Consider the following 63,496-nt stretch of genomic DNA (forward strand, 5'->3'; position numbering starts at 1 on the left):
GGGGTGTGCCTGCCTGCTCCCAGCCGCCCAGGCCACCTCTTGGTCTCAGCTCCCGTCCCCCTTCTTATAAGTGATTGTTAAATGTCTCTGGGCTCTGCTTCTGCTAGCCCAGAAGCTTGCAGGGACACCTGCCTTGCCTGTTTGGCTCCCAGTCTATTCTCTGTGTCCAGAGCAGGGCTGCTGCGGAGAAGGTGCTTGGGGAACGTTGGCTGGATGACCGAAGGGGTGTGAGGGCGTGAGGGGCTCTTGCTGTGGCCCTGCCAGGCGGAGCCTGAGACGCTGTGGATCTGCTTTGTCAGCCCCTCTGCCTGTGGGCAGCTGGATGAGAGACGCAGGGCCTGGAGCCCCCAACATGAGGACCCGGAAGCCCATGGTTTGATGTTGGGGTCTGCCCTGCAGTGGGAGCAGGGAGGCTGAGGCTGAAGCTGGAGACAGGTTGGGCCGAAGGGATGGACGGGGTGAGCCAGGGCGCTGCTCCTGGTGAAGTTTCCTGTCTGGGGCTGGAGACATCCTTTACAGACAGGAGAAGTAATTAAGAGCAGCAGGGGTGAAGGGAGGGGAAGCCTGCTTTTCTCAGGAGGCGCTTCTGCAATTAATGACAGGAGGGAGAGCGGTGCTCAGCCAGGGAATGTGGGTAATAAAGACACAGCTTCAGCCACCCAGGTCTGTGCCGACCAGTAAAGGAGTCAGACCCAAGAGCTCAGGCTAGGGCCCTCCCTGGTGGCGCAATGGGTTGGGACGCAGCACTGCAAGCTGGCCTCAGCCACTTAAGTGCAAGTGCTAGTTCCATCCCGCCCAGAGGTGATCCATTGGCGCGGCAGACCTCTCCTGACCCCGCTGCGCCCCTCAGCAGTGTACTTTGTCTTTCTGCCTGTTCTGCTCCCCACTCTGTCTCTGGTGAACCCTCTCACCCCCCTGCACCTCTGGCCTGTGCCCTGGTTCTGTATGCATAAGTAAACAAATCTTAAAAGAAAAAGAGAGAGAGAGAGCTATGGCCAGCACCAGACCAGACTGAGGCAGTGTTGCCTCAGTGTTGCCATTTTTGGCTGTGCAACCGGGGACAGTTTGTTAACCTCTCTGAACCTCAGGTGACTCATCAGTCGGATGGAGCTAGGAGCAGGGTCGCCGCAGGACCGCTGTGGGGTGTTAGTGTGTCTGGCCCGTGCACGTGTGTGTGGAGCTGGGGTTCAAAACCAGCTGGAGGGTTGGGCTTCCCTGGTAGCACGAGGGGCCAGGTCTCAGCACAATGAAGCTATCAGCAGCTGCTGCAGCCTGAGTTCAATCCCCGGCCAGGGAAGTGACCCACGTGGCGCGGCAGACCTCTCCTGTCTGTCCGCGGCTCCCTCAGCAGTGTGCTTCAGTAGATCCGCCTGTTGCATCCCCACTCAGTCTCTGGTGAATCTTGTCATCCCTCTGCACCTCTGGCCTGTGCCTAGTTCTTGTGGGCATAAATAAAAATACATCTTTAAAAAAAAAGTCCTTTAAAAAAAATAGTTGGAGGTGGCCAGACATGAGACTCCACATGTGATGTGCTGGGAGGCGGGGAGCAGCAGGGCACAGGCTTCCCGACATGCCTGGGGTGGACACGGCAGCCACGGTGTGCCCCAGAGGGCACGACCCCACTCACTAGTGAGGGGAACTGAGGCTCGGCAGGCAGCGTGACCTGATGAAACCACCAAGTTAGAGCTGGGGTTACGTGTTGGCCTGTCTGGGGCGTAGTCCCCAGTGGGCCCTGTCCTTTGGACTGAGGCTACGAAAACTCGGGGCACACAAGGGCACAGGAAGCCAGGTGACCGAGTCCCATGGGAACGGGGGACTCATGGGGCCTCTCACCTCCTTCTCAGAGACCTCCCTCTTGGGGGACATGCCTTGGGGGATGGGAGACCCAGCTACTCACCTCTCTGTGGACCTGGGGTGTCCCGCCTTGGCCAGTCCCCTCTCCTCACTGCTCTCCCAGGCAGTGGGCCTCGTTTCTGCTTTCTCCCAGCTGAGGCCCCAGCCCCTGGGGGCTGCTGTCCTCCCTCAGCATCGCCCTCCCCACCCCTGTCAAGTGGAAGGGGCAGGGCAGGGTGGCAGACAGACCCAACGGGCTTCTCAGAGGGAAGGCAAGGAAAGAAGAGCATGGCGGTGGGTGGAGTTTGGGGGAGTCACCCATGGTGCCCCATTGGTCAGCCTGATGGCGGCTTGCAGAGAGTCTGGGGGCCCAAGAGCAGCACTCGGGTCTCTTATGTCTGAGCAAGCTTCAAATCTTGGCCCCTTCGGTCCAGGGTAGGCTGTGAAAAAGGCCAAGGCAGCAGTGCTGGACAGATTATACACTTCTGTCCTCATTGCTAGAGTATTTTTTTTTAAAGATTTATTTTATTTATGCACACAAGAACTGGGGTATAAGCAAGAGGTGCAGGATTGAGGGTATTGAGGGGATTCACCGGAGACAGAGCGGGGCGCAGAACAGGTGGATCCACTGAAATACACTGAGGGGAGCAGCGGGCGGGTCAGGAGCGGTCTGCTGAGCCCTGTGGTCAGCTCCCTGGCCGGGGATCGAACTCATGCTGCAGCAGCTGCAGTCAGATTCATAGTGCTGAGACTTAGCCCCCTGCACCACCAGGGAAGACCCATTGCTTGAGTTTGTTTTAAAATTTTTCGATTAGAATTTCTCTGATCACAAAAGTAATAAATATTTATTGGGAATTATAATTAGCAGAAAAATATTTTAAAAATCACCTGTAAAACCACTCCAAGAGCTAACCATGGTCGCCAATTTTATAGAATGTACAGAATGTTCCCCTAGGTTTCTTCCTATGTATTGACATAGTGTGTGTGAATATGTGTATACACAAACGTTTTTTTTTTACACACACGGAATCACGCTATAGCTAGTATTTTTTGTACTTGTTTCCCCATGTAACCATCTGTCATGAATATCTCTATGTCGTTCAACATTTTTCTCTAAAGCTTGACTTTTTTAAAAGATATATTTATTTGTGCATACAGAACTGGGGTACAGGCTAGAGGTGCAGGGGTGGTGAGAGGATTCACCAGAGACAGAGTGGGGAGCAGAGCGGGCAGACTGATGAAGTGTACTGCTGAGGGGAGCAGCAGGAGGCTCAGGAGGGGTCTGCCACGCCATGTGGGTCAGCTCCAGGGCAGGGAGCAAACTCATGCTGCAGTGGCTTTAGCTTCTTAGTGCTGCGCTTTAATGCTGCGCCACCAGGGAGGGCCCTAAAACTTGATTTGTAATGTCTCCATTAAAATACTACATCTCTCACGGAAACTATACCTTACCTGCTGTTGGACTTTCGGGAAATACGTGCTGCTTCCGTGTGTGCTGCTGGGAATCGCCAGTGTGATGCCAGCTCTGCCTGGACCCCGGGGCCACATTCACAGAGGTCAAAGGAAGCTGCTTCTCCAGACTGACCTTCCCGAGGGTCACACACTCATCTAGACTGTGTGACTGGCTGGCCAAGGGCCGGGCAGCACTGGGCTTGATGTTAAAAAATCTTTGCTAAACTTGGATGGAGCTGGAAAAGATCATGCTTAGTGAGATAAGCCAGAAAGAGAAAGAAAAATACCGGATGGTTTCACTCATAGCAGGAGTATAATGGGCCAGGCGAGAAAATAAATAAAAATAATGAACAACCATGGACCAGAGACATTCTGTGGGGGTGGAGTGGGGAATGGGACCAAAAACGGGGGTGGGGGGGAGGGAGGGAAATGCACGGGACTATGGTGGTGGCACAGGGGTGATTTGGTGATGGGAAACCCATGGGGATTACAATTGAGATGAAAAAAAAAATGTGCAAAATGATGTAAAAATAAACTTTTTAATTAAAAAAAAGATCTTTGCTAAAATTAATTTCTGAGCACCTCTTGTGCCTCACTGGGTGGGGCGGTGGTGGGGGGCCCCTGTTCGCTGCGGGGCTGTGTGGCCCTGCCTCTTGTTGCTCAGCTGGTTTGCTTTTGTGGTCTCGGGGTGCTGGTGATAGTGGGATGAGGAGGGGGTGAGTACCAGGAAGTGGCCTTCACCAGAAGGGGGGTCCCCCCACCTCAAATACTGCTGCTACCCCAGCTGAGCAGCCTCAGCAACTTTTTTTTGCTATTTTTTTTTCAAAGAGAAAGGAAAAGAGGTAGTTTTTCCTTTTAATTTGCATTTCTTTGTGAATAGACTGAATTAATATTTTCCACACTTATTAGCTTACTCATGCATCATCCTCCCTCACTTTTTAAAATGAAGGCCTTTTATTTTCTTATTATATTTTGTTAAGATTTATTTATTCATGCATACAGAACTGGGGTGCAGGCCAGAGGTGCAGGGGTGTGAGAGGATTCCCCAGAGACAGAGTGGGGAGCAGGACAGGCAGATGGATGAAGTACACTGCTGAGGGGAGCGGCGGGGGGGTGGTCAGGAGCCGTCTGCTGGGCCATGCGGGTCACCTCCCTGGCCGGGGATGGAACTCATGCTGCAGTGGCTGTGATAGCTGTTGTGTGCTTTAACCTGTTGCGCCACCAGGGAGGGCCCTCTTATTTTCTTGTTGATTTGTAGGTGAACTCCATGTATTCCAGACCTTAATGTTTCTTTGGTTGAATATCTGTGAATATGTTTTCTTAGCTTTGAGGCTCGCCTTTAATGTAGTATCTTATTGTACAGAGAAGTGCTCAGTTTTAATTCAGTCAGGTACATAACAATTGTCTTTGTAGTGCTTTTTTATTTAAAGGGGCCACCCCTTTTTCATAATCACTTTGCTTTAAATTTGGGAGAAAAAAGATTATACCAGGTACCACCAGATTTAATGAAGAGCAAAATGGAGATTTAATGATCCCGCCAGGCCTGAGTCTAGACTAGACAGTCAACTTCAGTCAGAGCTCACTGGCAGCCCAGGGTGGGTGGCAGGGCACAGAAGTGGGGGTTGGCGGGTGCGACTCCCGGGCACTGGCCTCAGTTTCGTCGTTTGTAACTGACAAGTCTCTTAGGAGGAGGCGGCAGGTGCAGTCTGTGTTGGGTCCAACCCCGGCCCGCGCCCTGGCCCTCTGTAGGCGCCGGAAGAGGGAAGAGAGGACATCAGCGGGCGTCCCCTTTCTCTGCAGGCGCGCGTCTCAGTTAAGCCTGGCCAGGGGTTCTTACTGGCCAGTAGTTATCATGGGCGGTAGTAGAGGTGGTGGTGTTAGGCGTGTTCAAGAATTTCTGAGACTCCGGTTCCCTCCTGCGGAAAAGATCCAGAGGCGTGTCCCTGGTCGTGTGGACGGCCACCAGGGGCAGCAGGCCAGACACAGGTGGACACGGGCAGCAGGCCTGAGCCACAGGGGGGCCGAACGGGGAGTGCGAGGCCGGCTGAGGCAGGATGGTAGCCGCGGGAGGGGCCGGACCGCACTGTCCCGCCCCAGCCCCCAGTCGGCGTGGGCGGCCGCGGCCAGCGCCCCTGGCCTCTCTCCGGATCTGCAGGGCCGCCAGAGACGCTGGAGTCGGGAGCTTGTCCCCTGGCTGTCTCCGGTCCTTATCAGCGGGCCGGATGGCTGGCAGGCTGGGGTTCCCGGCTGTGTACTAATGGGGGTGCGAGGCCGGAGGCCGCCGTTCCGGCATGCCGCCCCCGCAGTGTTTGCGGAGATAAGTGGAGACTCAGTACACACCGGCCACTTAGCAGTGCAAACACCCGCTCTCTAGGCAGCCAGGCGGGCGGCACCCGGAGCATCCCCAGATGGGCACAGGTGCGAGGCGGCCAGACCTGCAGAGTGTGGATGAGGGTGGGAAGGGGTGCGGAGTGGGTGCGCCCGCGCTAGGTGAGCGTGCACCTGTCGGGTGCGTGGTGGAAGCTGCCTCACTATGCCACGTCAGGGCCCCCGGGGAGCTGGGGTTAGAGCTATGGGACTGTGGGCAGTGGGTGCCCCAGCAGGCATGTGAGCGACGCTTCCCCGGCCTGTGAGCCCTGGCACCCAGCCCTGCCCTGTCCCCTCCACCTGAGCCTCAGGGATCTACCCGCTGCTTTCCGGCAGGCTCCCCCTCCTCGCCTGGGGTGGGCACGCAGCCCCTGAGTTCCCGGTGGGGGGGCGGGGAGGCTCAGGCCATTTGTGTCCTGGAAGGACGGGTCCTGCCTGACTCTGAAGCATCCCAGAGCTGGGTCTCCATCAGGGAGGGACCACACCCACACTGCTTCCTCCTCCCAGGGCTCTGCTCCCCAAATCCTCCTGGACCCCTGATCTTTCCCTCCCAGCTGCCTTCAGGATATGTGGCTGGAGGCTAAAGACTTGAGGCCACCACCTCCTTCTCCCTTAAGGCAGCCCGTGCTGGTGGGTGTCTGGGAAAGAAGCCCTCTTATCCGAGACAAACGAGCAGCTGCCAGGGACCAGGAAGCCATCCCTGCCTCGCCTGGCCCCCGGCACCCACCCATACCCAGCCGAGCACCATACTAGCTGGAGGCATAGGCCGCACGGACCTCATCGCTCACCGAGGTCTCATCAGCTTGAAGGACTGCCCAGCCCTGTCCTGTCTTGACCGTTCCCAAACACGCCCAAATTTAGTTCCCCTACTCCTGCTCCTGCCTGGCTCCTGCCTGAAGATGAGATTGCCAAGTCTGAGGGTTTGGCTTGCGCACTGCACAAAGACCATCAAATCTCAGCGCCCCATTCACATTGCGAACTGGGTCTCATCACCTCTCTTTATCCAACACACCTCGGTGGAGGCTTCTCTCTGGCCTGACATTGGGCCGGAGGCCAGGATGGCGAGAATGTCAAGGGCGCTGTAGCCAGGTGCCCACAATCCGGGGGCAGGTGGACAACACCTCTGCTCTTTTGACAGAGGGTGCTGAGGGCCATGCTGTGGGGTCACGGGGAGGAGCTCTGACCCAGTCAGGGGGTGGGAGCGGGATGACCTTCACAGTTCCTCCTACCTAAGAGCAACTGAAGGTAACAGGTGCGAGTGGGACTTCCAACCGCAGGTACTGCTCAGTGGATTCTTACTTTTCTCTCTGAGCCACAGACCGGCACTGGGTATGGGGTACACACAGGAAGGAGGTGACTGTGTAGCAGGAGAGATGGTCTGGGGGGCCCAGAGAGGTGGGAGCTTTAAGTATTGATGGAAGCCTAGGTCACCCTTCAGAGGAAGATGTACTGCTGTGCAAATGTTACCTCGCCACTTCAAGGCCTGGGCCTGAGGTCCAGGGATGGATCATAAAGAAAGTCTCCTTTGGGCGAGTGGTGCTTGTGAGGACCCCCAGGCGCTGGGGCGGCAGTTTCAAGAGGTTTTCTTGAATGGCCCAATTCTGGAGCAGGGACTTTAAGCCAGAAGACCCCAGACCCGGGGCAGGAGATAGCAGGGGCAGAAGAAAGTGGACAAGGTGGGGGCTGGGAGGGTCCAGAGACAGGCAGGTCTGCAGTGCCCACTCGGGGTGGGCCGGTCTCAGAACAGTGGCTTCCAGCTGGGGGCAGCACCCAGCCGGCACCTGTAAGAGACGGAAAGTCCTGGTGCAACAGGGCGTCAGGGAGGGGGACCCGCATGTCCACACGGCTGCCCTGGCCCCAGCTGGCCTTGTTCTCCAAGGGGCAGGAGGTGGGTTCGTGTCTTGTTTTCTCCTCACTGCTGTCACCCCCACCCTGCTGATGGATGCACACAGGCTGAGTCACCATGTGAGTGGCTTTCCACCGGCCTGGGAACCAAGGACATTGGCGACAGTGACTGAGCAAATGCACCCACACCCTCTGTTACCCCTGCTCCCCACTGGGGAGCCCAGGAGGCTCACAGACCCTGGGGCCGGGGGTGGAGGAGGGAGCTGGCACCTGGTCTGGGCAAGGGATGTGGTGGGGGGGAGGGAGGAATGGGGGACACGAGGAAACTATTGGGCAAAAAGGAGGACAAGATGTAGAAAGGGGGGTGCTGAGAATTGTGGGGAGAGCCATGGAGCCGCAGGTGGCAGAGACGTGGAGAGACAAGAAGGATATTGGGGGTCGGGGATGGAGGCGAGAGGATCACCTTTAATACCAAGCACTGAGGTGGAAAGCTAGGGGCCCCCAGACCTTGGTCTGGAGGACACCCCAGTTTGATGGGGCAGAGACAGACATCGCCACTATTTTGGTTGTCACAGAGGCTCCAGCGTGGGCTTCATTATTCCCTTTTTACAGGAGTCCCAGAGGGCCTCACAGCTTTCCCCAAGTCACACAGCTGAGACATGCAAGTGCGATTCAGGTCTCAGGCAGCGGGGCTGGGGCCAGGGCCCCCCCGGGCGCCTGGGCTCACACGCAGGTGGGAAGAGGAGGTGCGGTTGATTTGCCACAGGGACGGAGCAGTCTGGTGACTGGGTTTGCCCTGCTGCTGGGGTGACTTGGTGGAGGTGGAGGTGCTGAATGAAGCCTCTTGTGTCTGGGTTTCCACAGGCACTTGACAAACGCTTTTGATCTCCTGTGGACACCAGAGTGATGCGTGAGCTCGACGGCCGACGGCAGGCGGGTACCTGGTTCGGGGAGGGCCCGGTTCCGAGTCAGCCGATGGCAGTGCGGAGACTCTTGCTGTGCCTGTGGGCCTCGGCCGTGGTTCTGTTCTGTCCTGCTCCCCTCACTTCTCCCTGGCACTTGTTTTTATTACCCAAGTAATAGATGCCTGCTGTAGGGAAAAAAAATAGACTAGAGATAAGCAGAAAGAAAGAAAAGTAGCTTACATCTCATTGACAACACTCACTGGACAGTCTCCTCAACTCGTTGGAAAAATTTTGTAATGAGATGTTGGAGAAAAAAACACCCCACTGTAAAGGTAACCCTCTGTTCGCGTTTAGGGTACATCCTGCCCATCTCTTTATTGCATATAATAGCGACAAAATGCAGCATTTTATTGGGCACTTATGTTGAGCTGAGCATCTTACAGGAATAGTATCATTAAATCCTTATAATCCTTTACAAGCCCTTTTATGATGCACTTTTCACAGTTGACAAAGTCGAGGTTCAGGGACAAACAGTTTGCTCTGACCAGAGGCTGGGCCAGCAAAATCAGAGCTTTCTTGGGAGGCCTTGCTCACTAGTGTGCCTGGGACCCCACTCAAGACAGTCTCCAGCTCTCAGCTCTTACTTGGGGAGCTGTTTGTTTTTTTTTTTAAAGATTTATTTATGTATGCATAGAAGAACTGGGGTAGAGGCCAGAGGTGCAGGGGGTGAGAGGACCCACCAGAGACAGAATGGGGAGCAGAATAGGCAGATTGAGTGAAATACACTGCAGAGGGGAGCAGTGGGTGAGGCAGGAGAGGTCTGCTGGGCCATGTGGGTCAGCTCCCTGGCCGGGGATTGAACTTGTGCTGCAGCGGCTGCTGATAGCTTCATAATGCGCTACCAGAGAGGCCACTAAGCAACACTTTTGAAAGCTCACTATTTGCCAGGCACTGTTGTAAGCACTTTACGATAGTATCTTTTTGATTTTGTAATCATCCCCCAGTAAAGAGGACTTTTCTTTTTGTCTGTACAGTTCTGAGTTTTAGCGCGTGCAGAGGTCTCTGCAAACGCCTGTAGGCGAGGCTGCTCAGGCCGATGTCGCCCGCAGGGCTCCCCAGAGTGAGCCTGTCCTAGTCCTCCTCCAGGTCTAACCTTTGGCGACTGTCGATCTGCTCTCCATCATTCTGATTTCCTTTTCAGCACGTCATAGACAGTCTCTTACAGTTGACCTAAAGCCTTTGTGATTAATTCAATTTGCTCTGTGTATCAATAGCACATTCCTTTTAATGGCTGAGCAGTAAATATTCTGATAAACGCCTGAACCGTGGTCTGTTTATTTAGTCATTCACTGCACAGCATGGGAATCGCTGCCAGTTTGGGGCAGTTATAACCAGTACAACTCTGCACAGGTGTGCCCAGGCTTTTGTAAGCATCCCTGGCATCATTTTTGTAGGGTATATACCTTGGTTTGGGCTTTGTGGGTCATATGTAACTGTGTGTCCAACTTTAGAAAAATACCAAAATGTTTTTCAGAGTGGTTGTACCATCTTGCATCCCCACCATCAATAGCGGAGCATTCTCAGTGCTTGGTATTAGCAATTACTTTAGGCCATTATTTTATTTTTTAAAGATTTATTTATTTGTGCATACCGAACTGGTGGGGTACAGGCCAGAGGTGCAGGGGTAGTGAGAGGATTCCCGGTCAGAATGGGGAGCAGAAGAGACAGATTGTTGAAGTACACTATTGACAGGCAAGTGGGTGAGACAGGAGAGGTCCGCCGCGCCGTTTGGGTCGGCTCCCTGGCTGGGGATAAACCATGCTGCAGGGGCTGCGGACAGCTTCCCAGGGCTGAGACTTGGCCCCTTGCACCACCGGGAGGCCCGGGGTTGTTGTTTTCTACTGTCACATCTGGAGGGTTGAATTCTGGATTAAAGTCTTTTAATGGAAATGTGATTTGCACTATTTCGTCCCGTCTGTAGCTTGTCATTCGCTTCCTAGCAGTGTCGTTCACAGCCCAGAGGTTTCCGCTTGTGACAAAGTCTAACATATCTGCTTTTTAATGCTGTGGCCTGTGCTTTTTGTGTCCTAAGATCTTTTTGCTTAAACTGACATCATGAAGAGTTCCCCCATGTTTTCTTCTAAAGCCTTATAGTTTTACATTTTACTTTGAGATATGCTATCCATTTTGAGTTAAATTTTGTGATAGGTGTGAAATGTGGGTGGGAGTTTTTTGGGCTGTATTTTTGTATGTGAACATTCGAATGCTGGAGAACCATTGTTGGAGAAGACTGTTCTTTCCCTGTTCAGTCGTCTGTCCACCTTTGCCAAAACCCAGTTTGTCTTTCTATCCTTTCCATTGATATCCAGGTATCTGTCATTTCACCAAGTCCAAGATCAAGGTCCAGGCAGAGTCAGCATTTGGCGAGGCCCTGTTGCCACCTCGTTACTCAAAAGCCATCTTCTCTCTGTGTCCTGAGGCTGGGGGGCGGGGGGCTCTGTGCTGACGTCAGAACTGAACTGAATCGTGGAATTCCTGGTTGATATCAGGAGAATTGGAGCTGCTGGAGCTGGAAAATATCACGGAAGACAGTGGGCAGGAGGGAGTTCACACCTCAGGGCGCAGGTGCGGCTCCCTCCTGGCCAGGAGAGGCCACGTGGCTGAGTTGGGGCCACTGAGGTAGGAAGAGAGCAGCTGTGTGTGCCGTGGCCCATCAGACTTTTAAAAGGAAGATACTTGCTCTCCTTCCTCTTGTCTCATTCTGGAGTATGTGTGTGTAAATGTTCTTCAGCCATGCAGGTGGGTGCAACGACATTGGGGTCACAGGTAGAAGGTATTCCTGGGCTCCTGGTGAGTCAGAACCACCGTACCGGGGGTCAGCCGCCAGCTTGGACCCGCCCGTGGGAGAGAAACTCAGTGGAGTTTAAGCTGCAGCGCTCTGGTCTCTGTGAAGACAGCTGCACTGGTATCTCCCCCCTTGTTCACTGACCCTTTACCTAGGTACCCACAACACCATGTGACTCTGGGAGTCACAGGGACGTGGCTGGGGCTCAGGGCAGGGACCGTGAGCTGACGCAGGCTGTGATCTGGCCCCAGCATCCATGCGGCTGTCAGGACTGCGTCCTTGCAGCAGCCGTATCCGCAGCCAGACTCCTGCGACTGTCGGTCCCCACACGCGGAGACCTAGGAACTGAACCACACACCGTGCTGTGTGCTGGGGGCCTCGCCTGGCGGCTGGCTGGGAGGAGGGGTGTCTAACCCTCAGAGCCCCTCACTATCCCTGTTCCTGAATGTACAACCACATTTTATCATTACTGACGTTAAAGAAATTCTTTATTAGTTCTTCAGAATGTCAAAGTACCATACATACCGCATATGTAAACTATATAAAACAAACTATGTAGAAAACATATAAAGTACTGGAGAAGCCCTTGTTTTGATGTTGGCAGATGTTTTCAGCCTTTTGAAAAAGCCATTGGAAGCCCACAGCATAAACAGCGTTTGCCCGCATTAGCTGTTTTGTTTCAACGTCAAAGAAAAAACTTGCAGGCATTGACCTTTCTCTGGGTCTCCTGACTCCAGTTCCCCCACCTGGTCTGTTTTGCAACCACAATTTACTATTCTGGTTGGATTCAATGGGGTGAAACGTGCAGACATGTGTGCAGCTATCCTAGAAGGAACCTGCCCAGATTTTTAGGATTTTCCCTGAACATTTAAAAAAAAAAAAAAACAATGTCTTCCCTGAACATGTTATATAGCTCGCCTTCAAATGCAGCGTGTTAGCAAGTTGTGTTTAGTTTTCCAAACCATTCAGTTGTCCAAGTTGTGTTTAGTTTTCCAAACCATTCAGTTGTCCAAGGAAACAACTACTTGCACTCACATTTCATCAGTTTGTGTAGTAATTCATTGAATAACGTGACCCTGTGATACAGAGACTGGCATGTTTGGCATCCACAGGGCAAAGAACAAAACCACCCGACTCTTGGCCAACAGACAGCTCACCGGGGCGGAACCTGCCCCTGCTGTGTGGACTTCTGCACATCCTGTGGACGGAGGCTGCTTTCCCCGGTAACTGGTGTCTTCTTCTATCCCCTCACAGTCCTGCACACACCCTCCCTCACTCCCTGCAACCTCAGAACCGCCGCTTATTAATGTCCTCTCGTTTTTGCGTTTTATTCTGTAAAATCATGCTATGTAAAGGTCCGGTGTTTGTCTTTATCCCTCCTACTTGCTTTTCTGCCCATAATTCCTTCCAGCACCCTCCATTTTGCTCTTAAAGGCTACATCCGTCCTTCCTTAGGGCTGACAGTGTCCCTCATGTGGGGAGGCCCCACCTTCTCCAGCCAGCTGTCTACTGGTAGGCAAAGACTGGTTTTGCTTTTTTTTTCTTTTTCAAAATTTTAACATAATAGTTTATTTTTACATCATTTTGTGCCTTTCCCCATCTCAGTTGTAATCCCTGTGGGCTTCTCATCACCAAATCACCCTATGATTTGTTGTGCCATGACCATAGTCCAGGGTTTTGTATTTTTAAATGTTGAAAAAAGTCAGAACAGTATCATGATGCGTGAAGATTGTGTGACATCCAGTTTTTAATGTTCACGTATAAAGTTTTATTACAACACAGTCCTGTCCACTTGCTGTTTGCATAGTTCTATGGTGATTTTGGCACAACAGTGGCCAAGCCAAACGGAGATGCCATGGCCCAAATATTTACTTGGTCCTCTGTAGCAGGTGTTTGCAGATATTCATTCCAGAGAGAAGACTGAGCCTTGGCCAGGCCCTTTCCCCATGCCACGGCTCCATCCTTGTGCCACACTGGGCCTGCCCCTTCTGGCGAGGGGTTTCCTGGGAGAACTTCTACTACGAGAAGTGAAAATCCCTTCTGTCTTGGCCTTTTGGGCTCCCTACCCCACCCCCTCCATATAGCCAGAATCCGTGTGAGGAAGAGTGTGAACAACACCCTCCCGTCCCTCGGCCTCCCTCACACCTGCTCCCACTTACCCGCCCGGTGCTTTGCACACAGTGACAGGTCACGGGGCGCCGGCCTCTGCCTGCTCCCGACCGAAGCTCGGTCCGCGGAGATCCCGAGCTTCCGTGACTTTGGCTGATACACCTTTGAAGAATGCAGCCATTTTCCAAAGGTGTCAACTGTTTCTTTCTGATTCTGCTTCTTTCTGGGCAGTGTCAGAGTAAGTAAGGAGACATGTGCTGTCATGGAGGCCACTGTCCCTGGGTGGCAGCTGGTACTCAAGGCCAGGCAGGGTTTCACAGGCCCGAGCAGTGAGAGGCAGGCCGTCCACCACCTAATGCTGCAACAGGCGTTGCTTTCTGCCACCCTCTCTGGAGGACTCCTTCAGCGGGGTGGCTGACAGGCCGTCCGTTCTGCGGCACATAACTGGAAATTATTCTTGGGTGAAAAGTGTTTACCGCTGTGAGCTGCTGCGGTGCATGCATGTGACGTGTGCGTGTGTGCGTACGTGCAGGTGTGCATGTCACCACCATCTCCTGGCTGCCTCACTGCAGTAAATCCCTGACCTGGCCCCACTTCCGGCTATTCTCAGCAGCCAGTATTCTTTTAAAACACAAGTCAGCTTATGTTACTACTCTGACCAAAGGGCTCATCTCCTGCTGAGCAAAAGCCCAAGTCTCTGTGGCCACCTAGGGGCCCTGCGTGGTCACTCCCGGCGCCTTCCTGACCTCCTCTCCCCCTAACTTTGATTGCACAGGCCACTCCCGCCACATGGACTGCCTTTTCCTTCCCCAAACTGCCCATGTTGATCTCGGGGTCTTTCCCTGCTCTTTCTGCCTCTTGGAGTGTTCTTGCCAAGTCAGACGCGTGTTTGCTTCCTTACCTTCAAGCCCCGTCTCATAGGTGAGGCCTCCTCCAACTCCCCAACATAAACAAGCCTCCTCGCCCCAGTACTCTTTTACCTCCGAACCCTGTTTCTTTTTGTCCGTCAGATACCACATGCTTCCTTGTTCTCCCGTGTATTCTCCATTCCTGCCACTAGAATGTAAGCTCCCAAGAGCAAGAAATGAGCCTTCGTGGTTGCTGCTCTGTCCCCAGCGGCTCGCACAGAGCAGCGGGTGACGCATAGTAGGGCCCTATAAGTGCTGCTGGGTGAGGGTGGCTTCCCTCCCGTCGCATGGCACCCGGTCTCTCTAGGACTCTGGACATGCAGCCTGGGGGTGCCCAGTGCGTGCTTCACCAGGGAGGCCTGCAGGGAGGGGCAGGGGGAGCCTCTGGGGTGCGTGGCATGAGCCGCCCCACCTTCATGAGTGACCCTGGAGTCTACTAGGTGAGGGGAAAGGTGAGTTAGGGCCCAAGCCCACAGCTTCCCCAACCCCTGGTGGCCTTTCTAGAAACTCTCAGAATGGGGATCAAGGGGTCGCCAGTGGTTCTGTGCTCCCTACCCTTTGAGGACAAGTTGGAGGCCGGTTTTGGTCCCAAGTCTACAAATGACCGTTTTGTAGGGAGGGAAGCCGCCCTCACGCTCCGGCACTTACAGGGCCCCACAAGCGCCACCCGCTGCTCTGTGCCGGGCTCTGGGGGCGGCGCAGCAAACAAGTTTCTCCCCTAACGGACGTCAGCCCCCTCACTGCCCAGACATGTCTCACAGTGAGTGAGTCATGGGTCAGTGATGGCATGGGGGGAGCGAAAGAGGGGTGCTGAGCCCATTGATCCAGGGCTGAGGCATTGTCCTCACTAATTAACAAATTAATAACCTCTTCAATAAGGAGCTGGTGATTAATGAACCAATCAGTTTGCTCTGTAATTGGGGAGTGGAATTGGAGGTAGGTGTGGTGGTCGGAGGACTTGTGAGGGTGTGGGCTGCTGGGTCCTGGTCCACGCTGGGGACCACTTTTGCTCTTTACTTTAACGTCAAAGGGAGTGGGGGTGCAACTTCTTCAGGAGCCCTGAATCTGGGGCTCCCCCATGCTTTCTAGTTTCTCCTTCTCCCATCTGTCTTTGGACCCTGTAATCGCATCCCGCCAACATATGTGGGACTCCTGGGGGTGCCACAGGTTCCCCGTGGGCATCTCACTACTCCAGCCATACCTTTATGCTTGGAATCAGCACTCCGGAAACTCCGCATCACCCCCGGACCCTCTCCGGACTGTCCTCGCCCCCTTCAGCCCCGTCCTCGCCTCAGCATGAAGCTGCTTTCCCATTTGCTGTCTCCTCTCCACACTGGGCCAGACTTGTCTCTGTGCCTCTGTCTCTGTACTGGGCCGCTGGAGAGAGTGAGAGCCTCTCAGGCTGCGTTCCCCAGTGACTCAGGAGTGAGCCTCCCCTCAGAGGGAGTCCCCAAGGATGGGTCCGACTCCCCTCTGAGACTGGGCTTTCTAGAGAACAGGCTGCACCTTGCCCCTCGGACAAGAGCGCCCCAAGAAGAGCAATTTTTCTTCTCCTTTGAGGGTAGCACCTGCATCCCCTTGTCCTCTGCCACCTTCGCGCCCAGCGAAGCACCCTGTCCTTTCTTGGGATGTGTGGGGCCTGTGGGCCCAACTGGTTGATAAGGAGCCATTTCCGGAGAGTGCAGATGATTGAACCCATAAAAAGGTGATTGAGGGAGCCCTGGACTCTCCACCCCAGAGAACTCTAAAAATAACACCCACGGCCATCTGTCCTGGAGGGTGGAGGGGCTGGCCCAGAACCAGGGGCCTGGACAAGATGGCCCCTCCTGTCCTCAGGGCTGATGGGATGCCTGGATCAGGGCTGATGGAGGTTCTGGTCAGGCTGGGAAGGGAGCTGGGGAGGACTTTCGAGGGAGACACCCTGACAGCGCTCTGCTCCCCTCCTGGTGGGGCAGGTGGGTCTGATGGGGTTGCTCTTCAGAGGTCCCCACCCTGGCCTGGGGGGGGTGTGGGGGAATGGTCCCAGGGGGCTGCCCCAGATGTCTAGACCCAAAGTTTCACTCCAGAAGTTTAGACCTGCTGTTGGGGTGCTCGGGGGTGAATATGGGGTTCAGGTTAGCCACCCTGTCTGAGAGAGCCTGTGTCTGAGCGTGGCTGCTGCCCCTCAGCTTCTGCAAGGTGGAGACATCACGCACAGTCTGGGTGGAAACTTAATGATCTGGCGGGGTGGAGGAAAGGAGGAGGAAGGGCTCTCCCCCCTCGGGCTGGCCTCCCTCCCCCTGACCTCCCCACCCTCCGGGATGGGATATAAGCCCCACAGGGAGGCCTGGAGCAAAGGAGGCTGAGCCCCGCCTGCAGCAGTCCAGCGCTTGGGACTCCTGCCTCTGCCTCCTGCTCATCCCCACTGGAGCTCTCAGTGTGAGTGGCAGCTGGTGCCGGCAGCTGGGCCTTGTGCGGGGAAACTGAGGCTGGAATGGCAGAGGGGGGGGACTGGCGCTGAGTGGCAGGAAGCTGAATTAGAAGGGGCCCAGCACAGGTGGGGAGAGAGGCCTGAACTCCCACTGTGTATCAGTCTTCCTCCAGCAGGAAACAGTGGAGGGAGGCTGGGGTAGGGAGGCAGGCAGGGCCGCAGGCACCGGGTTAAGGAGGGCGCTGGGGCCAGCAGCGGTGACCGCGCACACAGCCATGGTGGTCGGTAGTCATCCTGGCTGGGCTGGGCTTGGGACTGGTCCCAGACAGGCCGCTGGAGCTGGGGTTCAAGGGCCCCCTGGGATCTGCGCCGTTGCCGTTGGGGGTCAAAGCTCAGGCTGACCCAGGCTCCGATGCCCACTCTCCAGATGCTGGCGCTGCGCAGGCCGTGGCCCGTCCTGGTCACTGTGCTGCTGGGCCTGCTGGCCTGTCTGGGCGCGCTGGCCGACGCCTACCCCGCCAAACCCGAGGCTCCTGGCGAGGACGCCTCGCCCGAAGAGCTGAGCCGCTACTACGCGTCGCTGCGTCACTACCTCAACTTGGTCACTCGGCAGCGGTGAGCTCAGCGCGGGGCGGGCGCCGGCAGCCCCCGGGGTCCCGCCCCCACCCCGCGCCCGCCTGACCACGCCCTACCGCCCCGCCCCCAGGTATGGGAAACGCGACAGCGAAGCTCTCCTGTCCAGACTGCTCCTCCCCGACGGCGAGGGTCGCCCCACCAAGTCGCGGTGAAAGCTCCCCCCTGGTCACGAGCCCCGTTCCCGGGAGCGCGGCCGGCCCCGCGGCGCCCTGGGGTCCCCATGGGGCGCCACCTCCTGATACTTTCCAAAGTCTCTCCTCTCCAGGTCGGGGCGCTCGGTGGTGATGCCTTTTCCTTTCCCCTCAGGCCGGAAAGCTCCTACAGGTGGTGACCGCCGGGGCTGCCCGGGAGATGGGCCGACGGCGCCGACCTCATTCGCTGGTGCGCTCCGGACCCGAGCCTGGACTCCTCGCCCTGCACACCGACTCGGGGGAGGACTCCGGATCGCCTCATTCCATTCCTCGGACCCCACCCACCGGGCTGGGGGCTGTGTCCTGTCCTTCCCTGATCCCCAAATAAAGAGCAAATGTCACTGAAACAGAAGGCGCTTTTGTATTTCCTTTTCCCTTCTCCTTCGCGGAGGGGGTGGTGAGAGACCCGAGTGGTGGAGAGACCCGAGCGCCGCAAAGGGCGGGAGCTTCGCTGGGGGGCGTCTTTCTGCTTTGAGTTAAGAGAAGATAACGCTGCCCTGGGAGTGGACAGCCCCCGACTGAAACGCTGGAAGTTTCTCTAGGGGGTCAGAGGGTCAGGGAATGGTGAGCAGGAGGATATTTGGTTTTGAAAAGGGGCTGGGAGGAGGATGGAGGTGTGGTGGGATGGAGCATGCTAGGCAGCCTAGGAAAGCAGGTGGAGACAGATCTGGCCCCCAAATGACTGCGGGCCACAGCACGCCCCTACCCTGGGGCAATCACCTTGAGATGTATTCCTAGCCCCCAAGTGTGTAGTGGCTGGGAGTGGAGAAGGGATCTAAGATGGTAAGATGGGGCTGCAGAGATTCATTTGGGGGCTGAGGTTAGCAGGAGTGTGCTGTGGGGAGCGGCCAGTTTTAACCATCCCTGCCCTGGGCACAACAGAGCAAGGTTGCTAACTCTCCCTCAGGAACCACTGACTCCACACACAGTGGAATAGTCTCCAACTTTGCCTTCCTACTGACCAGGTCATGGGGACACCTGAGTCCTGCCATCCCCCACCCCCCCACCCCCGCTTTCCCGGGGCTCTCCGCTGACTGGAGTCTAACCCAATCCCTCACCTCCCTGCAGCTATGACCATGAGAACCACCCCCCTGCCTGGCCAGCCCTTCCCTTTCTTCCGCCTGGAAAACAGCTGCAGGGGAATGGTCACCTCTCCCTGGAAGCCCTTCTTGATTTCTCCGGCAGGCGTTCATTTTGACATTACATGAGACTCACTTTCCGTTCCATTTTGCTCCCTCCAGTCCTACCACCATGAGTTCTGGTGCATTTGATGGGTGGGGTCTGTCTGCTGGTGTCCACAGTACCCTGTTGGCAGTCTGCCCAGAGAGGAGTGGTGAGCATGGGTCTAAGGGAATGGCTGTGCACAGCTGTTTCTGCTCAGTGGACATGTCCCCTTGACCACAAGTGACGCGAGTCAGCTCACACCCACTGGGGTGAACGGGTGCATGTGGTGAAGCCACTGCTGACCACGTTCCACCACTATCTGGGGAGAGGGGCGTGCAGGTGAGCAATTCATGGTGACGACAGCAATGCTTACCTTGAAACTGCTTCCTGATGTGCTGGACCCTGAGTTATTAGTTTTACACCCATTATATTGCGGGGCTATTATCGACTGGAGAGAGGCAGAATGAACAGTGAACTGATTTGCTTCTTTCACACGAAATTCAAGTGACATTTGGGGAGTTGGCAGTTTGCTCCGTAAGAGCACCCAGAAGCCCAGGCTCCTGTTTTGCGGCTGGCCGATGGCGCACCTACGTGTCTGGAGAGGCTGGCTCCAGATCTGTGCTCAGCGGGTAGGCAGGGAGGCTGGCCTGGGCTGTGTCTTGAGGTCCACTCACTGCTGGCAGGCGCGGTGCCATTGACCCCACATCGACACACGGTCTCTCAGCAATGTTCTTGGGATAGCTGGACTAACAAGGGAGCTGACTCACCCCCCACACCTCCCATGGGCGCTGCAAGAGAACCAGGAGGAAGTCACATTGCCGTATTGATTTGCTAGGGCCTCTGTGACCAAGTTCCACAAACTGGGTAGGGTATTTATCATTTACTTATTTATTTTGGTGTAGAAGAACTGGGGTGCAGGCCAGAGGTATGGGGAGTGAGAGGATCCATCAGAGACAGAGTGGGGAGCAGAACAGGTGGATCTACTGAAATACACTGCAGAGGGGAGCAGGGTGCAGGACAGGAGAGGTCTGCTGCCCCAGGTGGGTCAGCTCCCTGGCCAGGACTGAACTGGGATGTCACAGTGGGGGTGGGCTGCCATCATGGTGATAGCACTGAAACTTAACCCCTAGGCCATCACAGAGGCCTCAAACTGGGTGGTATAAACAGTGGTTCTGGAGGCTAGGAGACTGAAGGAAGGTGTCGGGGGGGGGGGGGAGTGCTGTGCTGTGGCCCCTCCTTGCCTTGTAGATGGTGTCTGCTCTGTCTAGTCACATCTCCTCTCTGTGTATGTCTATCTCTGTGTCCAAATTTCTCCCTTTTATAAAGACAATGAAATTTTGAATTAGGGTCCACCCCAGTATAACTTCATCTTAATTAAGTGTATCTGCAATGACCTTATTTCCAAGGGCGAGCACAGTCTGGGGTTAGGACTTCGACAAATGATTGTTGGGGGACCCAGATTGACCCTATCAATTTCTTTTGATGACTTGGCCTCAGAAGTCTTAATGCAGCTTCTACTGTAGTTAACAGGTCCAAGCAGTCTCTTGGGGTCCACCCACGTTCCGAAAAGAAGACCCAGGCCCCATTTACAACTACATGTGGGAGAGGAGATGCTTTTATGCTCATCTCGTGTGCAATCGGCCACAGGCAGACACGGGCACACTGGAAAACATAAGGGCGCAGGTGATCAAGACTCTCACCTCAGTGGCTGAAGGCTTGGCCACGTGAGCACAGGTAAGAAGAACCTGAAGGTGTCCTTAGCTGTGCATCCCTCCCAAACTATTTTATGATGGTAGGAGAGAGTGATGACGGGCAACGGGCATTCTCTGCTACAAACACCGTCATATCGCCTCACCTACAAATGGCTTAAGCCTACTCTTCATCAGCAGAAGGCAATCTCCAGGCCCAGGGAGGCCATAAATTTGAGGCAAACAGCAGGGGACAGAGAGGGAGAGGGGTCAAAACAGGGCGGGACAAGCACAGGGACTATGGTGATGGTCAGGGGTACTCTGGTAATGGGAGAATTATGGGGACTCACCCGAGAGGGAGGAGGAATCAAATATTGTGCAAAAGTGAACCATAATGTGTATGTGCTGCCGAAGAAACACCAAAAGTGAACAATAATGTAAGAAAATAAGTAAGTGAAAAAAGAATCCCTGTCTTATGTGGGAGGACTATGTGGGGGTGTCAAGGCCCCGTGCTACTGCACGCTTGCCTCTATCCTGAGCACCCCGTGTTTCTGGAGTATTTGCTCTCTAGGCGCATTCTCCATGGTGGGTCCCAGGAACAAGGCAGGTGAGTGGGGCCCTCCGCTGTGCGGGGGCCATTCAGGGGAGACGCACCTCCGCTCTCTTCCACCTCGATAGTCAGATAGTCACACACCGGTGAGGGGACCCGAGAGAGGAAGCTGTTGTTTGCAAAGGAGAATAATGGAAGCTTTGGCTTCGGTTGACATTTGTGGAGTGCCTGTAATTTTTTAGGCACTGACAAAGCTGTTTACCTCTGTGACAAACCTAGGACCGGCCTCGGCACGTGAGTCCACCATCTGTCTCCGGGGCTGGTGCCCCGCAGAGCGGCCCTGGAGCTGCCCTCCGCTGGGAGCCCTTAGAAGCGGAGGGGAGTGGGCGGGTTGGTAGAGCTGCGCCGCCTGGTGTTGGGCTGTGGCCTCTGCCAGCCTGACCCGAAGCCTCCCTGGGACCAGCCCATTCACCGTCCTCCTTTTGCACCAAACGCAGGCACTTGTCAAGACTGGGCGAGCTTTACATTTGCTTTGAGGGCTGTAAGCTGTTGTTGGGTGAAACATGCATCAGGAATGAGAATTCAGAGGAATAAAGCAGCGCACTCGTGTTTATGGAGCCTTTTTTTTTCTTCTTTAAAGATGTATTTATTTATTTATGCATACAGAACTGGGGTACAGGCCAGAAGTGTGGAGTGTGAGAGGAGTCACCAGAGACAGAGTGGGGAGCAGAACAAGCAAATCTACTGAAATCCACTGCTGAGGGGAGCAGCGGGGAGACAGGAGTGGTCTGCTGTGCCCTGTGGGTCAGCTTCCTGGCGGGAGATCAAACTCTTGCTGCAGTGGCTGCAGATAGCTTGATAGCACTGAGACTTTAACCCCTGTGCCCCCAGAGAGGCCCCTATGGAGCCTTCTCTGGCCCTCACTATCTTGAGGAAGATAGAAGCTTAGAGGGAATAAAGGAGTGATTTCCCAGGCTCACACAGCCAGCCAGTGGCAGAGTCGGGATTTGGCTCTAGATTCCTGGGGCACCACTTCCAGCCCTTACCCAACCCCTAGATTTCTTACCCACAATCCACACCAGCCTGGGACAGCAGAATATGGAGGCATCAGTGTGTCAATAAGGCAGAGTCACTGCTCTGACCAGAGCAGGGGAAGGTCAGGAGTTGGGGAGACCCAGCGGTGCCCTGAGGGGCGGGGGGCTGTGGGGAGTGGTGAGCCTCTAAACCAGAGGTTGGCGCTAGACAGTCGTGCATTCTTGGGCAAGTGTGTGTGAGCCTCCGGTTTCTCAGCCAAAAAGCAGAAAGTTGTCAACACTTTGACAACTCTTTAGGCAAAAAGGGTCCAGATTTCAGAGTTAGACTTTGTTTTAAATTGTGGGTCTCCTCCTGATTAGCTATGTGACTTGGGGCTGCAAGTTACCTAATATCTCTGGGTCCTGGCTTCTGACTATAAAATGGTGGGTGTAGGGTAATTGAGGGGGGAGCCCTCTGGGAAATCCGAGGCTTTCAGAGGTGCTGGCTTCCATCTCTGGTGTGGGGGCTCATGCATGCCCACCAAAAATGGGCACATGCCATCTCCCCCAGGCACACCAGTTCTTATTCTGCAGCCGAGTGGGGCTCTCTCTGCCTTTCCACATGGCTTAGCTACCTGGGGAAGCTCCATGCCACCTATTCTAACTGAGAGCTGGACGTCTCCATACGTTTCATCCCTGCAGCCTCCATCGTCCGCCCTAAGGGACTCATTTGATGATTTGGGTGAATCCCTGTTCAGACACCAGTGACAAGAAACTTTCAGTCATCTGGAAGTCCTAGAACCCCATCCTTCTTCAACCAAGTCTGCTCTGGTACCCAAAGGCAGAGGCCCGTGAGGGCTGAGAGCCCACAGGAGACCTTTATTATGACCCACTTTTATCTATTATGCCAGTAGCCTGGCACCCACGTCACTGCCCTGTTCCCCTCCCCTCCCTGGCCCCAGTGCTAACTGGCATTTTGCGGGCACCAGGGAGACCATGGGGGAGGAGAACTGGGGGGATGAGAGATGCTGACAGGAGGCGGGGACTCTGGGGGGCTGAGCACTATAAAGGTGTACAGCAGAGGCTGGGGGACCCACTCAGCCCGAGGCAGGTGCCTGCTTGGCCCAGTATACCCGTTCGCTTTCTCAGGATTCAGGGTAAGTGGGCTCAGCCTGCAGCGGCTCTGAGGGGCTGCTAAGAGCCAGAGACTGGAGGGGAGAGAGGAGCTGACACCCTACAGAGCTGGGGGCCTCAGGAGACCCGAGGTTCTGCCTAGGTCTGGCTTTAAGCTGGAAGGGCAGTCTGCTGGCGGAGACAGCCAGCGTGTGGGACCATGAGCACAGATACCTGAGTGCGACTTGTGGATCGAGGACCCGCTGTGCGACCGGGGCCCCAGGCCCTCCCGCCTTCTCCAGGGCCTGTGTCGGCAGGTCTAGCCCTGCGCAGGAAGTGGGGGGCAGCAGGCCCACAGGTTCCCCACCCTGTGGGTGAGCTGGGCTGCCCCTACTTCCACCAGACCCCAGGCACCCACCCACCTCCCTGCCTCTCCTCAGTGCCATTCCCTCTGGGTGATGGGAGCCAGGCAGACCTTCCTCCACCTTCTCCACTGCACTTTCTACTTTAAGTGAGCTGTGGCTGCTCACGAGAGGGGCTACCAGGGGCTACCGTGCTCTCCAGGCGAGCCCTGGAGTGGAGTGGTCAGGTGTGGGCGGCCCCCTGGCCTGGAGAAGTGGGTGATTGGCTAAGAGGCTGGGGGTGGGCCCTGCATCCCGGCACTGAGGGCTCTACTCTGCCCTCGCTCCTAGATGGCCGCTGCCCGGAGCTGCCTCGCTCTGCTGCTCCTGTCCACCTGCGTGGCTTTGCTGCTGCAGCCACCGCTGGGAGCCCGGGGGGCCCCGCTGGAGCCAGTGTACCCAGGGGACAATGCCACGCCGGAGCAGATGGCCCAGTATGCAGCGGAGCTCCGCAGATACATCAACATGCTGACTAGGCCCAGGTGGGTGCAGCAGGGTGGGCCTGGGACTGGGGCCAGGCCTCCTGCTGGCCAGGCCTGGCCCGCCTGTGCTGGCTGGGACGTGCCCCAGGGTAGGCACGCGGTGGTGGCTGGCACCTGGGCACACACCTCTCCCCTCTCAGGTACGGGAAGAGAGACAAGGAAGACAAGCCGGACTCCCTGGAGTGGGCGCCCCCCCACGCAGCTGCCCCCAGGTAGGCTTGCGACCGTGCTGTGACTGCCTGGCCCCCTGGGCTGAGCGGCCCGAGGGCAAGGACTGGTCCCTCACAGACGCGTCCTGCCCTCTCCTCACAGGGCGCCCAGCCTCTAGACCCGCAACGCCCCGCGGCCTGCGCTGAGGCCAGGGCCAGCGCTCCCCTCCACACCTTTGCCGGCCTCCCCGCGCCCACAGACTAAATAAAACATCAAGCCCATAGCCTCTCTGTGTCTCTGGGGACCCCTGGCGGGACAGGTGGGACAGGTGAAGAGGTGCTCAGGAGAGAGGTGGGGTGGGGTGAGAGAAGGGAAGGCCTGAGCCTTTGGGGCATCACTTCATGGTGGGGGGAGGGGGAAGAATTAGGGGCTGGGGGGTCGTGGGGGGTGGGGATGAGGACAAGTTGTAGTCCCCTCCCCCCAATCGTTCAGTGACTCAGAGAAGCGGGAATCACCACGTTTCATCATCTCTAGGCCTCCCTGATCGCTGAGCTGGCCTCAGGTCCCTCCCACCAGCGCTTTCCGGCCCCAATGTCCTGAGCTGGGGGGTGGGACTGCTCTGAGCACCTGGCAGCGCTGGGCTCTGCTCAGTCTGCCGGGGCAGGTCAGGGACGGTCACTGGGTCACTGTGCTGGGTGCTGGAAGGGGGTTCACTGTGGGCCGGGGCCCAGCAGAAGCATGGCCAGAGGAAGCGTTCTGCGGACACTAGATGGTGGGGAGGAGCCCACTGTGTGGGGAGCACTTCACCCGCTCAGCGCCCTGGGCTGATGCCCCGGGGGGAAATAACAGCAGCTGTCCCAGTGCCGCAGGAGAGGAGCCCGTGGACGGTATTGATACGGCAGCCACTCTAGTCAGACGAACCTGGGTTGAAGCTGGGATCTGTCACATTCTGTGTTTGCTCTTGGGCAGGGTTATAACCTCCCCAAGGCTCAGACCCCTCATTTACGAAATGGGGAGAAAGATAGTGCCCAACTTGTTAGGGCTGCGGTGAGCCCGGCATGGAATACAGCACATGCAACGTTTAGCCCCACCTAGGAAATGCTCGGCAGATGCAGCCTTTGAGGGGCAGATGTGAGGTGCAGCCCCCCACCTTCCAGAAGGGTCCATGGAGCCTGCTGGGAAGATGATGCTGTGTCCTTCAGACATGTGAAGCTCCACCTTAGGGAAGAGGGCTGTGGTTAGCTCTAGGAGTGGGGACAGCCCTTGGGGGGGGCCCTGGGAATGAGACTTTGGGTGACTTAGAAGGAAGCATCTTGGAAGAGCCGGCAATTTGGAGGGCGCCTTGCCCTGAGAAGCAGTGAATTCCTGGGCGCGGGAGCAATTCAAGCAGTTGCAGGGAGAAGTCTCCGCTAACCTAGTCCCAGCTGCCTCCGGAGTCCAGTCTGAGGGTTTCCCACTCCAGCTCCGGGTGGGCGGGAACCGGGACCCCCCCCACCCGCGTCCTCCTGCCCCTGGGCCTGCACTGAGGAGTCCCAGTGGCCTAGGGCCCCTGCCCTTCTCATCAGCCCGAACGTGTGTGGGTGGAGGAGTGCTGAGTGTGTGAACTGGGACGGACTGAGCTTATTTCTCTGTCCCTTTCCTGGAGTGGATGGGAGGGAGCTCTTGCGGGTAAGGGACAGTCATGCAGGACTTGAAAGGATTAGAAATGCCTGTTTCCTGGAATGGCTTTCCCGGCCTCCCCCACAAGCTCCCCGCAGAGAGATAGGGCTTGCAGGTTGGGTGGATGCAGAGTCCACTTTGTGGGCTGAGCACCTCCCGCTGACCCCACAAGGTCACCACAGTCCTGCTTCCCCTCAAGTCCTGGTTGTGTCTCCTGGGTGCCAAAGACCTGGAAGGGAAAGCGGGCTGTAAAGAGCACAGGGCTGGCGAAGATGCATTGCTAGGCACACGCACCCCTCAGATTCTTGAGTCCAGGCGGTGAGTGAGGGGTAGTTTCAGCAGAACAGTTTGAGTTTGTGTTCTGGATGTCCCAGATTTTCTCTGGCAGCTCAGTGTATAGTCATGAGCAGGGAGACACAGATACTCACCCCAGGGGAAGGAATTAGGATCCTGCTCCGGAGTAGCTGGGTATGGGAGCCTCTGGCCCTGCAGGTCTGCCTGGGGGCCACCCCTTGCACCCAGTTTGCCAGGGGCAGGCCTTAGTTGGGCTCCCGCCCCTCCCCTTGTTCTGCCATGGTCAGAGGGCTGAGAGCTTCCCCTGAGGCTGGGGCAGGTCCTCCTGCCCTGGACACCGAGGGGCAAGGCTTTGCGGCTTGTTCCTCTGCCAACAATGTCAACCCAGGTTGGCATCAAAGGTAGAAACCAGGTTGGCTCCGGTAGAAACCTGGGGTAGCTGAAGCCTCTTCTTTGAAGATCTGGCTCCTGTTTCTTTCACCCCTGCCCTCCCTCCTGGTCAGAGCCCCCCCACCCTTGAGGTGGTGTGTGAGGTGGGGGAAGGTGGAGATGCAGCGGGAGGCTGCAGGGAAGACCCTGGAGCTGGGGTGCTCTGTCCCACAGCTGGGGCCCAGGTCCCCTCTCCCTCTTGAAGATCAGGCCCCTTCTGCCCACAAAGGTCACCAAAGCATAGACTTTGTCTTTATTGTTCTCACTGGGGGTGAAGGTGGAGAGGAAGTGTGAACACCCCTCTCAAAATATGAAGGGGGTGTGTGGGGAGATTTGAGTGGGCCATGAGGTCAAGGTGCAGTCTGGAGAAAGAAATCCCTGGGTCACTGGGGTCGTGGTATTGCCGCCTTCCCCCAGCCCCCCCACTAACTTCCCCCCATTCCTTGGCCCCGGACTGGTGCTTGGGGGACTCTCCCCCTGCGCCCCGCGAGGAGGCCCCTGGCAGAGGTTTCCTGGTGTTCTGCTGGTGTTTCATGGCGTTTGGCGGTGGCGCGTGTGTGAGACGCTCGGCTTCCGTGGGGTCTTCAGATTTCTTGTTCTTAGGCTCCAAGCTGGGGAGGACATCCTTGCAGGGGTCACGGGGTGGTTCTCCAGCCCAGTCAAGGTGGGGGGTCCATCCCACCCCCCCAGCCCCCTGTCAGCCCACCTGCTACTGAAGACCTTCTCCAAGTGCTTGTGGAACTGGCCGAAGCTGCTCCGTGGGCCTCATGAACTGCTGCAGGGGACCTTCCTCCACCCCACCCCCCAGCACCCCGACTGCTGCAGGGGACCTTCCTCCACCCCACCCCCCAGCATCCCGCAGCCCAGCAGCAGCAGCAGCCACTCTGTGGCCCATGCACTTGGGAGCACCACCGGCACCTGGCGGGGGCGAAGGAGACACCGGCGCGGGAGGTCACGTGACTCCAGGCACCCTCCGCATCTCTGGCCTGTGCCCCAGTTCTGTATAAATAAATAAATCTTAAAAAAAAGATTTATTTGTGCATACAGAACTGGGGCACAGGCCAGAGGTGCAGGGGTGGCGAGAGGCTTCACCAGAGACCGAGTGGGGAGCAGAACAGGCAGATCGACGAAGTACACTGCTGAGGGGAGCAGCGGGCGGGTCAGGAGAGGTCTGCCGAGCCATGTGGTCACCTCCAGGGCAGGCGGGAATCGAACTCATGCCGAAGTGGCTGTAGCTTCTTAGTGCAGTGCTTTAACCCGCTGCGCCACCAGGGAGGGCCTGACGGCTTTATTTTTTAAAACACCTTTTAAAGCACTTTATAGAAGCTTAACTTCTATACAATAAAATTCACCCATCTTCGAATTGGTGATGGGAAGTCCATGGGGATTACAACTGAGATGGGAAAAGGCACAAAATGATGTAAAAATAAACTACTATAATATAAAAAACAGTTCACCCATCTTCAGCTTTCAGCTTGATGAGATCGGATCACTGTGTCACCACTCTCACGGTCAAGTGCAGAACATTTCCGTGCCCCCGGCCAGCTCCCTCCGGCCTCTGTCCAGGCATCTTGCCCCAGGCTGATCTGCTCTGGAGATTGGCTTGGCTCGTTTGAGAACTTGAAATAAATGGCATCAAAGATTATGTTCTTTTTGTGTCTGGTTTCTTTCACTCAGCATAACATTTCTGAGACAAATTCTTGGGTCACTTGACATACTGTTCCCGTTCCTCGTATAGATGGGCCACAGGTGTGTGGTCCCCTGGGCTGAACACCTGCGCTTCACCTGCTTCACCTCCCCTCGGCAGCCACATCTGCGGCCGTCAGGTGCCTCTCTCCTGGCGCCTGTCTGGCTCTCCTCCTTCCAGACTCCAGGGGCCGCTCGAGTGGGCATGTTCTTACCCTGGACTTTGCTTGTGCCTTTCTTCCTGTATGGAAGCAGCGGTTTCCTCTCTGCCTGGCAAAATCCCACCCAGGACCCAGTTCCGGCCATTCCTCTTCTGTGATGCCACCCCGCCCCCTCTCTGCCCTCCCTTGCTCCTGGGTCTTGTGCTGCTCAGGCGGCTGTGACGACACTTACTGTGCTTCCTTGCTGCACGGTGCCATGTCTGGCTCCCGTGCCAGAGTGAGCGCCAGGAGGGGAGGAATGCCTTCCTTCGTGCCCCACAGACACTGCCCCATGCCTGGCACAGACAAGATGCCTGGGGTTGGTCGAGTGACAGGTGTTAACTATCTTGCTTGAGAAATAGAATATATAAAATCAGGGTATGGCTGTCACTTCATTGCACTTTGCCACCTCCCAGTTGGGGCCAAAGCCATCTGGGGAGGGATCAGAGTCTCAGGTGGAAAGGAAGGAAGCAGTTTTTGAATCTGGTTCTGTCAGCTTGAGGTGGGTTGGTGTGACCAACCTGCTTCCCTCCCAAAGTAAACAAGCCTGGTTCTTTACAGCCACTGGGTCTGAGAGTCCCACACTCGAGCTTTTTATTGAAAGAGTTCCATGGGTCGGGGCTATGCTGTGAAGTTTAGAGGGACAGTCCAGAAGACCACCCTTACTTCTGACACCATTTGCAAGTTCAGGGGCTCCCTAAAGCCACGCTTAGTGCAGATACTTTGCTACATGAACTGACAGAACACGCTGCGAGTGGCTATCCTCATGTTATTGTTTATTACAGCTAAAGGATGCAGCTGAAAGCCAGTCAAAGGAGTGGCACACGTGGCAGAGCTCAGATAGTGCCACCCATGGAGCTTCCAGTTGTCCCCTTCATGGAGTTATGGACAGACAACATTACTTTCCAGAATGGTATGTGACAACAGGCACGAATATTGTCATCTGGGAGAGCTCAAGCAAGCCTCAGGGTCCAGAATTTTTATTGGGGCTCCATTATGCAGACATGGTTGACAGCCACTTCTGATCTCTCTCTAGATGTTCTGGAGATTGAGATGATACTATGTCACCCCGAATCACATTCTTAGACTACTTGGGGTCAACCAAGACTCCTAGGCAAGCAAAAATACTATTAGGTCAGCATGGCATTCCAAGGGTTTAGAGATTCTTAGAAGCCGAGTGCAAAGGCCAGACCTCTCTTCGGGCTTCCTTTTATAGCTGATAATAGTCCATTGTATGGTGTCTCATATTTTGTTTATGCATCATAAGTGCATGGACATTTGGCTACTATTAATAACGCTGCTACCGTCATTTCTGTAGAGATTTTTATGTGGCATCTGTTTTCATTTCTCTGAGTATATTACTAGGAGTAGAATTGCTGGGTCATATGATAACTATGCTTAACCTTTTGAGGAACTGCCAGACTGCTTCCCACAGCGGCCGCACCATCTGTTCCTGGCACTTTACTGAGTGAGGACTATACTAGGCCAGACCAGAGCAAAATCACTTAGCTGATTATCACTGTTTCTGAAAAACAAAATATCAGTGATTTCCATTCCAGCGTCTGTGATTTGCATTCATGTCATTTGAATATTTAGTCTACCAATTGGGGCTTAATATATAACCTCCTAATATCTTAGCATGATAACCACATTTTCTCATAAGATAACACAACTGTTTTCCTACACAACCCATCAACCTAGACTGCATTCTTACCCCAATGGGGCTCCTGGTCTGGCTTCTTTGTTAGGTAAACACTGTAGATGCCCCCATACTGGCTCGAGGCTGTGCAGGGGAGGGAGGTGGGGAGTCAGGAGAAGGAGAGGAGGAGGTGGAGGTGGGAGCGGAGCAGGAGGGAGAGCTGAAGTTGGACCCGGGTGGTGGGGGGACTCCCTCCCTGCCTTGTGATCCCCAGGCCCAGCTCCATATGGGCTCACTATATTGTGTCACAAATGCCAAATGCCTAATGTGCCCGTGTGTCCAAATGGGGGTGCCTGTAAGAGGCCAGTGAGGAGAAGCAGTAAGGAATTTTACACCGACTTAATAAAGATGTCTGATGAAACATACATATAATACATAAAATCATATGGGTTATTTAAGTGTGAGTGTGTGTATTTTAAACTCTCAAAAAGAAACACCTTTCATTATGCTGATTTTGACTGTTCTCTTATAAGGAGAACACAGTCTCCTGAGTGAGGGCCAGAGCTGACTCCTAGCAACGATCAAGTGTGCCTCTGTTCTCAGGGGCTCTGCCAGCAACAGCCCAGCCCAGAGGGCGACTCTGGAGCCCCCAGGTGGAAGTGATGGGACCAGTCATTCACCCCTCAGGCCTTCTGGGTCCTAAGTGTCAGATGGCGCTCCCCTTGCAGAGTGGGCACAGGTAGGAAGGAGGGAGCAATCTCCTCTCCCCCTAGGGTCTGAGGGGTATATTCACTCCTATCACCTGTGGGTGCCCTCTGCTCTTTCTGCCAACATGGGGGCCTCCACAGCCAGTTACCTTCTCAGGAAAGAGGCCTCTGGACTTCTCTCTGCATTCAGTTGCCTGGCAGTTGTCACCTCCACACAGCAGACTCATGCCACCCCTGCCTAAGGGCCTGAGCCCTGCCCAGGCCTGAGCCATGCCCAAGGATTCCTTGCATGCACGTATTGCCACCCTTGGTGCCCTGGGGAGTCTTCCCAGCCAGGCTGTACCACCTGCCAGCGTGTTAACTGGTGGCAGGCACGGTGCTAGGCACGGGCGTATGCTCGTCAACAAGACACAGCCACTGTCCTCGAAGATCTTCACATTCCATCACCCAGTTCCAAAAACATCTACCAAGAGGCCACCTTCTGGGAATCCCTGATGGAAAGGACGTTTTGATCTCCTTTATGAGCAGAGTGGGAAGTGGTCTCCTCAGATGAAGTTGGTCCCTACACCCCAACTTCCCATTGCGGAGAAAGCCGAGGTCAGACATTACATGTTCCTTCTGTGCCGGAGCTGGGAGGGGTCTCTGAGGGGCAGGATGCTCTCACCCTCGGGCGTCCCTGCCAGCTGCTCTTGACTGCGGCTAAGCTGTTCTCAGGTCTAGTGCTGCCCACCAGGCTGAATCCAACCAACTTGCTTTCTGACTTCCAGAAAGAACAACTTTGGCTTCCACACCTCCGCAACCTCAGCCCGCATAAAGAGCCCCAAGAAGCTTATCAGAAAGCAGATTTTCAGCGAGACCCTGGCAGTCATGGCTCGCAGCTCCATGACACAGATGCCCGTCAGTTTGCCAAGACAGGTGGCAAACCCCCAGATCCAAAGCCTCCAGGGGTCCCAGGTTAGTGCTCTCCCCACATCTCCATGGCAGGCCAAGGGGCAGAGCCTGCTATCCACGATCCGAGGGCCCTCCCAGGGGCCCAGCTCCCTGTCCCTGGGTCAGACAGGCGGACCCAGGCTCCCTGGGTCAGCAGCCGCGTGTCTCTTCTTTCCACTGGGTCTGGGTGTTTGCCGAGCATTCACACTGCTGGAAACATCTGCATTCCCCAGTTTCAACAAGCTTTTTCAAAGTTCACAATTTTATCCTGCAGTTGTGAGCCGACAGTGTGCTCCAAACAGTGTCCACACACAGAGCTGCTTTGGGCGAGCGTTCTGCAGGCCAGTCTCTTCACCTGTGCCCATGCAGGGGCCCCGTCAGTCTGTGGAAGTGGGGGACACCATTACCCCACTTCTTGGATGAAGAAATTAGAGCATGGGGAGATGAAGTCGTTTTTCCTAAGACAGTGAACTGAGTGGTAGAGCTGAGCCCAATCCTCTGGCTGCCGCCCCCTGTGGATACTGGGGGCTTCATTTCATAGGCTTCATTTTACAGATGAAGAAACTGAAGGTCAACGGTATTCAATGACTAGCCCGGGATCTCATAAGAAGTAATAGTAGAACTAGGTTTAGCTGATATTTGCTTCATTTTCTATCAACTATTCTTTAATTTGTAAAACTCTAACTCACAGAACAGTTGAACTTAAAGAAAATTTAAATTGACTTAAGACTCTGCTTATAATCATCAGTGTTAAAATAAAGAACACCTAGAAGCAATTTGTAATCTTTCTTGCTAATCCTTCACTGTTATCCATCACAGCTTAATCTAATCTTGGATTTAGCTAGACCTGATTAAAATACTTTCACTAATGCTCCCTAAACCTTTTATTAATTTGGCATCAGTCACTGGACCTGAGAACAGCTTAGCCACAGTCAAGAGCAGCTGGCAGGGACGCCCGAGGGTGAGAGCATCCTGCCCCTCAGAGACCCCTCCCAGCTCCGGCACAGAAGGAACATGTAATGTCTGACCTCGGCTTTCTCCACAACGGGAAGTTGGGGTGTAGGGACCAACTTCATCTGAGGAGACCACTTCCCACTCTGCTCATAAAGGAGATCAAAACGTCCTTTCCATCAGGGATTCCCAGAAGGTGGCCTCTTGGTAGATGTTTTTGGAACTCTTCCACTGGGTGATGGAATGTGAAGATCTTCGAGGACAGTGACTGTGTCTCATGGGATGGGAGCATGGGGAGTCAGCAAGGTCGAGGAATGGAGCCTGGGGGGCCCAGAGGCTTCCAAAGTCATGGAACAAGCCACCCCACAGCATCTGTCCCTGTCCCTTCCATCTCTCAGGTCAAGGGGGAGAGGAAAGCACCACCGCCTGTTTGTATGTGTGTCACGTGTGTACACACACAGCCTCCCCAGGTCACCACTTCAAGTGGGGAATTTTCCTCTCTCCTTTCTGTCCCCAAAGAGTAACTCAAGTGCCTTACTGGGCCCTACTATCCCGGGCTTTTCTCCACTCCCTCTTCTCACTCCCCTGTCCTTGGCCTGTCCAGGGTCTACAGGAGGACCCCAAGGTACAGTTGGCTTGTGGGGGTCTCCAGTAACTGACATTGGGTTTGGGGGTGGCTAGCAAGAACTTCCTCCCACTCCCAAAGGCTGTAGTGTCTTTGGTAAGGTCTTCCCCACTCCTGGCCTTATGTGATGCCTCCAGCAAAGCTCTGAGCACCTCAGCGGGGTTCCTGGTAGGAGAGGAGGTTGGGAAAAGTAGGGGGCACAGATGTGGCTGTGCAAGAGGCCACAAAGGGTGTGTGGGCAGCAGAAAGAGGACGTGCTATCTGTACCTGAGAGGTGTCTTCTCTTCCCCAGGAAAACCAGAAATCATTTATGGGCACATCAGGTAGTCAGATGGGGACCAGCCACCCACTGCCCAGCTGGCACCCAGCTAGAACCGCCCAGACCTATGCTCAGAAGGGAGGCAGAGTGGAGCACCTTCTGAACACCTTCTTGCCCCCCAAATGGAGGTTGTATAGATGAGGAAATAAGGTTTGGGACGTTTTGTGACTCGCCTAGGATACAAACCCCACATGGTTAAGCCAGGATTTCGACATAGAATTGTCTGGATCCAGAATCCCCCCAGCCCATGGGGTGGTGGGGGAGTAAAACAAGGAGGCAAGGGAGTGTCTGCTTGGCCGAGGGTGCGGTGGGGAGAGGAGGACAGGGGCTGCTTCTGGGAGCGGTTTTAGGTCTCAGTCCTTCAGGTGGGTAATCTGATGGGGTGCAGGGAAGTTTGGCTTGCGCTGGCTACTGGTGATGGTGGAGGAAGCTTCAGGCTGTGTCTTGAGGTAAGGAGAGCCAGGGGCCCCCAGGAAAGGCTTGGTTTGGTCCTGGAGGGGGGCAAAGTATCTTTTTGTATGCTTTTTTGAGGACTGGAGAAAGGAGGAAATAACTATTCTTTTAGAGCTGCAGCTTCCAAAGTGGGGTGCTTATGAGGGCACAAGATGATTGAGGTGTGATAAAATATATTGAAATTCTAGTAACAGTTTTAAAAACAATCATTAAACAGTACCTTGTTAGGTGAGGGTCCACACACAGAAAAACCTTTTATTATTATTATTATTATTAACAGAGAGTATAGCTAACAGAAAAGGCTTCTAGAACAAGACTCCATCAGGAGTTGGGGGTAAGAGGAAGCACAGCAGGTGGATGGGTGTATATAGATTTGGAGTAGCTATTAGCGGCCCCTGCTGGTCATTTTCAGAAGTGCACTATCACGCCACTCAGCCATCCAGATTTGTAGGAAATTCAGAGAATTTTTTTTATTGTCTCCCTATTTTTATTTCTCCCTATACCCTGACTCCCAAAGTTCAGGGGTGAATATCCACCAGAGGAAATCCTGGATTTCAGGGGAATCAGAGACATTACCTAAGTTCTGTCCCCACTGGGGTGGAGGCAGGGAGAAAGACTGAGGGGAGGAGGGCTTACTCCCTCACTTCCTCCCAACCCCAGCAAGACAGGCAGCCCCTATGGGATACATTATCAGGGGCCCTGAAGTCCTGTTCCCTCCCCAATTACTCTATTCCCCACCAATAGCATCTCCATTTCTTTGGGGGTCCAGCTTAGCATAATTACCTGTTATGATATTCAACTGTATAACCAGAAAATGCTTTTTTCTGTCTGCGCCCACCTCCTGGGCCTCCAGCCTGGACTGAACCCTAGGAAATCAGGGCCCTTATCTGACTCAGGATCACAGAAGTGGGCATCTTGTCTGGAACAGAATAGGCGCACTGTCTGCTTCAGAATTGTTTCTCCCCATTATGTGTCCTCACAGGGCAGCTTGTTATGAAAATCAAACAATTTATCAATGTTAAGTTCTTGAATGTATGTCAGGGGCTGGCATTCTATAAGTCCCTTTTAAAGGGAGATATTTATTATTAAGGGGGTGGAGGGGCAGCTGGTAAGGAAAATGAATTGAAAGTAAATGAACTCCCCCGTCTCAGTGGGCCAGAATCTGGGGATCCTGGTCTTGGGGATCCTGAATGGGATGGGAGGTTTTCTGTGGTTAGCTGTGCCTGGTTGAGAAGCAAGTAATAAAAACACCAGGATTAGGAGGGATTCAGGATCCTTCCACTTTCCAACCCTGTGCAAATAGCCAAGTAGTTCCCTGTCCAGAGTTGAACAAGTGAGATTGGAGGGCAGCCTTCATAATGAGGGGGCTTCTGCTTGGACTGAATTAGGAGCATCTCTGACTTGAAGGCAGAGGAGAGGGTGGAAAGCCCTGGGCTCCAGAAGACTGTTTTGTCAGATCAAAGCCTGCAATTCCAGTTCCAGCCATCTGGAGTCATAAACTAACTTCTTCACTCTGGGTGGGAGGCACCTGCACATTAGGGCTTTCTGCAGAGTTTGGCTTGATTATGTGGCTTCCCCCTATACTTACACAGAAACATATGCTCTGGGAGCTCAGGGGCCAGCTGAGTCTCCGAGAAGGGGCATGGGGACCGGACCAAGTCCCTTACTTCTGGGCTGGAGTCCCAAGTAAAACAGTTCCTGAGATTTCCAAGCAGTTTCCAGGATGTGGTTCATTTTCGATTTTAGGAGCCTAGTTCACACCAAAGAGGGATGGCTCCTGCACATTGCAGAGGGTAATTTGAGTTGGGGTGTGGGGGCGTGGAGGGGGATGGTGCAGAGGTCAGAGATAGGCGGGGGATGCCTCCAACTGCTTTGTTGCACTGAGGGAGGGTGCGGAGCAGAGCGAGCGTCAGTATTCTGGGGCCAGAGCTATCTTTTACTAGCAGGTCTGGGGCGGAGCCGGAGGCAGGGCGAAGGCGGGCAAATGAAATTAACCCCTTATTTACTTCTGGAGAAGGATCCTGAGGAAGAAGAGCGAGTTTCTTCTTTCTGTTTCCCGTAGTCAGGGGTATGGATCAGTTCCCCAATTCTGGCATAAACAGGTCTTCAACTCCTTCGCAAAGACGTTCCCTTCCTCCCTTCCTGCCGGCCACCCCAGTTTTCTAACTTGCCTGCGATCTAGAGATGTACCATTGCAGTCCTTAAACATTTACCCTGACCAGAAGCTCCATGAGGGTGAGTCTATTGTTACTTAGAGAGCTCACCAAGCTCCTGTTTTCTTTCTCAAGCGGTAAGCAGCTTAACGAGGAAAGGGGGTGCGCGCCTGGAAGTGGAGAGCGCGCTCCGCTAAACTGAGTGGAGGGGGCGGAAGCCGCTTTTCCCCATCGCCCTTTTAAGGGAGCTGGTAGGTACTAGGGAGGGACACTTGTGTCCAGGCCCTAGTCCGAGCTTCCCCGAGTGGGGTCTGGGCAGGAGGTCGTGGGCTGAGCCTGTCTCCCAGGTCGCCACGCTCCCGCCCCTCAGCTGCTCGGAAACACTGTTTCCCCCGGGATGCCCCGTGGCGTCGCGAGCCTCCATCCCTCCTCTCCCCTCTGGGTCTCCGCCCCTCGCGCAGAGGAGGCCTTGCCGCTTTAAGAGCCGGGACAGCGATTGACAGGCAATAAACGCGGAGCGCCCGGCTGCGCCGGTGCCGCCCGGAGCTAGGGGCTCCCCGGAGCGCAGGTAGGTGGCCCCCCACCGCCCCGGCCCCAGGATCTGCACCCATCCTGGAACTCCAGTCCCGTTTTCGTCCTGGCACGGCACTTGGGACCCGATTCTCTGGGTCTGATCTTCCCGGGCCCCTTAGGCCGTCCCCTCACTCTCCGCACCCCCTCTTTCTCGGTGGCTCCCAGGGAGAGAACAGACCCCGCAGCCCTTTCCGTTGGCCCCGGCCCCGCGGCGAGCGCTCCAAAGTGACGTCAGGCACAGAGGTGGTGAGCTCTGGGGGGGCCAGGTGCCTCGCGGCCGCCCCGGGGGCTGTGCGGATTCTGGGGACTTGGGAGCCGCGCATTACGTAAGAGCCGCTCTGCTGGAGCTTCCGGGGGTGGGGGCGCGAGACTGAGGCTGTGTGGGTCCCCGTGGCACTACGCCCCCCTGCCAGGCTGATGCCATAGTTTTCCCTAGGAGGGGGTCCTGGGAAGGGGGTGCTCAGCTTCTTCCGCCTCCTGGGCTGTAGGGGTGGAGCGTCGGGGTCCCCGGCCGGGGCTGGGGTCTGAAGACCTGGAGGGGGTCGGTGTTAGAAGCGGGGAGTCAGGGTCCGAAAGTTAGGTCAACTAAATGGGGGAGGGGGAGCGAGGGCGGTGTTGGGGATGCTGTGGAGGGGGGGGGCAGTCATTCAGTGACCTCATCCCCCTGGTCTCCCGCGGGCGCGCGCGCAAAGAGCCTTCTTTGATGGCTCGCCACACGCCCCCTCCCCCAGGTCCTAGCGCCCAGCATGTTAGGGATGAGCCCGGGAGGCCTGGGCGATCGATTGTCTGTGTGCGCGGGATCCGCCGGCCTCTAGACCCCCATCTTCTGGCCTTCGGTCGGCCCCTCCCCGCGACCTGTCGGTCTTCAAAGCGCCTTTGCTAGACCCTTCTCCTCTGCATCTCTTTGTACTGATGGAGCAGTGGGTGGGAGGTGGAGGAAATCTCCCCCTTTCAAGGCTGGCCCGCATCACCCACCCACATTCTGGTTGACGGGGATCGCCTGGAGATAGGGGTAAGAGGGCACCTGGGCCCAGCGATTTTGGAAGCCGAGGTGCGGGTTTCCAGACCTCTGGGCCTGGGACCCTGGCCTGGAGCCAGGCTGGCTAGCCTGGCACTGCTGTCCTCCAGTGGCAAGAGCCAGACCCCGCCCTCTCTGAGGCTTGGGTGGGGGTGGGGCAGAGCTAGCTGAAGCCGTGGGAACTGACTCCCCCGGCCTTCTGGGGACGGGATCCACTGGCTTCTTCCCATCTGCACTTGTTGGGGAAGGAGGATGTTTGCAGTCCCCTCTACCTGTCAGTACCTGTCGGAGAGCAGTGCCAGCCAGGGAAGGTTCCAGGTTCCTAGCCTTCAGGACCAGGGATGGGGGCGGAGAGAGAGGGAGGAAGGGATCCCTCCTTGCAGCTCTCCAGGAATCGGGACAGCAGGGGGCACCAGCTCGCGTGGACCTTGGGCATTTCTTCCAGCCTGGGTGCTGGCACCACAGCTGCCTTTCCCTTCTCTGAAAGCTCCTTCCTACCCTGCCCTCAGGGGCAGACCCAGGAGGAAAGGGAGACTTTCCTTCACCTTTGCAATTTCTGCAATCTGAGCTCAGGTGACCAGCTTAGGACAGGGAGGGGGTGGGAGTGGGCCTGGTTCAATCCAATCAGGTAGTGGTCCCTCTGGGGAGAATCCTGTTTTGGTGGGGCAGGTGAAGTTGTGGCTCCCCACCCCCAGGGCCCAGAAGGCATTCAGTCCTAAAGTGGGCACTGCCAGCTGCTTCCCTCCACTCCCCCACCCCTGCTGTGAGCCACTGCCTCCTGTTGTCATGACAACTGGGAATTAGGGTTTTCTGTGGCAGCACAGGCCCAGGAAGGCAAGGGAGGAAGGTAGATGCCCCTGGACCTCTCCCCAGCACCACCTGGGCTGAGGACCTGGAGGATGGGGGCGGGCTGGGGGGGGCAACTCCAGCTTGGGGAGACCCTGGGATAGGGACTGGGGCTGGTTCTGCCAGGCATAATTCTGCCCAGAGCCCCCTGGTCTCTGTGTGCCTGCTCTGGGATAGGAAGGGGTGAGGGGGCAGAGGAAACCAGGGACAGGAATGCCTGTAGACAGCCTGCTCTGTGCCAGTCCTCAGATCAAGGTGAGAGAGCTGATGTGGTTCTGGACCTCAGGGAGTTTCCTGTCTGGGAACACCCACTCATCCTGCTGTTGACTCAAATTGTGGCTCTTACTCACCCCCTACCCAAAAAAAGGCATGGTAAGCAGAAACAATTTTAGGAAGTGTTACACTTGGGTTCTCATTATAATTCTTTGAGCATTGTGACCTTGGGCAAATCAATTAACCTCTCTGATCACCTGTCTAGCCCCCCTGGAGAGATGGGTGGGTAATGTCTGCTCCAGAACAGTGGGACCATCCACTTCTGGGCAAGCCCTCTCTCTCCCTCTTCAGCGCTGCCTGGGGGCAGGGAGGGGGTGTGTGGGGGGTGTCCTGTTGCTTCCCCTTTTCATTGCCTTGGTGGTGCTCACCCTCCCCTCTCTCCCCTCTCCCTTTTTCAGGAGAGGCATTTCAGAGCCTTTGCTGACCTCACCATGCCGGTCGCGGCCACCAACTCTGAGTCTGGTAAGAAGGGGGTGAAAATGTCAGTTGATATCTGTGGTTCAGAGGTGCCAGGCAGGCAAAAGGTGGTGGGGAGCAGCGGTCAGGTACTCCCGAAGCTCCCTGAAAGAACAGGTGGCCCCCCACTGCTGCTCCAGCTAGCTACTCCCTCAGCCTCTCCTCCAGTCTCTAGGGCCACCTGCTCTGAGTGAGGGACCCTGTGTAGAGCATGCTGGTGCCCAGAGGAGACAGGGCACAGCTCCCCTGTGTGCAGGGACAGGCTGGATGAGCCACATCACTGCAGGAGGGCCACGGCCTGGGGCAGGCTGGATAGAGACCTGACTCCTAGGAGCCAGTGGCTGGTGGTACTTTAGCAGCACAGCTCTGGCACAGAGAAGTCACACAGGTGCACACCAGAGGGGCAGATGGAGACCAGCACGTGCTAGGGACAGGGGAGGGGTGTGATGCTGGGGCACTGGAAGCTGTTCCTGGAGAAGGCCGGGGTGCAGGGGGTGGCCTCGCTGTGTTGCGGGAGCTGCTGACCTGGCGTCTTTTAGGGCCTAAGTTTCTGCATCAGTGTGGGATGGGAAAGATCAGTGTTCTTAACTTTTCTTGCTCCTGGATCCCTTTGAGTATCGCATGCCAGGCTCATCATAGACAGATGCTTTTATGGACAGCACCTGCATTCCAGTCAAGGGCTCCATGGACTTCCTGAAGTGCACTCGGGGCCACCACACGACAGTCCCTGTCTAGAGGGTCTCTAAGGGCCCTATGACACTGCTCTGGCTTGTCTCGTTTGTCTGAATCACGCCCTGCTCGCGTGCCTCCTGGCCCAGGCTGGTGTCTCACTCTGGGCCTCCTGCTACCTCTGCAAGACGTCCAGGTCTCCTCAGTAGGTTAAACTCCCCTGTCCCTCCTTTCCGAGAAACTGACCCAGTGGAGTGAGGCTGCTGGGAACTGACCAGAGTCAAGCTGTGACGCCTGGTCTCCCGGGAAGGCGGCTTCTCCAGGCAGTGTGGAGGCTGCACAATGTCGCCAGTGCCTGCAGCTTGGAGACTTCGCTGCCTCCATCTTCTGTCCAGCCTCCTGGGCCCCCTGGGCTCCTCTCCTGCTCTAGCCTGTCTGGGCCCCACTGAAAGCTGCTTAGGGGTTAATTAAACCCATCCCTGAGCCTGTGATTAAAGGATTCTCAATCGGGGCTGCCTAGTAAACCCACTAATAGCCCGTGGAAGGGGTGCAGGGGAGGGGAGGGCCCAGCAATCGACTTTACTTTGGAAGGTGACTTGCTGGGGACAGAGTGGGGTGGGGGCCAGGGCAGCGAGAGAACCGGGGGTGTGGGCCTGGGACCTGCTTTCTCTGATGATATGTCATGGGCTCCTCAGCCTTCCTGTAGCAGCAAGGACAGAGGAGGGGGAGGGGAGCTGGTCCCTGCTCAGAGCCTCTGTTTCCTCTCCCTAAAGAGCTGAAGCAGGGGTGGGAGACAGACTTCCCCTCAGGCAGTTCTCTGTCTGCCCGAGGGCTAGATTGGTTCCTGGCCCCAAACTCCAGAAGTGGCTCCTGACCTTCTCATTGGTGGGCCTCCCACTTCTCCTTGCTCTGATGGAGACAGCTGTGCCCTGAGACCAGTCACCCACTAACCTCTCCCTTCCCGGGGAGAGCACTGCCTGGCTGGGTAGAGATTGAAGCTACAGCCGCCCTTCTCCCCACCTTCACTCCAGCCTCACCCCCCAGTGTGCTCACTGTCCCGGTGGAGGGAGGGAAGGGCCCCCCCCACCCTCCCCCGAGCTGGGCAGGTGGTGGTCTGTCTCAGTGCTCAGAGAACTTAACCCTGGTGTCTTCAGTCTGACTGGCCTCTCTTCCCCTTCCCTGACCCCCTCCTTTGAATGGCGGAGGGTTCAAGGTTGCTTCTGGGTAGAGCTGTCCCTTTAAATCTCGCCCTCACCCCTACTTGAGGTCCCCTGTGTAATCCCCACCTGCTGCCTTGGCAAACAGGGGTGTGAGGCAACTTGGTGCTGCCCCTCAGGGACAACTGTCTGGTGGCAGCAGCTGCCCCTGGCGGTGGCCTCTTGGGTTAAGGGTATCAGAATGGAGGCACCCGGCTGGGGGGTCTGCCTATTCTGGCCATTCTGCCTTGTCCTGAGTCAGGAATAAGCCCCCCTTTACGTTCCTCCATTCCAAGATTTGCTTGCCCAGGGGCTCCCCTCCTTGCTCAAGGAGGAGAGCTAAGGGACTTGTGGGTTGGAAGCACCCTTCCTGCCCACAGGCGGTGCCCGATCCCCAGAGCCCCATTCCCCTCCTTCCAAGGCTGGCCAGTAGGAGATGGCTTGGGGGGCTTGAGGTTTTTGCCCCCATACACCGTGGAGCTGTAGCCTGAGCGTTCTTGGGGGTTTCCTTTGAAGTTCTCGGGTGATTTAGGGAAGGGCCTTCCTGCAGGGAGGGAGGAACAAGATGGGGCCAGGTCCTTCCAGCTCCACCCCCCTCCATCTGGTACCGAGAGGCTGGTATCTGGGCATCCTCACGGTCCTGAAGGGGCAGCAAGCTTAACTCACTCCCTCTGCCCCCCAACCCTCTCAGCTTCCTCCTGCCACCCCCATGGGTACTAAAAAAAACGTGGAGGATTGTCAGGCCCAGAGAGCGAGACCCCATCTTTCCCAGCGCCTCCCCCACCTCCAGCAGCCTGCAGACTGAGCCAATCAGCGAGGTGGCCAGAGCAGCAGAGCCTTGCTATTGGCTGGCCCTGCAGCGGGCGCTCCCCGGTCCCACCCTCCTCGCTACCCCTCTACCTGGGAAGGCGGCCGACGGCGGCTTGGAGGCTACTTGGAGCCCCTGGCTGAGGGCGGGGTACAGCCATGGCGGGCAGCCCAGGCAGCGGGGTCTCCTTGGAGGGTATATCCCTGGGGTCCTCTGAGGAAGCTGAGCTCCGGAGGGAAGGTAGGAGAAAGGCGAGGCGGGGAGGGGGGAGGCTGGGGGAAAGCGGGTCCTGCAGGTTTCCAGGTTTGGGACACCTGGAAAGGGTCCCCTAGGAGTCGACTCCTGGGGTTCTGAGGGGCTGCCGCTGGCCCACACAGTGGGCCCCAGCTCTCCTGTCCTCCTGGTGGCCGCTGGGAGGTTGGGGAACTGACCCAGGGTATTCTGAAAGAAGGGGGTCCCTGCCCTGCCGGCTTTCTGAGCCCACTAATATACCTTGCAGGTCTCTGATCAGTGCCAAACCCAGAGGTGGGCAGAAGGGGTCTTGAGGGCCGCTCTGAAGTTGTTTCTGCGCAAAGTGTGGCGGGCAAGAGAAGCGAGGAGTCCTGGCGCCCCTAACAGTGCCTGCCTGCTCCAGTTACAGGGCCCCTCCCCCACCCCATTCCGTCTAGCGCAGGCAGGGCGCTGACAAGGGTGGTGAGAGGTGCCAGGGATTGTACCCACCCCCCTCCTCCATGACTTGGGTGCTGTTATGCAGATGTAAGTGTGGGTGGCAGGGTGGCAGAGTAATGATAGCCCCTGCCCATCTCTGCCCCCAGCTGGGCACACTCGGCTTCTCCCTTCCTTCCCCCAGAACCTGCTGCTCCAGGAGCCCCCACCTCTGCTGTGGGTGAAGGAGCTTGGCAGTCACTGCAGCGGCCTGTGCTTGGAGCGCCTGTGTCTTTCTTCTGTCCTACCCCAGACTGAGGGTTTGCTGCTCCCTGGCATGACTCAGTCTCACCTCTGACCTTGGGTGCCCACCGCCATCCCAGGGCGCATTTCCCCAGCTTCTGCCAGTGTTCCAGGCCTCAACTTTGACAATCCAGACTAATTTCTCTGTCACTACAGATTATGGCCAGAGCTGAAGGGTCTGTAGCTGCTGTCTAGCCCAGCCTGCCCACCTCATGGAGGGGAAGACTGAGGCCAGTGAAGGACATCAGCTTGTGCAAATCACACTGAATTACAGGTGCAGCTTGTACAGGATGCTGCGTGGTTCCTGGCCTCTGGCATGGCTGTCGGCTTGATTCTAGGTCCGCAGTTAGGGACACACTCTAAGTGCTGTCTCCTCCTTGAGCCACAGATCCCATGGTTGAGTCCTAGGGCTTTAGCCTGGCAGAGATTGAGAGGGGAGCCCTTGACGCTCTGATTCAGGCCAGAACTTGGACCCTGACATTTACTTCCTTTTCTCTACCTGCTCAACTGGCATTACCTAGGGAGGAAAGAACAGACCAAGAAAACTGTATCCTGCCATAGGGCCCAGGCATTCAGGGCGTGGAGTGCCCATGTTGGGCAGGGAGGGGTACAGCTGGGGAGGGCTGTTTTGCATGGCACCTGGGGGGTGCGAGGGGGATTGCCATGGTGTGTTTTAGTTTCCTGTGCTCAGCTGGTACCTGTATGTCTCACGATCTGCTCCTCCCCGCAGCCATGCAGCAAGTCCTGGACAACTTGGGGTCCCTCCCCAATGCCACGGGGGCTGCGGAACTAGACCTGATCTTCCTTCGCGGCATTATGGAAAGTCCCATAGTAAGATCCCTGGCCAAGGTACAGTGCTCCAGGGAGGTGGGCACAGAGTACTGTGTCTGGGAAGGTTGGTGGGGACCCTGAGAGTGGGTGGGGTACCTGGCCCAGGAGGCTGGTAGAGGGAGCTTGCATGAACACCTGGCCCAAGTGATGAATCCCAGTGATTGCAGGTCGGTCCATCCCACACCTGGCAGGTGAGAGTGTGTCTGTGCCTTGAGGCTGGGTATTTGGTGACCGCCCATTTGTGAGGGTCCCATAGGTGGGGTGAACAGGGCTGCTCTTTGAAATCTCCTGCCTGTCCCTCTGCTTTTGGCATCTGGTGCAGACATCTCAGCCATCAGTGGGGGGTGGGGGGTGGGGAGGGGGCGGGTAACGCTCACTAAGTGAGAAAGTTATAAAGCAGTTTGGCAACGGCAGTGATAGAGGTGGGTGCTCCTGGCTACTCGGAGTGTCAGGGACCAAAGGAGCCAGGCCTTGGGTGGTCAGGGAGGGCTTAAGGGGGAGGGGCTCTAGAGCTGAGCCTTGAGGAACAGGGAGAAGGGGGAGGGTGTTCTGTGCACAGAGGTGAGAAGGAGCCAGAAGTGTGTGGAGGACTGTGAGTGTGAGGCTGGAATTCCAGGTGTGAGACTGGGCGTGAGCTGTGGGCAGGTTATCTGGGCACTGGGGGCTGTGGGGGGCAGGGAGAAGGGAGGATGGCATATTTCTGTGAGCGCCCTGGCTCTAAGTGGAGTGTTCTAGGACCGCCCCTCTGGTCATCATTTGGGGGCCTGGCTGGGGCTCCAGGCTGGGGGGAGCAGAGTTGGGGCTGACCCTGAGCAGCTTCTGCAGCCCTGGAAGGAAGGAAAAAATATTTGGGGAGTAAATTGGTAGCCCATGGTGTTTGGGGTGGAAGGTGGGCTGGGGGCATCGAAGACCCAGATTCCACAGGGATCCAGGAGGGGCTGGAGGGAAAAGGAAGCCCAGTGCCAGAGAAGGGGAGGGGAGAAGCCGGGAGAATCCTGGTGGGGTTGCAGGTGTGGGAGGGGCATTTACAGTGAAGACTCCAGTATGGCTGAAGGGGAAGAGAGAGTAGGATCCCTGCCCCCCCCCCCAGTCCCATGGCAGGTGCCCAAGGCCTGGGGAGGGGTAGCTTAGTCTTTAGGCACAGAAATATAGAGTTGACTTTGGTCCGGACTTCGCTGGGCAAAGCCGAGGGAGGCTGAGACATGCGACAGTGTCAGAGGGTAGGTGAGCGCCTCCGAGCATCACCCATGAGACTGTGCTGGAGGGTGTCTCTGGGAGGTGTCAGTGGTCCAGAGAGAGGGTGTATGCTGGGGGAGAAGAAGGTGGCAGGGACAGCTGAGGGTGTGGCTGTGGGGGCTGGGCTGGATCGGACTCAGGGTGACAGCAGGCTTGGGGTGGGCCGAGTCTGGGCAGCCCCAGATTCTTCTGCAAGTGGTGGGGGAGTGACCGATGTGGTGGGGGTGACAATGACAGCGACGGTGGGGGCGAGCCGGTGGTGCAGCCAGGTGGTGGGGGTGGGGGCTTCCCCACAGGACAGCCCTGGCACGCTGGGACCCAGGCCTCACGGGGGACAGAGCCGCCTCCTGGGCCACGCGTGGTCACCTTGTCATTGATTGGCTGGAGGAAACTGGTTGTTAAGGATGGGACGCAAAAGGCCTTCCAGAAACAGGATGTTCTGTGGAAGTAACAGCAAAGCAGGTTTGGAGGCGACTGGAGAAAGGCAGTTTGCTTTCCACTCAGTGGCGGGGGTACATCTGTGCACTAAAAGTAAACTGAGGAACGTGAGCTGCACCGGGCTCCGGTGTCCCTGGAGCCGTGCACAGTGCCTGGCTTGCAGGTGGCGCTCACTGAATGTTTGCTGGGTAGAAGAGTACAAGAGTGTGAGAAATAGCAAGACGCGTGCCAACCCGCCCCCAGGTGTTGGTGCTGGCCGAGTTTGCTTCAGCGTGGCGCTCTGTTTTTAAGAATTAGAAAATACAGTGGAGTGGATGTCTCTCCCCCGCTCTCCCTCCCCGCACTTCACCACTGACTGGGGTTGCAGCTGCTGTACCCCTGAGTGCTTTTGCCTCTGTGTGTGTTCGGATGTAAGTCATATCCCCCCCCACCATTATGGGTTTTTTAGTTTTATAAAACACATAAGTAGTGTAGTTATTGACACACATCTAGCTGTAGAGAGGGGTAGACTCTTAGAGGAGCTGTCGGGGCTGTGTAAGGAGAGCCCCGTGTCTTTGTTTCTGGGTCCCCCCGCAGAGGCAGGCAGTGTTGCTGACTTACCGTTAAGGACCGAGCTGCTGTGAGCAACCCCCACCCCCATCCCACCCCCGCCATCTGCTTGCACACCGGAGTCTCTCCAGAGTGGGCGCTTGGCAGTGGAGTTGCTGAATCTGTGCCTTTCGAACCTCAACATCTGTGACCTTCCAAAGCTGGGTTGGGTTTATGAGACCACATCGCCCGGGCTCGTTAACTATTGCTTCGGGGAGAGGCGGTAAAATAAGGAGGGGCTCTTGGGAACGCAGAACCTCAGGCTTGGGGTTCTCTGGCCCACCCCCTCCCAAAGCACAATCCCCTCTGGGGCCAGGGCCAGTCCTCTTGGCAACTCGCGAGGGAGGGCCGGCCGGCTGGCTCTGTCAGTCGCTCGGTCACTCATCATCCGTCTTCTCAGTCAACAAGTGTGTCCTGCAAGCTCACCAAGTACCAGGCACCATGTGGGCAGCGGCTGGCAGATTGTCGCTCCTTTTGATGGGGCCCGATTCTGTCTTCCCACTGAGCCTCGCATGCCCAGGACCCAGGGCCCCGCCCCCAGCCCGGCTGACAGTTACCAATGCACCAGCCACATCACACGGTGGGTTAACTCCCTTCCCCAGAAATGTTCTTGGGGACGAGCTGTCAGAATGGCTTCCCAAGAATTCCTAGTGCACTTGCAGACGAACACAGCACCGCAGAAAACGGTGTCAGCATTACTTTGACTGGTGTGAGAGGCTGTTCAGCACCAGGAACCTCTCTCCACCTCAGCCAGGAAGTGAGTGTCCGCAAGGCCTGTCTGAGCTCAGCAGCGCCCCAGCCCCTGCGGCTGTGACTCCCAGGACCCCGAGACTCGGGGACGGAACTGCCTCTCTCCGTTGTCGAGTCCAGGCTTCCCCATGTGACTTGCTGTGGACAGTGGAGCCTACTTCATACTCCTACTCACCAACTTTATTTTATTTTTTTGCATTTTAAAAGGACAGGTTTATTAAGAAGAAGAGAAAGAAAAAGAGGGGTACTTGCATTGCCGCAGGTGGGCAGGAGCGCGCCCCTCACATTTCAGTGACCATGTATATAATGTCTAACCTAGTGGACAGAGTATTTGGCCCTGAGCTGCAGCTGCACAAGCCCCTCCCTCCTTACCTCCTTTCCACCCTTCTTCCTGCCCCTCGAGGCCCCTCGAACAGAGTCAGGGCGGAACTAATGAGGTCCCTACAACTCCTTCCCTTATCCTTACAGAGTCGAATTGGCTGACAGTGTGGGAGGAACTGGGCTGGGGAGATCCGAGATCAGGGAGGAGCAGGGAGGAACAAACTCAGAGGATTAAAGGCTCTGGAGGGAAGTCAAATCTGGCAGCTGCCCATAAATCCAGGGGCTGCCTGTCACTGGCATGTGGCAGCCGTGTGGCATCTGGGAGGGCAGACGTGAGTCCAGCAGCAGGTGTCGTGACAACAGGCCAGGCCCCGTGAGGAATCCATGCCAGGTGACACTCTGCCTTTCAGGCACACTTACCCGGGGGGACATCCGCCAACCTGGAGGCCTGTGAACGAGTCCGTCTGAGGTGCACAGAAAACAGTCTGGAGTCAGAAGACTCGCCAGGAGGCCGTGCGACCTCAGTATATCCCCCAGCCTCTCTGCGTGAAGGCCCCTCCTTCTGGAGAAGAAAGGATAAGACTTGCCTGTCTTTCAGAGTCTCAGTGGGGCTGGGGACGGTCATGGATGCAGACAGGCTTTTAAATGATAAAGTTGCTTTGATGTGGTCTTGGCCAGCGGAATGGAGTTGACAGGGGAGACTCCTCTCTTGTGGTCTGGATGGCATGAGAAAGCTGGCAAAGCAAGACAGGGCCCTCAAAGAATGAGGGGACCTCAGGGCCTGCTGGGAATGAGATTGGCCAGGGTCAGAGGCTGCGGTGGTAGGGGTGAAGGTACCGTCAGCTTTTTGCTGCACAACTAAGCACCCCACCATCCAGCGACCTGAGCACCTCATGATTTCGTGAGTTGGTTGGGCTGTTTTGCTGGCCTGGCCTTTGCTCAGTTGGGGTGGGTGGAGGATGGCCTTTCTCCCATGTCTGGGTCTCTGCTGGGGAGATGCTACCATCTAGGACGCCGAGGTCTTGCCTCCTCCAGGAAGGCAGCCAAGGTTTCTTCTGGGTGTGGTCTCAGCGAGGGAGGAGAGCCTCTGACCTTGGGCCCTCTCCAGGCCTCTCCGTGCATCGCGTTTGCTAATGTGGCGTCAATCAAAGCAAACCACGTGGTCCAGCCCAGCTCACGGAGTGCTCTTGCCTTCCTGCACACTACTCCCATTTGGCTTCTGGACTACTTAATTCCCTGTCTTCTGCCAGGACCAGAGGCTGGTGGGCAGGCAAATGCAAAGGTTTTCCAGGAAGTGTCTGTGTTGTTTCTGCTGTCTCCTCGTGGCCCTGAATGGGAGCTGGAAGGTCTGGGTGGCATGCGGCTCTAGCACTAACCAGTCGTGACCGTGAATCTGGCCAAGTGTTGTGACTATAACCAGCCCTGCTCTGCTGGGGAGGGGAAAGCTTTAGAGCGTGAAAATTGTGGTTACCACGGAAATTCAGAACAACTCACTCTCCTGCTTGTGGAACCCCGTGCCTCCCAGATTGTGAAGTCCTGAGAATGTTTTACTATTTTTTTAAAGATTATTTATGCATTAAGAACTGGGGTACAGGCAATGAGAGGATTCACAAGAGACAGAGTGGGGAGCAGAACAGGCAGGTTGATGAAGTACACTGCTGAGGGGAGCAGCGGGCGGGTCAGGAGAGGTCTGCCGCGCCATGTGGGTCAGCTCTCTGGCCGGGCATTGAACTTGTGCTACAGAGGCTTCTGGTAACTTCATGGTGCTGAGACGTAACCCCTTGAGCCACTGGGGAGACCCCTGAGAATGTTTTCTAAGAACAGGTGCACAGATAGTGATCCCATAGCTGTGGGGGAGCTCGGAGGGTCAGAAACTTTGTCCCTGGTGTATGTTGATGAACATCATTCATTCATTTCTTTAAAAATGAATTTAAGAGAGATTTCATTTCATCTGCTCTGCCCTGGCATACTTGACTTTCTGATCTCGCAGGGTCGATGGCACACTTGAATGGGGTGCTGTTTTGCAGGGGTGCTGTTTCATCATGGAGCATGCCTATCGCCCAGGCCCAGCAGGCCTGCTCCTGGGGGAGGCTTTCACAGGTGCACCCCCAGGACACTGCTTTGAATGCTCATAGCCACACTGTTCACCATGACAAAAACTGAATACTCAGTGTTTCCCAAGGAGAGAGGAGAGGAATAAAACATGGTGTGTTCACACAATGGACTGTAAAAGGGGCTGAAATAAACTAACATGGTGTGGGAAAAGGATAAGATGAATCATAGCAATCTCATAATAAGTGAAATGTTTCACTTAATAACAATAAGTCATAGCAAAGTAATAGTAAAAAACAGTAAGTGAAATAAATTTTTACTTTGTAACATTAAGATAAAAAAATATATATGTATACACGCACACACGCAGCCCACTTCAAGAAACAATCTCATTTCACTCATGCTTCCACTCCTCTCTGGAATTATTTTGAAGCAAATCTCAGACATAATTTTATCTGTATATCTAAAAGATAGTGATTTAAAAAATTATTTAAACAGTAATTCAAAACAATCCACACTATTATCACGCTCATAGAAGTGAAGCAACCATTTTCTTATGGATTTTTAATATGTGACACTGGGCCTCCGGTAAGCATTTGGAAAGATAACAAAGTAGATTATACCTCACACCACATCTTAGAGCAAACTCCAAGCAATCAGAGACCAAAATGTGAAAAAACAAACCACATGAATCTGTGTGTGAAAAAAGACTTGAAACAAAAAAACTGTGCCTCAGCCTTCAGCTGCATCTATGATTAATTTTAACTACATTCAAAAAGTCACTTTGCACTGGCAAAAGAACCATAGCAGAATCAAAAGACAAACTGAGAAAAATATATGTAAGTGATATCACATATAAAGGGCTAATCTTCTAACTTATAGAGAATGCTGGAAAGTGGGAGAAGCGGAGGGGCCTCCTGATGGTGCAGTGAGTTAAAGCGCAGCACATGAAGCTGAACGCAGCCACTGCAGCCTGAGTTCGATCCCCGGCCAGGGAGTGATCCGCATGGCCCAGCAGACCTCTCCTGTCTCATCCACTGCTCCCTCAGCTCTGTATTTCATCAATCTGCCTGTTCTGCTCCCCACTCTGTCTCTGGTGACTCTTCTCATTCCCTCCACCCCCATCCAGCACCTCTGGCCTGTATACCAGTTCTTGTTTGCATAAATAAATAAATCTTAAAAAAAAAAAAAAAGGGAGGGGGTGAGGAAACAAGACCTAATAGAAAATTTGGCAACAGACAATTCACAGAAAAAACATACAGATGGCTCTAAACATATGAAGAGCTGCTCGCTTCGCTCATAATCAGCACAATGCAAGTTGAGCCACCTGCCAGATTCTTTCTCATGCCTGTGATTGGCAGATATTCAAAGGTTTGATCACACACCCAGCATCAAGGCTTCAGGAGAGTCTTCGTGTGGGCTGGTGGGAGGGGGGCACAGCAACCCTGAGCCCACAGAAGGAACTCTGTCAATATCCAACAAAACCACGCAGGTATTTACCGCTGGGCTCTGGGGACCTGTAGGAATGGTAGGGAAGGCTGTTGATATGCCTGTCATACAATGAGTCAAGTGAGTAGTTACCAAATCAGGGATTGCCAGGTAACAGTGTAGGTGGCTTCCAGGGCATATTGTTGTAAGTAAAAAACAAAATAAATCAAACCAATCAAACAAGCAAGCAGATCCTCAAGTATCAAAAAGCATATCTAAGAAAGAAAGAGCAATAGTTATTTTTGTGAAAAAAAACCTGAAAACTCAGAAAGTAATAAAGACGATTAATTACCTCTGGAATGTGTGTGTGGATAAGGCTGGAAGTGAGATTCTTCAAGTTTACTTTATAGATGGATTTGAAATTTAAACCATATGAACATTGTTCATACTAAAAAAAAAGATTAAATTGAAGAGATTGCAAAACATAAAAATTAAATGCAGATAACAATCTATCCATGAATCAAAATTGTTAGCATAATCATATAGGAAAAGAATGACTTAAAGTAACTTTTAAAAAATGTATTTATATGTGTGCGTATATATATATATATATATATATATATATACACATATATAATTTTTTTGGGTAAAGATTCATTTATTTATACATACAAGAGCTGGGGTACAGGTCAGAGGTGCAGGGAGGGGCGCAGTGGTCAGGACAGGAGAGGTCTGCTGTGCCACATGGGTCACCTCCCTGGCCAGGGATCGAATTCTTGTTGCAGTGGCTGCGGATAGCTTCACAGTGCTGCACTTTAACCCCGTGCGCCGCCAAGTGACAAGAGTGTATAGTACTAGATTACTATTACTGATACTGATATTATGTGTCAGTGTTAAACTTTATTTTGGATATTATGTTTGGTGGATGTAGCAGTGTGCTTATATACCTTGGGGTCAAGTGACTTGTATCTGCAACTAACTTTCAAGTGATCCAGACGTGTCTGAGATGGTACTTTTTTCCCCACCCACCTGGCATAACGCCCCCTGGGGGCTGGTCACCTGTACAGGATCCCTGTTCCCTTTCAACAGCGTCTAGACCTGGATCCCAGAGTTAGTAGAGCAGCGCCCTCTGCTGGTGCCCTGTGGCGATTTCTTGACACCCCCCCTCTCCCCCCGCCCCCCACTGGCAGCATTCAGCGCTGTAGTCCCTGTGACCTGGACCTGTCATTCCACCTTCCTGGCTTCCTCATCCTGGGCTGCAGAGTATCCGAGATTCCGCCCAACCCTGATGTGGGCAGGAGAAGCCGACCTTGAACGCAAATGCTTATAGGGGACAGCTCGATACTTTCAATGTAATCAGAGGCTGAAGTGGAAGCAAAAGTCTGTCCTCTGCATTGTCCCGTCCCTACAGAGGGTCCTAGTCGCCATTTGAGGGGAGGCAGCAAGATGTGAGAGTGGTGATGTCTGAGTGAGGCCAGCGCTGATACCAGGAGTGATGCCACATGGGGTCTAGAGCCAGGACTTGGAGAGGGGAAGCTGTCTGGGGGCTGGCGGGGCACTGCGTGGGACCCCAAGGAGCTGGGGAAGCCCCAGGCCTCGCCTGTTCTGCCCACCCCCAGGCCCACGAGCGGCTGGAGGAGACGAAGCTGGAGGCCGTCCGGGACAACAACCTGGAGCTGGTGCAGGAGATCCTGCGGGACCTGGCGCAGCTGGCTGAGCAGAGCAGCACGGCCGCCGAGCTGGCCCGCATCCTCCAGGAGCCCCACTTCCAGGTTCCGGTTCCGCCCTGATGTGGGGGGGGAGTGGGGAGGACTGGACAGGCGGCTGGGGGAGGGGCCACATGAGTTGGAGCCGGGTGGGGAAGGCCCCTCCGCCCTGCGCTATGGTTCCTCTTGTTGCCACCACCACCCAGTCCCTCCTGGAGACGCATGACTCCGTGGCCTCGAAGACCTATGAGACGCCGCCCCCCAGCCCTGGCCTGGACCCCACGTTCAGCAACCAGCCTGTGCCTCCCGACGCGGTGCGCATGGTGGGCATCCGGAAGACAGCTGGAGAGCATCTGGTGAGGGGCCCCCGAGGGTGGTGGGGTTAACCCGCGGGGGTCAGATCTGCTCGGGAGAGGGCTGAAGGCCCAGCAGCCTGCAGACCTCGCAGACGGGATAAAACCGATCTGCACACGCATCCCCCTACCCCCCCAGTGCTTCTGCTAGTGAAGAATCTGGGCGGAGGAGGGCTCTGGGGTTCGAGTCGAAGGGTGGGGTCCAAGTGGGGGGTGCTTAGACGCATTTGCCTTGAAGCAGTCGGGGGTCTCACTGTGGCTGCGCTCCGTCCCCAGGGAGTGACATTCCGCGTGGAGGGCGGGGAGCTGGTGATCGCTCGCATCCTGCACGGGGGCATGGTGGCCCAGCAAGGCCTGCTGCATGTGGGCGACATCATCAAGGAGGTGAACGGGCAGCCTGTGGGCAGCGACCCCCGCGCGCTGCAGGAGCTCCTGCGCAGCGCCAGCGGCAGCGTCATCCTCAAGATCCTGCCCAGTTACCAGGAGCCTCACCTGCCCCGCCAGGTGGGCCCCACCCCACCCCCGCACAAGGCCCACGGGTGGCTGAGCCTCCAGCTGCCAGGGCTCTAGGCCTCTACAGCCCGACAGTCCCCCACAGTGGGGACACAGGCTCCTGTTCTCCCAATCCATGTGCTCAAAGCAAAACAGGGCACAGGACCAGCAGAACCAGCCAGGTGCCAGCCTCCAGCCTGGTGCACCTGCTCATGGCATGCACAGGGACAGGGCGCAAGACCTGGGCTAGCTGAGTGTGCAAACGAGCGTGCCTGTTGTGTGTGGTGTAGAGCGTACAGCTGCCTCCTGGTGGTAGATTGTGGGGGGATGGCTGGCTGCTCTGACCCCCTCCCCTGTGGCTCTCTGACCGTCAGAGAGGGAAGCAGATAGGGTATCTCTCCTTTTCTCCCAGGGAAGGGGCGGTGGGTGGAGGAGCCAGGAGATCCGGGTGGGGGGGACCAGGCCTCAGGCCTGAGCAGATCCCTGATCCTTCTATCTGAGTCCCTTTGTTCTAGAAGCTAAGGGGGGCTGGCACCAGGGAGGTGGGCAAGGCAGGCAGTCCTGGAGGCCGGCCGCAGCCCTGTGCCCGAGGTGGGAGAGCGGGACTCTAGTGCTCAGGACACGCCAGGCCCCAGGACACGCTCCCTCCAGACTCCCCAGCCTTCCCTGACCCTTCCCCTTCCTGGCTCAGGTGTTTGTGAAATGCCACTTTGACTACGACCCTGCCCGAGACAGCCTCATCCCGTGCAAGGAGGCTGGTCTGCGCTTCAGCGCCGGCGACTTGCTCCAGATCGTGAACCAGGATGACGCTAACTGGTGGCAGGTGCGCCGGCCTTCTCCCCAGCCGCGTGCAGGGGTGAGGCTGGTGTGTGGGGTGAGGGCCTGGGAGGCTTCCTCTCACTCAGGCAGCGCTTGGCCTGCATCTGTTTCAGGCCTGCCATGTAGAAGGCGGCAGTGCCGGGCTCATCCCCAGCCAGCTGCTGGAAGAGAAGCGGAAAGCCTTCGTGAAGCGCGACCTGGAGTTGACACCCACCTCAGGTACGAACCCCCAGCCCGGGCCCTCATTGGGCCTGAAGCAGCCTTGCCTGACCCCATCTCCCTATGACCAGGGACCCTCTGTGGCAGCCTTTCAGGAAAGAAAAAGAAGCGAATGATGTATCTCACCACCAAGAATGCAGGTGGGTGTCGAGGTGCCCCTCCAGCATGGTGTGACCCCTCGCGCCCCCCATGACCCTTGGGTGTGCTGTTCTGAGTCTGCTGCCGCCAGTGTGGCCTTTGGCCCTGCCCCGCTTCTCCGCTCCCAGCCCTGTGCTCGCTCTTGGCCTCCGGAGCCCCCAGGCGCCCCCCACCTCCCCGCCCCAATGAGCAGCTTGGTGAGTGGTACCCTCTCCCTGTGTGCAGAGTTTGACCGCCACGAGCTGCTCATTTATGAGGAGGTAGCCCGCATGCCCCCCTTCCGCCGGAAAACCCTGGTGCTGATCGGGGCGCAGGGTGTGGGCCGGCGCAGCCTGAAGAACAAGCTCATCATGTGGGACCCGGATCGCTACGGCACCACAGTGCCCTGTGAGTGGGAGCTGGGCTGTGGGAGGGGACGGGGAGCAGGGCTGGGGCGGGGCTGGGGGTGTGTGGGGGGGAGCTGCGGGCGGGGAAGGCAGGGGGCCCTGTCCCAGGATCCCCGGGACTGGTGTGCCGAGCCGGCCTGCCTGCCTTTCCTTCTGTCGAGTTTCACTTGCGAAAATTCCAGCCTAGGCCCGTGGGAAGCAGAGCTAGGGGCCTCCTGCGCCTGGTTGAAAACGGGGCTTCTTGGCCCAGCCGAGGTGGTGAGGCTTCTGCTTCCTGGCGGCAGGAAGCTGTGCTAACCCCAGACAGAGTGGCCTTGCTGCGCGTCTTTGAGCTGCCCACAGGGACAGAGCGGGCAGTCTGAAGGCCTGAGTGTGGCTCTCCCGTCTCTGTGCCCGTAGTGAGGGTGTGACGACTTGTGTGGGGGCCCGTGCTGTGTCTGAGGGGGCTGGCCCTGGGCTCACCTGCCCTCCGTCCCCAGACACATCTCGAAGGCCCAAGGACTCGGAGCGGGAAGGCCAGGGCTACAGCTTTGTGTCTCGCGCGGAGATGGAGGCCGACATCCGCGCGGGGCGCTACCTGGAGCACGGAGAGTATGAGGGCAACCTGTACGGCACACGTATCGACTCCATTCGGGGTGTGGTCGCGGCCGGCAAGGTGTGCGTGCTGGATGTCAACCCCCAGGTACCGCCTGGCCCGCCCCTCCCGTCTGCCCACCTGTTCTCTGGGCACTCGCTGGCCTCCCCCATCACACGCCGTCTGTTCCCAGGCACTGCCTCAGAGGCGCCCCTGTGAGCGCTCACTCTCCGAGCCATCCAGCCTGCTGGAATCTCTTTTTCAGCCTCCTGAGCCCACCCGGTCCTCAGCCTCCCCCACTTACCGCGTCCCCACCCACCTGCCGCTGCTCCTCTGTCACTCATCCTGGGACGTGTCCCTTCTCGTGCATTCCCAGGGACAGTGGCCCAGCTGTCCTTCCTCCTGCCCCCAGGGTGTCCGTGGGGATGTACCTCCCGACCCCCTTCTTGTCCTCAGGCGGTGAAGGTGCTGAGGACAGCTGAGTTCGTCCCGTATGTCGTGTTCATTGAGGCCCCCGACTTTGAGACTCTGCGGGCCATGAACCGGGCTGCGTTGGAGAGTGGGGTGTCCACCAAGCAGCTCACGGTGAGGGACTCTGCTGGGCAGGGGGAGGGTGGGGTGGCCGCCTTTGGTCTTGGGGGTAGTTGGAGCTGATGAAGAGCAGGTAGTGCCAGAGAAGGGGAGAGGCGCCACCCAAGGTGTCAGTGAGGCAGGACTTCCGATTTCTACTTTAATAGGTGTGGAAACAGCCTTCTGCGCCAGGAAGTGGGGCGCCCTAAGCCACTGAATCAGGGACACAGCCAGTTCAGGGTGCAGGAGTTACTGACTTAGGCCTACTGCTCAATCTACCCTGAAGGGACAGAATTCTGACTACGGGGCTCCAGTGGGCAGCCCTGTGGGCAGAGACAGCCCGGTGGGCTCAGGGCCATTTACTGCTGGGGGGAGGCTAAAGGGAGAGAGAAAACCAGAGACTGGAAGGCTGGCTAGAAGGACGAGTTATCATCAGTGAGGAGATTACCCTGGGATCAGAGAATTCAAACAGGTGTTATATGATTCCAGGACACCCCCTCCCCCCACCTTGGAGCCCCCCTTTCTCCAGATGTAGTGCTTGATGAACCTTGCACCCGGGGGCCCTCTGCTGGTCATATCTGGTCCTACAGCTCTCCAGCTGCAAGTCTGAGTTGGGCTCAGGTCTGGGAGAGGCTGACTGGGCAGGGCTCCCCCCCACCCCCACCCCTGCAGGTCCACTTGGCCTTGAGCACAGCTGATTGGAGCTTCCGAGACACAGCCGGACGCCCGTAGATGCTGCCTTGCTTCATTTATTTAAGTCAATCTTGACGTTCCCTTTCCACCAGTGCTGGGCCAGCGTCAGCTGGGTCTGGGGGGAGCGTTGCCAGGCACTGGTGGTTGCCTAGGGCAGGTGTGGGAGGTACCTCTCTGGTCAGAGGGCCTCCTTAGACTGCAGGGAGCACTGCCTTTGGAGTCAGGCAGACCCTGTTCAGTCACTGGTTGGCTGTATGACCTCCCTTTTCTCTGTTGCAAACAAGGGTAACGAGTTTGCTTTGCAGAGCTGTAGCGGGCTAAGCATTGCAAAGCGCTCCTTGCCTTGCATGGCACTTGGTAATTTCCTTCTTTTCATGCATCAGTCTATGGTTGCAAGAGAGCTGCAACCTTGGGGCCCATGAGCCAGGAAGTCTGTACCAGCCTTGCTCCGGCTTGGGGTGGGGGTTGGGGGGGGCATGTAGGCCCCTGATGACAGGAGTCGCTGACTGGCGAGAGGTCCCCTTATTTGGAGCAGGAGGCAGACCTGAGGCGGACAGTGGAGGAGAGCAGTCGCATCCAGCGGGGCTACGAGCACTACTTTGACCTCAGCCTGGTCAACAGCAACCTGGAGAGAACCTTCCGCGAGCTCCAGGCGGCCATGGAGAAGCTGCGGACGGAGCCCCAGTGGGTGCCCGTCAGCTGGGTGTATTGAGCCTGTTTGCCCGGACCTTGCTCCTTCTAGGCTGTGACCCAGAACCCTGATCTCTCCCTTTGCCCCTCCGTGACCCCCAGCTACCACCCTCGGCCCTACCCCTGGCTCTCCCTGAATAATGGCGCCTCGCGGGCCCTAAGTCTGGTTCAGTGCAGAGGCGTGCACTGCCAGGGGGGTGGGTGTTCATGGGGCACCTGTGTGCCCAGGTGCTGCCCACTCCCGATGCCCATTGGCCACTAGATGTCCCTCTCTGAGAGCTCAGCTGTGCCCGGGAGGGTGTCAGAGTCACCTCCATAAAACTCAGTCCAGAGAAGGAGAAACCTGCCGCAGCCGAGCAGTGAGTGGGCACAGCGGCCCCCCCCCCCCCCCCTTCTGCTCTGGACTGGCCACCCCCACCCACCCCCCCGCCGCCCCGCCTCTCCTCGCTCTGCCGGGGCAGGCTTCAGGCTGTTTCCCTGTGGCGGTGGGTGGCACGTGGCCCCTGTGGCCCAGCGAGGAGCCAAGGCTGAGCCAGTGGTCACTGTCGGGGGGCAGAGCAGCCCTCAGCTTCCTTGGAGCGGAGCTGGGTCTCACGAGTGGACGCTGCCTTGTCCCTCCCTCTCCACAGCTTCTCACTGCCGAAGTCTCCCCACAGACTTCCCGGATGTGCCCTGACAGGTCAGCTCGCTTCCCTCGGGCCAGGCTGCCTGGCTCAGCCGGTCCGCGGCCAGGCCAGGCCAGGTGGTTGGAGGTTGAGCCCGCGACGAGGAGCCCGCGGCCTGACCCACGAGCCCAGGGACGTGCCTGGGCTCCCTGTCTGTGGCCGATGTCGCTTGGGTCGCTCTCAGAGCAAGCCCAGGGGACCCGTCACAGGGCTGCCCGGCGTGCGAAGGAGGGTGCAGAGGCACCGTGTGAGGCAGGTCCAGGAGCCTGGGCTGGAGAAGGCGCCTGCGCCCTAGCGGCCTCCGGGGGGCGCCACCCGCGTCGTCGCCTGTGGTCGTGTTTCCGACCAGTAGCGCCTGGGCCGTGTTTCTGCCTCGTGTTGGCGTTGGTTTTGGAGAGGGGAAGCAAAGGATTGTTTGTTTTGGAGGTCACTCTTTAGGGCCCTTTGGGGTTCCCTTTGAGCTCTCACTTCCTAGCAAACCCTTACTCTAGATTCTAGAGCCTTGGCCCTCCCCAGATGCCTTCCTCCAGCTTTCCTGTTGTCCCCCACCCTAAACCCACCTCCTGTCCTTGGGGAGGGCAATTGTGTAAAATAGCAGAGTCCCTTTTCAGAGAGAATACTGTCCGAGACTTCCCCAGGCATCTCACCCCTCCTCCTTCTCTGTGACCCTTCAGGGGTAAGCCTGTCCTTGCTGGGAACGCCCCAATGCCCTTACCCCCAACCCATGTGCTTTCCAGTACCCCTGAGCGTCCCTCCCGTCCGCCCTTGCTGCAGTGTCAGCCCAAGCTGGCCCTTGAACCACTGTGTGCCCATTTCCTGGGGAAGGGGAGGGAGAAGAAACAGAATATTTATTACAAAGTTAGAAATATATTTATTCTATTAGGAATCTCATTTGCATTTGTGTGGGATATGCAAATGAGATACAAAGGCCAAACCTCCCATCTCATTTGCATAGCTCTTATCCACTATGCACCCATCTTTATACGCCTCTTTCCCCCCTTTAGTTGCTGTTCTTATTCCTCGGTTCAGCTCTCCCATCCCTCATCCTCACCCTCAGCCTAAAAGCACTGGGAATGGGAGGAGAATGGGGTTCTCCAGGCGGTGACCACAGGGGCCTTTGCTAGTTCCCACCCCACTGGGGAGTTGAAACTAGAGGCTTGGAAGGCTCTGTCGGGGTTTGATGCTGTTGGCATGCTGACCTCTGGTGGTGGTGGAGTGGGGTGAGGGAGGCCCCTTTTCTTCCCTCTGTTCCTCTCTCAACAATGTCCCATCTCCCGCCTGAGGCCCAGGACTGGGGGCTGGGTTTGCCGCTCAGCTCCCTCTCCTCTCACTGTGGATGCTTGTATTTGAGGGGGTCTCTTTCCCCCATTTCCTCACAGTCCCACCCCAGCTCCCTTCCCTGCTCCCCTCCCTCAACCATCCCGTTCCTGAGCTTTCTCTCCACCTGGTTTTCTTTCTTTTCCTTTGATTAAATGTGAAAGCAAGGCTTGTGGGCTGTTTGTCTTCGGCAGGGTCTGGTTGGATGAATTTGGGAGAGGGTGAGCGTGGGCAGCAAAGTCCAGATGACTCTGGAGTGGAAGCTGGTGTGACATGCTTGTGCTCTGTGACGACCTGCAGTCCGGTCACTCCACACTATCCACCCCCAGAAGATGCTCCTTCTAAATGCTGGTGTCCAGTTGCTGCGCCTTCACAGGAGCCAAGGGACTCACCACTCCATGGCTGATGGACTCAGCTCCACTGGAAACCTGCTGTGTGGCCTCCAGCAGGTGCTTCTGCTTCTCTGGGCCTCAGAGTCCTTCTCTCCAAATGTGCCGTGGGCTCTTGCAGTGCTAATGCTGTTTCTAAGTTCTCAATAGCAGTGACCACACACAATGATTGAAATGTCACCATAGGTTACCATGATTACACATATTTGTGTGACAACTCCTTCAGGGTTAAGGGATCAGCCTCTGAGTTCACCAGGGGGACCTGGAATGCCGCTCACCTGGTATCACTGAGGATTCTCAGAGGGAGCTTCGACTGTTCCCTTCTTGCGATGACCAGCTGTGGCACTGACCCCCTTCCTTACAGCATCCTCTCCCACGGAGATGAACTTGGAAGCAACTTGATTGGTGATTTGCAGGCTTACACGATCCACTTATTAGCTATGATGAGAATTTAGCAATGAATATTAAATATCCCAATTCTGAAATGACAATTCCCAGCACATAGGATGTTTTCCAGGTCCACTTTTTCTCCCTGTCTCCCACCAGGTTGTTTAGTTATTAGACAGCCTTCTCTGTCTGCTGGGGTACCCCCTGGGAACGGCATTTTTCTACCAGCAAACTAGGAGCTCTGTGCCTGTACTTCTGTTCTAATCCAGCGGGTCTCAATCCTGGCTTCATTTCAGGATCACCTAGGGGATTAAAGAGATATACAATTGTCCGGACTGACTTCAGATCAATGAAACCTGAAGTTCTGGAAAGGCTAAGTGCTGAAGACCTCAGTAACCTGTCACCTTTATTACTCATTTCTTCCTCACATCGTCGCAATGGGGGTTGGGCAGCAGCCCTAGCAGTGACCCAGGGACCCGGCCCCTTTTTAAGGCTTATTTAGTTATGCATACAAGAACTGGGGTACAGGCCAGAGGTGTGAGAAGTGAGAGGATGCAACAGAGACAGAGCGGGGAGCAGAACAGATCGGCAAAGTACACTGCTGAGGGGAGCAGGGGGCAAGACAGGAGAGGTCTGCTGCGCCATGTGGGTCACCTCCCTGGCGGGGGGATCGAACTTGTGCTACAGTGGCTGTGGAGAGTTTCACAGTGCTGCGCTTTAACCCATTGTGCCACCAGGGAGGGCCCGACCCAGCCTCTTTTCATCACCTGACACCACGGTCTTCACTGAGTGGATTCCACAGGCATCATGTGAGAGAAAGCAGGGTTTGCAGGGATGCCACGACTGGGTTTCCTCAGGGGAGCCTGGGAAATGTAGTCTCACTTGGTGCTCAGGGAGGGGAGCCGGAGTCTGGCCCATCTCTGCCAGGCTAGGGGTGGAACCCGGGAAGGCACATGCTTTCGAGGTTCTCCAGGTGATTCTAACATTTAACCAAGTTGCCAGCTGCTGCTTGTCTGTTCAACTATAACCTTAGGGTGGGAAAATTTTCCTTTTAGGCTCAAATTAGCATCAGGCTATTTTTCTAAAAAACAGTTGACTTCCTAAAGAAAGTTGACTTCCTAGAAGGAACTCCACCAGTTTTTTTTTAAAGATTTATTTATTTATTTATTCATACAGAACTGGGGTACAGGCCAGTGCTGCAGGGGCAGTGAGAGGATTCACCAGAGACAGAGTGGGGAGCAGAACAGGACGACTGATGAAGCACACTGCTGAGGGGAGCAGCAGGTGGGCAGCCAGGAGAGATCTGCTGTGCCATGCGGGTCACCTTCAGGGTGGGGATCAAACTCATGCTGAGGTGGCTTTAGCTTCTCAGTGCTGTGCTTTAACCCGCTGCGCCACCAGGAGGACTCCACCAGTTTTGGGTTTAACTCCCTTTTCCCTCAGTACAGAAGACTGTGGCTTCTAGGGCAGAATGGATGCTAAAGATGTCACAACTGGAAAAAATGCTCAGTGAGGTGAACACTTTGTCCACTGCCACCCAGGAAGCCCTGGGCAGAGCTGGAACTGGAGCCTCGACTTCTGTCCCCCATTGGGGTCCCCACATAATGCCTCCCAAAGCTAGAGGGGGGTTGGTTGGAAATGGCGGTGGGCGTACCCTGGGGGAGAAAGGCAGTGTTGGAGGAGAAACATGAGGGGGAGCAGGCGAGGAGGGGAATGGGATAAGAAAGGAACCCCAAGGGGAAGTGTGGGCTACCTTTCCACCCCAGGTTTCAGCTCTTCAGGAGAGCCAGGCCCCAATGTGAGGGAAGCACCCACCCCTCACACGGGAGCTGGAGGGTTTCTGATGCAGGTGCCCCTCATTTTGTTAAGTATTTTGTACTGGGATTGCTCTGCTGAACAGGGTCTTTCTTACCTGTTTTATCATTTAACACGTCAGTTCCTTCAGAGTTAGGGCGTAGATAGAGCCTTACGTATTTCCTCCAAACCATTTTACTGGACACCTTTTCCCCGCCTAGATTTACTTTTATTTATTCAAGAACTGGGGTGTAGGCGTGTATGTGAGAGAGAGAGATGATTCCCCAGAGACAGAGTGGGGAGCAGAACAGGCAGGCTAGCCTCGGCCAGGATTGAACTCACACCCCAGCGGCTGGAGACAGCTCGCTAGCGCTGCGTTTAACCCCTGCGCCACCCGGGAGACCCCTACTGACCAGACTTAGTCTCTGCATCCAGAGGCAAGGGGCCAGCACGGGAGCCCAGAGAAGCCCCCCTACTCGACTCGTGGGACAGTCAAAGTACTTTCAAGCGGTGCTGATGGAGCAAGTTCTGGAAATAAGGTAACATTCGCTGTGGGAGGTAATGAATGCTTGTGCACAATGGAAATGAGCTGGCATTTTGGTACTTATAATGTTGAATTTCTTAGTCTACTACCCAATTCTAGATGAGTGTGTGTGCCAGGTGTGGAGCAGGGGTGGCGGTGGTTGATGGAGTTGCTTCAAACTCTCTGTCGCTCGCTCTCCTATACCCTCTGCAGCTGCAGTGGGTCCCATCAGGACTTCACTACACTATGACTACAATAGTCTGAAGTATCAGAATGATAGCCATTTTCAGGACTGTCATCATGAGTGAATCAGAAAATTATTTTATTTTATGCTAGTCACAGGATCATGGGTCTCAGAAAAAAATACTGAAAGTGAGCCTGAGCCTGAAGCATAGGCTGTGGTGAGTGGCCAGGAGATGGGGCTGATGACTAGAGAAACCGCTTAGTCGCTCAGCCAGAGATGTTGCCGGGGAGGGCAGCTCACGAGAACGGCCAAGTGTCCCGAAAGGGGACCACCCTGGAGCTCCTGCACGGTCGGAGCCAGGGTCCCGGGTGATGCGTGACGTGGACCTGTGACCGCCACAATCACACGGTATCTGGGTGTGGTTTATACTTGGGTTCTCTGTTATTTCCCTTTCACAAGTCTCTGCCCAGGGCCATTGGCGGTAATTTCACACGTTAGAGAGAAGCAGACTCCCCCTGTCTCAGCAGTCCCGTCGCTTGTCCTTCTCCTGGGTGGCAGCCGGGCTGTGTGTTGCGGACCATCCTGTCTTGGCTCCAGGAGATCAGGAACCAAGCAGGAAGTTTGCCAGTTAGCCGAATGCATTTGGCTGCAAGGGTGATCCATGATTCTCTGTGGGGACTGTGGGTTTTATTCCATTACATACTGCGATAGGAAATACCCTGTTTTGTCTCTAACTTGAATGAAATCTTCCCTGAATTCTAGCTCATCAGTGTGGACAGAAGCAGAATCTCAGTTCTGATTGCTGGTTTGGGGGCGTCTTCCTTTCCCTAGAGTCACACAAAAACCTAAATGCCTGCCTGGAGAATGGGAAATGAGGTTCTAGCTCAGGGAGATGGTGTGCAAGCTACTTGGGTCTTTTAACAGTGAGATCCTATCAGAAGCCATTTTTTAAAACATCTTCTAAAAAGATTTATTTATTCATACAGAACTGGGGTACAGGCCAGAGCTGCAGGGGCAGTGAGAGGCTTCACCAGAGACAGAGTGGGGAGCAGAATAGGCAGA

At 55.8% G+C, this 63,496-nt stretch overlaps 3 protein-coding genes across 11 annotated transcripts; all 3 read left to right on the forward strand.

Moving 5' to 3' along the window:
• Positions 1–17,098: 17,098 nt before the first annotated feature.
• On the forward strand, positions 17,099–17,459 carry PYY (peptide YY). The gene is made up of 2 exons (XM_004684105.1): positions 17,099–17,286; positions 17,378–17,459. The coding sequence occupies exons 1-2, from the start codon at positions 17,099–17,101 to the stop codon at positions 17,457–17,459; spliced, it is 270 nt and encodes an 89-aa protein (XP_004684162.1).
• A 6,259-nt stretch (positions 17,460–23,718) lies between these two features.
• Positions 23,719–24,125, forward strand: PPY (pancreatic polypeptide). Its single transcript, XM_004684106.1, has 2 exons — positions 23,719–23,909; positions 24,050–24,125. Exons 1-2 carry the CDS (start codon positions 23,719–23,721, stop codon positions 24,123–24,125), a joined length of 267 nt encoding a protein of 88 aa, XP_004684163.1.
• Positions 24,126–36,503: 12,378 nt separating this feature from the next.
• MPP2 (membrane protein, palmitoylated 2 (MAGUK p55 subfamily member 2)) lies at positions 36,504–60,258 on the forward strand. 9 transcript variants are annotated; one of them, XM_012726443.1, is made up of 15 exons: positions 36,504–36,672; positions 36,843–37,003; positions 39,213–39,276; positions 43,622–43,740; positions 52,155–52,307; positions 52,448–52,597; positions 52,871–53,098; positions 53,778–53,909; positions 54,019–54,124; positions 54,196–54,264; positions 54,488–54,649; positions 55,128–55,330; positions 55,679–55,807; positions 57,021–57,169; positions 59,352–60,258. In XM_012726443.1, the coding sequence occupies exons 3-15, from the start codon at positions 39,246–39,248 to the stop codon at positions 59,380–59,382; spliced, it is 1,662 nt and encodes a 553-aa protein (XP_012581897.1). In that variant the 5' UTR covers positions 36,504–36,672; positions 36,843–37,003; positions 39,213–39,245; the 3' UTR covers positions 59,383–60,258. The 9 variants fall into 9 exon arrangements, with proteins under 9 accessions (XP_012581897.1, XP_012581898.1, XP_004684164.2 ...); XM_012726444.1 differs by having other exon boundaries at positions 36,843–36,923; XM_004684107.2 differs by lacking the exon at positions 36,843–37,003.
• The last annotated feature ends 3,238 nt before the right edge of the window (positions 60,259–63,496 follow it).

This window comes from Condylura cristata, unplaced genomic scaffold (assembly GCF_000260355.1).
Source record: "Condylura cristata isolate star-nosed mole 26May11 unplaced genomic scaffold, ConCri1.0 scaffold00017, whole genome shotgun sequence".
Classification (NCBI taxonomy): domain Eukaryota; kingdom Metazoa; phylum Chordata; class Mammalia; order Eulipotyphla; family Talpidae; genus Condylura; species Condylura cristata.

Coding starts and splice junctions, on each gene's coding strand:
- PYY (XM_004684105.1), top strand. CDS start 17,099: ATGCTGGCGCTGCGCAGGCCGTGGCCCGTCCTGGTCACTGTGCTGCTG. Junction 17,287..17,377: donor AACTTGGTCACTCGGCAGCG/GTGAGCTCAGCG, acceptor CCCCGCCCCCAG/GTATGGGAAACGCGACAGCG.
- PPY (XM_004684106.1), top strand. CDS start 23,719: ATGGCCGCTGCCCGGAGCTGCCTCGCTCTGCTGCTCCTGTCCACCTGC. Junction 23,910..24,049: donor AACATGCTGACTAGGCCCAG/GTGGGTGCAGCA, acceptor CTCCCCTCTCAG/GTACGGGAAGAGAGACAAGG.
- MPP2 (XM_012726438.1), top strand. Junction 54,265..54,487: donor TCTCACCACCAAGAATGCAG/GTGGGTGTCGAG, acceptor CCCTGTGTGCAG/AGTTTGACCGCCACGAGCTG. Junction 55,808..57,020: donor TGTCCACCAAGCAGCTCACG/GTGAGGGACTCT, acceptor TATTTGGAGCAG/GAGGCAGACCTGAGGCGGAC.